The sequence below is a fragment of the Triticum aestivum genome, chromosome 2B (assembly GCF_018294505.1).
Source record: "Triticum aestivum cultivar Chinese Spring chromosome 2B, IWGSC CS RefSeq v2.1, whole genome shotgun sequence".
NCBI lineage: Eukaryota > Viridiplantae > Streptophyta > Magnoliopsida > Poales > Poaceae > Triticum > Triticum aestivum.
The window spans coordinates 607,350,850-607,421,553 of record NC_057798.1 but is presented as its reverse complement, the minus strand read 5'-3'; the positions used below and the strand labels follow the sequence as shown (position 1 = coordinate 607,421,553).

The window sequence follows — 70,704 nt, the reverse complement described above, 5'->3', positions numbered from 1 at the left end:
GCATGGAAGGCTTGTTCGGCCCAGGCAGGCGCCAGGAGGGTGTTGGAGTTTGTCCGAGCATGGTACCCTGGGCTGGATCTGTCCTAGTTGGCCATGTTCCGGCAGGGGGCTCACGAGGAGTTGGTGGAGGTGTGGCCGGTTATCATTCATCGTGCTGTGGTGATTGCCGACTACACTGACACCAGCGTCTTCATCCCCGACTTGAACGACGACGGCGTTGAGTTGCGGTGGACTGGTTTGGGCTGAACCCAGTGGACAGCAAGGACTCGGAGGAGGAAATCAACTCCAACAACAAGGATGAGGAGGAGGAGGACGAGGACGGTGAAGACGCCACGCCAGATGGTGGAGCAGCCGGCCAGCCTCAACCTGGCCGTGCCTCCAGCAACGAGGCATGGGCGAGCATGCCGCCTGCTGCCGGCGATGATCAAGCCGAGACTCGTCACCCAGACACTCCTCCAGCCAGCGCCACCATCTCCATCGACCTGCCAAGCTCGCCTGTTGCCCCCTTGGTCCGAGCGGCCAATTTTATCTTTGTCTTCCTGCTCGTCAGTCTTTGGAACAATGTTTGTTAAATTTGCGCCGTTCCACCCACTGGGGGTGTATTCAAACTAAGTTGAATCCTGGCCTTTGAAGGCCTTTTGTGTAAATATTATATTGCATGTGCTATGCTGGTGTCAGTCTCCGACTTTACTTGCTTTAATCTTTTTCCAGCTTTTTCCTTTGCTGCCCTCCCTTGGTCGTTGCCTTCCCAGCCGGACAGCTTCTCTGCAGTCTGTGGCTGGGAAAGTACTTGGCCGTTTGGGAGGACAAGTACTTCAGCCTTCTTAGATTGTGGCAAGGTGAGTGGGAAGCCAGCCAGCCGGCTGCTTAGCAGTCGGTTGGCAGGGTAAGGAGCCGGCTTTTGTTATGTAAGCTCATTGGTCCTTAGCCATTTTTCATGTGGGCATCATTTCCTACCTTTGACTCTTGCCAGTCGAACAGCCGCTTCTGCAAGCTGCGACTTCGGCAAGAGAGGGCTTAGATGCCGGCACACTACTTGTCTAACTGCAGGTAGTGCTTAACATAATTCAAGGCGGCAAGTCCCCGGGCCGATTGGTCGAACCCGGTGCAGGACGAAAGAACAAACGTACTAATACATTCATTGGCATAATACTCATCATATAGATAAAAGAGGGTAGTACCCGAGTGCTCCTCGGGGGACCCGATGTCTTGTACTTAATACAAAAGATAGCATGGTACATACTGCATTAATTGTAAAATCTTCGAAGGAGATTGGTGTTCCATGGGCGTTCCGACTCCTTGCCGGAATCATCTCTCTTGCGTGCCTTGGGCTTCTGTGCATCGATCAGGTAGTAGGAGTCGTTGCCCAAGGCCTTGCTGATGACGAAGGGGCCTTCCCAAGGGGCCGAGAGTTTGTGCTGGCCGGCTGTTCGCTGGATCAACCGGAGCACAAGGTTGCCCTCTTAGAAGGATCTTGGCTTGACCTTCCTACTATGGTAACGGTGCAGACTCTGCTGGTAGATGACGGACCGACTGAGAGCTAACAGTCGTCCCTCTTCCAGCAGATCAGCACCATCTTCTCGTGCTTCCTTTGCCTCCGCTTCCGTCTACATGGTGACTCGAGGTGAGTCGAACTCGACGTCAGTTGGGATGACAGTCTCGGCACCATACACGAGAAAGAAGGGAGTGAAGCCGGTTGACTTGTTCGGAGTGGTACGCAAGCTCCAAAGGACGACCGGCAACTCATCGAGCCAGCAGTCGGCCGAACGCTCGAATGGCTCAACCAGTCGGGGCTTGATGCTGGAGAGGATGAGGTTGTTTGCTCGCTCGACTTGGCCATTTGACTACGGATGGGCAAAGGACGATAAGTCCAATCAGATGCCCTGCGTCGCGCAAAAACGAGCCAATGCCCCTTTGGCAAAATTTGTGTCACTGTCGGTGATGATGTTGTGTGGTATGTGAAGGGGTCGAGAAGAGGTGTCTAGAGGGGGGGGGGTGATTAGACACTAAGTACCAAAAGTTACAGTTTTTAAATTCTTTAAGTTTAAGTGGAGTTTTAGCACAAGTTTAACAATCACAATACATATCAAGCAAGCATGCAAAGAGTATATGGGCAGTGGAAAGTAAAGCATGCAACTTGCAAGAATTTAAAGGGAAGGGATTGGAGGATTCAAACGCAATTGGAGACACAGATGTTTTTGTCGTGGTTCCGATAGGTGGTGCTATCGTACATCCACGTTGATGGAGACTTCGACCCATGAAGGGTAATGGCTACGCGAGTCCACGGAGGGCTCCACCCAAGACAGGTCCACGAAGAAGCAACCTTGTTTATCCCACCATGGTCGTCGCCCAAGAAGGACTTGCCTCACTAGCGGTAGATCTTCATGAAGTAGGCGATCTCCTTGCCCTTACAAACTCCTTGGTTCAACTCCACAATCTTGTCGAAGGCTCCCAAGTGACACCTAGCCAATCTAGGAGACACCACTCTCCAAGAAGTAACAAATGGTGTGTTCATGATGAACTCCTTGCTCTTGTGCTTCAAATGATAGTCTCCCCAACACTCAACTCTCTCTCACAGGATTGGGATTTGGTGGAAAGAAGATTTGAGTGGAAAGCAACTTGGGTAAGGCTAGAGATCAAGATTCATATGGTATGAACGTAATATCTTGGTCTCAACACAAGTGTAGGTGGTTCTCTCTTAGAAAATGTATGCTGGAAGTGTAGGTTCGTTCTGATGGCTTTCTCCACAAATGAAGAGTGGGTGGAGGGGTATATATAGCCTCCACACAAAATCTAACCGTTACACACAACTTGCCAATCTCGGTGGGACCGAATTGAGAAACTCGGTCGGACCGATTCAGCAAATCTAGTGACCTTTAGGATTTTCGGTGGGACCGACATGCAACTCGGTAGGACCGATATGGTTAGGGTTGGGGCATAACGTAATCTCGGTGAGACCGATTACACAAACTCGGTAGGACCGATTTTGGTAATAAGCTAACCAGAGAGTTGGTCAGGCAAACTCGGTAGGACCGATTACACAAACTCGGTGGGACCGGTTTTGGTAATAAGTTAACCAGAGAGTTTGCATTGTAATCTCGGTAGTACCGATTGATCAAACTCGGTGAGACCGATTTTGGTAATGGACATACATAGAGAGATTACAATCCCATCTCGGTGAGACCGATTTGCCTTGGGTTTGTGGCAGTGGCTAAGACATCTGAACTCGGTGGCACCGGACAGAAATAATCGGTGGGGCCGAGTTAGACTTTTGGTTTAGGACATATGTGGATGTGAGAAAGTAGTTGAGGGCTTTGGAGCATATCACTAACCACTTTGAGCAAGTAAGCCATCAAGCAACACCTCATCCCCTCTTGATAGTATTGGCTTTTCCTGTAGACTCAATGTGATCTTGGATCACTAAAATAGAAAATGTAGAGTCTTGTGCTTTGAGCTTGAGCCAATCCTTTTGTCCTTAGCATTCAAAGGGGTTCCACATCCTTTTTTTTTAACCAGAAATAGTAGGAAAGGCTCCTACTGTGAAAATATATTAAATAAAATGAAGCGGTTGTACAATGTGGATATTTACATCATGGAGGGTGTGGGAGAGGTGTGGGTGCACTTTGTGACCCACCAAGAAGAAAAAGATAAGAAGCCCTAGTTTAGAGAGTTTACAAAATCCAGCACCAGAGGCCTATTTGCCTTCTTGACCCTATGTTGCAGGAGTTCGAAGTCCTTTTTGAATCTATCCATCCACGATCGAAAGGATGGGTCGACAGCCCTGAAATGCTTATTGTTCCTTTCCTTGCAAAGGCTCCACGCTGCCACAGTAAATTTTTCAAACAACATAGGTGTGGGGTGGTCTCTTTTTTGGTCTTCAATGGCTTGCAACCTACCCCCAAAAGGTTCCCAGTTGATATTCAGAGCTCGCCAGCAGCGTCTACTAAACGTGCAAGTAAAGATCATGTGCTCGACCATTTCTTCTATGTTATGTCCACAGAGCAAACAATTGTGATCGTCTCCAATATTGTAATGGCGTCTCTTCAGCATGTTCCTGGTGTTTAATCGATCGTGGAGCAGCAGCCAGGCAAAAACTTTCAATTTCATGGTGCATTTAGACTTCCAAAGCCAGCCAAAAACTTGGTGAACCTGGATCTCTCTGAAGTAGAACTGATAGAAGTCCGTTGATTTATAGGTAGATTTGCCCCAAACATAGGTCCAGACATCGGATGTCAAGGTCGTTGGTTGGATGGATGCAACAATGGCCTGGATTTGCCTGACCTCATCGAACGCTTGTGGGGAGAGCGGTAGGTGAAAGGCCATTCCCGGCAACGTGATCCCCAAGAAATCTCGCAGTGATACATCTTCATTGATAGCGTATGAGAACACCCGAGGATGAGAGACTTGAAGTATCTGGTCAGCCCATAAATCTTTCCAAAAAAGGGTCGTGGAGCCACAGACAACTTGAACCTTGGAGATCCCGCGAAAAATTGGTGTGAGTTTAAGAATGTCACGCCACCAACAGGAGCCAAGCGACTCCAAAGTGTGCGGAGTTTGTTGATCATAGTAAGTGTCCCAAGTGAGGTGCACCCATGGAATATCCAGCTTGTTGTAGAATTTGTGTAGAAACTTTAATAGCAAAGCCTCATTCTAGATTTTGAGGTTTATCACCCCCAGACCTCCTTTGTTCTTCGGCTTACAGACCATGTCCTAGGCAGCAAGTGAGTTTGATTTCTCACCTTGATCAGTCTTTTTGACCCAGAGGCATCTTCTCCTGATCTTGTCCAGTATCTCAATAAGTTTCAGAGAGAACTTCAGCGTACACATGGCATAGATAAGAAGCGACGTAATGGCGGTGTTGAGCAGCGTGAGCTTCCCAGCGTATGACATGAGTGAGAGGGTGGAAGAAAGATTTCGTTCCACCTTGCTAACCAAAGGCATGAAGTCATTGAGTGAGGGCCTGGAGGTTCCGAGGGGCAGGCCAAGATAGGTGAAGGGCATGGAACCAATTGAGCAGCCAAAGATTGAGGCCATGTCAGCAGTCATTTGCTGGTCCAAGTTGATGGGGATCAAGGTAGATTTATGAAAGTTGATTTTCAGACCAATGGACTCGGCATAATCAGCTAGAATGTTCTTGATAATAACCGCTTGTCTAGGGCGGGCAGGCATGAGCAAAATCGTATCATCAGCGTATTGAATAATTGGGTAATCCATATTACCATTTGAGGGGAAAGGCAAATGAATTAGGCCTCTCCAGAAAGCATCATTGATTGCTGATTGCAGAAGGTCAGCCGCGAGAACGAAGATGAGGGGGGAGAGGGGGTCACCCTGCCTAATGCCCCGCTTGCAGTGAAACTGGCATCCCGGCACTCCATTAAGAAGAATGGACGATCGTCCGGAGGAGAATAACAAACGGATCCAAGAGAGCCATTTATCATTAAAACCCATGTGTTTCATAATCTTGATCATAGCTTCGTGCTCAATGGTGTCGAAAGCTTTGGTGAAATCTAGCTTGAGCAGCACGATTGGCCTTTTGGAGGCCTGGCATTGATGAATATACTGAAATGTCCAAGACAAACAATCTTGGATAGACCTCCCTTTGATGAAGCCGTATTGGTTTCGATGAATGATGCGTAGGATCACTTTTTGCAGTCGGTTGGCCAGAAGCTTAGTGATGAGCTTGAGGCAGCAGTTGAGTAGAGTGATCGGTCGGTAATCATTAACTGTGGTAGGAGAACCATACTTGGGTATCACAGTAATGAGGCCATCATTAATGCTTTGAAGATTGAGCACCCCAACATGGAATTGAGTGCAAAGCGTGTAGAAATCCTCTTTGATAATGGGCCAGCATGCTTTAAGGAATAACCCACTGAACCCATCGGGGCCGGGAGCATGGTCCGCAGGCATTTCTTTTACAACCCCACCAATCTCATCTTCTGTAAATGGGACCGTGAGGTGTTCAAGATTTTTAGAGGGGCGGATAAGCGACGGGAGATCAAAGCGCATTTGTGTGGGGTTAGACGTGCCAAGTCACTCTGTGTATGCATGAAACAATAGTGCTTCTTTACCCGTGTGATCTTCCACCAACAAGCCGTCGTCAGTTTGTAGAACAGTCACATTATTCTTTCTGTAACGCTCTGTGGCAACCGACTGGAAGAATTTGGTGTTTTCGTCACCGAATTTAACCCATTGAATGGTGCAATGTTTTCTCCAATACTGTTTTTGATAATCTAGTAGCCGAAGGAGATGAGCTTTGATGATCTTGCGGAAGTTGCATTCAGGGTTGCTTAGAGGTCTCAAATTTTCCAGACCATCCAGCTCGGATAGAGTACTGTTTGTGTTTTCGATAGCCACAGATAGCCTGGAGATATTTTTGCTCCAAACTTTGAGCGCTTGACGAAGTAACTTGAATTTGCGGCAAAGCACCGTGGCTGCATTAGAGGAGTTGACAGGACGAGCCCAAGCATTTCTAACCACATCCATAAAGCCAGGGTTCCACATCCTCTAGTCCATGCCACTTCATTGTTGAACTTATTTGAAACATACTAGGTAAAAGTGTTAGTCCAACAAGAGATATGTTGACATTAATTACCAAAATCACCCAGGGAGCACTTGTGCTTTCAATCTCCCCCTTTTTGGTAATTGATGACAACACACATCAAAGCTTTAGATAAAGATATAGAGAATAACAAGTAAAGCTTTGGAAAGACATGTAACATGCATAGGCTCCCCCTACATGTATGCAATCATGTGAATATGGAATATAGAAGAATGTGAGAGCATAACCATGACAGAGTAGGCAATGTGTTACATGTATCTTGGCTATATGCATCAGAGCCAAAAGGTGTGAATATGGGAAATGTACCTTCATGCTCATGAGTCCTTCTTGCAAACAGTATGTACATCGGCAAGAATTCCTCATACACATGATTGTGATGCATATACTTACCTTGTGGTCTTGAGTTGGCTTAGGATGAAATGAACCTATAAAAATAAGGTTAGACAACACAGATACACCTACTAGCCAGAGCAAACAAAAGCAACCACAAGAGTACCAAGACTGGGATGACATGTAGAGAGTGAGTACCAAGTACCACATTGGATATCGACATGTCCCCAAAGGTAAAGGTGTGCAATGAATTTAAAGATTCTTTCCCTTAGAAGTCTTGCTCCCCCTGAATCTAGCATGGGATACTGGGAGAAGATAGGGAACAGAAAATTAGAGCTCAAAGAAACAAATGAACAGAGCTAATGCAAATGATCACATATGAACATGTCTTTCCCCTCAAGAAGACATGTGGCATCTCTCCTCTTGAACACAAAGCATCTGGGATCCTTGAAGCTTTCTCTCTCCTTGAGTATTCTCTACCCCTAGAGATATGATTAAGCTTTGATGTGATCTCTCTCTCCCCCTTTCACATCAATTTCCAAGAAGGGCCTTCTGGAATTCGTCGAGAATGGGTTTGGTCCTTGAGTCACAGCACAAAGCACTAAGGTAAATGTGATGCTTGTAGAGGACAAGATTCATTGAGTGGAGCTGGACTAAAAGTAATGCAGGAATAAATGGCAAAATGTCTTTCTTGTAGTGAAATCAGTGGCACCGAGTGGTATGCTTCGGTTGCACCGAAATAATTCAGTTTGTCCGAAAACAAGAAACCGGTGTGACCGAGTTCATCACAAATAAAACACTTGTCACTTCAGCTCGCTAGACAAGTAAGATCTCACAAGGATTTTCAAGGAATTAACTGAAAGATTTACAATGAATTTGATGCAGGGAATGCAGAACAGAAAAGAAATCTAGATGAAGTTTTTTTTGAAAGGGGAAACAGATATGCATGAGATAAATGCAACAGCACGGAACAGAACACAAGAGAACTTCATCTAGAATTGGTCGGCGACAAAGTCACCTATGTTAGAGTATATTGACGTAGGAGTCAAGTGAGATCACTTGATCATAGGTCTTACTCATCGTTTAAGCTCAAAATGGGGTTACCATTTTTTGTTTAAGCATCTTGATGTATTCACATCTTGTCGAGTTACTTTGACTCATGACTTGGAGTAAAGCTTCTCTAAGATGGAATAACATACCTTGGGTGGTGGTGTTGATCGTGATCATGTAGTTGAACTTGTGTGGGTTGCTCAAGGTATATGTAGCTCATCAAGAGTTGGGAGCACCACTTGGAATTTGAGTTCATCTACCTACATGGGTTAGTTTTTGCAAGGAAGAGCACTTGTGTATCCAAAATGACAAACATGAATTTCAATAATAAAGTTGTCAAAGGATATGTTTGAATGGTTCCATGCTTCCTTGTCTTCAACCACCGTTGTGTAGAGACTTGGTGATGTAGAAATTGCACAAGATGTGAGTAAGTTGCAATCTCATGGACTTAGATTCATCCAAGTACCTACAAGGGTTAGATAACATGCAAGGTGCAAATATATCTAAGACATAAGATAGTCATCATAAGATAAATGTAAAGGATTAGTCATAGGCTCATGACTTGCATGTATCAAATGGAGTTCCTACTCCAAGTTTGAAGCATCAATGATGTTCAATTCACCTCTTAACCTGCAAAACACTTTCTCATCAAGTGGTTTAGTGAATATATCTGCTAATTGCTTTTCGGTGCGAACATGCTTAAGATTAATGTCACCCTTAGCAACATGATCTCGAATGAAATGATGACGAACTTCAATATGCTTAGTTCGAGAATGTTGCACGGGATTGTGAGAAATTTTGATAGCACTTTCATTGTCATAGAGTAATGGAGCATGTTTCACATATATCCCATAGTCTTTAAGAGTTTGGGTCATCCAAAGTAATTGAGCACAACATGAACCAGCGGCAATGTATTCCGCTTCGGCGGTGGATAAGGATACTGAGTTTTGTTTCTTGGAAGACCAAGATACAAGAGATCTACCAAGAAATTGACAAGTACCCAAAGTGGACTTTCTATCAACCTTGTCACTGGCATAGTCCAAGTCGGAGTAGCTAACAAGATTGAAAGAGGCCCTCTTTGGATACCAAATGCCAAAGTTTGGTGTATGGATTAAGTATCTCACTATCCTTTTCACGGCCTTAAGATGACATTCTTTAGGAGCAGCTTGATATCATGCACACATGCACACCCTTAGCATAATATCGGGACGTGAAGCACATAGATACAACAATGAACCAATCATAGAGCGATAAACCTTTTGATCTACCGGTTCACCATCTTTGGTCAAATCAGGATGTCCACTAGTAGGCATGGGTGTAGTCATACCTTTGCATTCTTGCATATTGAACTTCTTGAATAAGTCATTGGTGTACTTTGTTTGAGAAACAAAGGTACCTTCCTTAGTTTGCTTGATTTGCAACCCAAGAAAGAATTTGAGTTCACTCATCATAGACATCTTAATCTTCTCCGACATTAGCTTTCCAAACTTCTCACTAAAATGAGGGTTAGTTGATCCAAATATAATACCATCGACATAAATTTGGCATACAAATAGTTCTCCATTGACCCTCTTAGTAAAAAGTGTAGAATCTATTTTTCCAATTTCAAAGCCTTTTTCAATAAGGAACTTGGTCAAGCATTTATACCATGCTCTAGGAGCTTGTTAAGACCATAAAGAGCTTTGTGCAGTTTGTAAACATGACTAGGTTTCTTAGAATTAACAAAGCCGGCAGGTTGTTTGACATAAACTTCCTCCTCTATTTCACCATTTAGAAAAGCACTTTTAATGTCCATTTGGTATAAGTTGATATCATGGTTATTAGCATAGGCAAGTAAGATGCGAATGGACTCAAGTCTAGCAATGGGAGCATAAGTCTCACCATAGTCCATACCTTCGACTTGTGTGTAGCCTTGGGCAACGAGACGTGCTTTGTTGCGAACTACTTGTCCATCTTCATCTTGCTTGTTGCCAAACACCCATTTGGTACCGATGATGTTGTGGTTGTTGTCGGGCTTCTCAACCAATGTCCAAACTTGATTCCTCTCAAAGTTGTGTAGCTCTTCTTGCATAGCGTTTATCCAATCCGGATCTTCCAAAGCTTCTTCAACATTCATAGGTTCAATGCTAGAGATGAATGAATAGTGTTCACAAAAGTTAGCTAAACGAGCTTTTGAGTGGGTGATTCTCCCAGATTGGATATCATTGTAGATTTGCTCGACGGGATGGTCTTTAGCAATTCTTGCTCGAACTCGTGAAAGCTTTTGCTTGGGTCTTGGTTGAACATCTTTTTCATCTTGTTCTTCTTCTTGGCCTTCTTCATTGTTGGTGTTGTCGTTCTCTTGTCGTGGTGGTGAAGGAGGTTGTTGACGTTCATCTTGGTGTACTTCCTCGTTTTCTTCATCTTGGTGTGTCCCACTTGTGGATGATTCCGTATCACCACTTGGTTCACCTTGTCGTGATGTAGAAGCTTCCACTTGGACGGACAAGGTACTCTCCTTCACCTCCGTTGGACGAACCTTGCCAATAGACAAGTCTTCAATTGCTTCCGAGGGGTCTTTGTCTCCTACATCAATTGGAAATTGCTCTACTTGTGAGCCGTTAGATTCATCAAACTTCACATCTACCGTTTCTTCAACCTTTCGGGTGAAATTGTTGTAGACACGGTATGTGTGAGAGTTTGAGCCATAACCAAGCAGGAAACCTTCATGAGACTTAGGAGCAAATTTTGAACGACGATGCTTATCAAGAATGTAGCACTTTGAGCCGAATACTCAAAAGTATCTAACTTGGGGTTTGTTACCGGTGAGAAGCTCGTATGCCGTATTGCCGAGTAGCTTGTGAAGATACAAGCGATTTGTTGCATGACAAGCTGTCTCAACCGCTTCTGCCCAAAAGTGCTTTGGCGTCTTGTACTCATCAAGCATCATTCTCGCCATTTCAATGAGCGTTCGGTTCTTCCTCTCAACAAATCCATTTTGTTGAGGTGTGTATGTAGCCGAGAACTCATGTGAAATCCCTTCTTCGTCAAGAAAGGTGTCCACATTTGCGTTCTTGAACTCCGTTCCATTGTCGCTGCGAACCTTCTTGATCTTCACTTCAAATTGATTTTGGGCCTTCCTAGCGAAGTTTTTGAAGATCTTTTGGACTTGCGATTTATCATCGAGAAAGAACACCCACGTAAATCTTGAAAAATCATCAACTATAACTAGACCAAAAGAATTTCCACCGAGACTCTTGTAAGCATTGGGACCAAAAAGATCCATGTGAAGTAGCTCGAGTGGCCTCCTTGTGGTCATGATGTTCTTCACGGGATGCCTTCCTCCAACTTGTTTACCTGCTTGACAAGCACTGCAAAGTCTATCCTTATCAAATATGACATCGTTAATACCAAGGATATGATTTCCTTTAATAAGCTTGTCAAGGTTTCGCATGCCAACATGACCTAATAGTCTATGCCACAACCAACCTTTAGAAGATTTAGCAATAAAGCAAGTTCTAGGTTGAGCCTTTTTAGTGAAGTCAACAATGTAAAGATCACCTCTACGTATACCGGTAAAGACCATTTTTTGATTATCTCTACGAAACACTTGGCAATCTACTTCAGTAAATAGGACATTGAAACCGAAATCAGCAAGTCTAGATACTGAAAGTAAGTTGTAGCCAAGAGATTCAACGAGCATGACATTTTGTATGGAGCTATCATGTGATATGGCCACCTTACCGAGGCCAACCACCTTACCCTTTGAGTTATCACCAAAAGTGACATACTTTCGAGGACCATCGTTTTCAGCAAGCTCACAAAACATATCTTTATCTCCGGTCATGTGATTGGTACATCCACTATCAAGAACCCATTCCTTTCCTCCTGCCATATATCCCCGAAGATTTGCCATAAGACCAAAGTGTCTCACTGCATCCTTAAGATCAAAGTCACTATCATCATCCTCGTCATAGTATCCATGTTCAACATCATCATGTGGTGGATCAAATCCTAGAGAGGGTGATTCGTTAGAGTGAGTTTGACAATGATCTTCTTTATGAATTTTAATAGCTTAGGAAATAATATCGCTAATGATTCCAACATTTCCTTTGGCACGCATAAGGTTTGTAAGTTCAAATAGACAATCACCAAACATAGGATCATTGGAATTCATCTTACTCAACGCAATAGACTTATGGAGAATTTCATCTAGATTTTTCAAGGAATAATCCGAAAATCGTTCCTCAAGAAATTTCCATATAGTGTAGGCACACTCAAGAGTAGGCAAGTTTCCAATCAAGTTTCTAGGCAAGCCTCTAGTGATAAGATTAACAGTTCTAAGATTCCTGATCATGTCAATTGACTCATCCAGGGTAGGATCATAGGATCAACATGAGGTGCACAAGGGCTAGAAATGTACTTGTTCAAATGATATTGATTGAAAATTACAAGCATCTCATTTTTACACTCGTGAAAATACTCTCCATCAAGTATAGGTACTCTATGTCTAAGACTCCCCAAAGTAGACTCATCCATCTTCTTCCAATGGTGTTTAAACCAAAGCAATGGAGACCAAAGCTCTGATACCAATTGAAAGCATTGAGAAGAGGTGTCTAGAGGGGGGTGATTAGACACTAAGTACCAAAAGTTGCAGTTTTTAAATTCTTTAAGTTTAAGTGGAGTTTTAGCACAAGTTTAACAATCACAATACATATGAATCAAGCATGCAAAGAGTATATGGGCAGCGGAAAGTAAAGCATGCAACTTGCAAGAATGTAAAGGGAAGGGATTGGAGGATTCAAACGCAATTGGAGACGTAGATGTTTTTGTCGTGGTTCCGATAGGTGGTGCTATCGTACATCCACGTTGATGGAGACTTCAACCCACGAAGGGTAACGGCTGCGCGAGTCCATGGAGGGCTCCACCCAAGACGGGTCCACGAAGAAGCAGCCTAGTTTATCCCACCATGGGCGTCGCCCACGAAGGACTTGCCTCACTAGCGGTAGATCTTCACAAACTAGGCGATGTCCTTGCCCTTACAAACTCCTTGGTTCAACTCCACAATCTTGTCGGAGGCTCCCAAGTGACACCTAGCCAATCTAGGAGACACCACTCTCCAAGAAGTAACAAATGGTGTGTTGATGATGAACTCCTTGCTCTTGTGCTTCAAATGATAGTCTCCCCAACACTCAACTCTCTCTCACAGGATTTGGATTTGGTGGAAAGAAGATTTGAGTGGAAAGCAACTTGGGGAAGTCTAGAGATCAATATTCATATGGTAGGAATGGAATATCTTGGTCTCAACACAAGTGTAGGTGGTTCTCTCTCAGAAAATGTATGCTGGAAGTGTAGGTTTGTTCTGATGGCTTTCTCCACAAATGAAGAGTGGGTGGAGGGGTATATATAGCATCCACACAAAATCTAACAGTTACACACAACTTGCCAATCTCGGTGGGACCGAATTGAGAAACTCGGTTGGACCAATTCAGCAAATCTAGTGACTGTTAGGATTTTTGGTGGGACAGACATGCAACTCGATAGGACTGATATGGTTAGGGTTAGGGCATAACGTAATCTCGGTGAGACCGATTACACAAACTCGGTAGGACGATTTTGGTAATAAGCTAACCAGAGAGTTGGTCAGGCAAACTCAGTAGGACCGATTACACAAACTTGGTGGGACCGATTTTGGTAATAAGTTAACCAGAGAGTTTGCATTGTAATCTCTATAGTGTCGATTGATCAAACTCGGTGAGACCGATTTTGGTAATGGACATACATAGAGAGATTACAATCCCATCTCGGTGAGACCGATTTGCCTAGGGTTTGTGGCAGTGGCTAAGACATCTGAACTCGGTGGCGTAGGATAGAAATAATCGGTGGGGCCGAGTTAGACTTTTGGTTTAGGACATATGTGGATGTGAGAAAGTAGTTGAGGGCTTTGGAGCATATCACTAACCACTTTGAGCAAGTAAGCCATCTAGCAACACCTCATCCCCTCTTGATAGTATTGGCTTTTCCTATAGACTCAATGTGATCTTGGATCACTAAAATAGAAAATGTAGAGTCTTGTGCTTTGAGCTTGAGCCAATCCTTTTGTCCTTAGCATTCAAAGGGGTTCCACATCCTCTGGTCCATGCCACTTCATTGTTGAACTTATCTGAAACATACTAGGTAAAAGTGTTAGTCCAACAAGAGATATGTTGACATTAATTACCAAAATCACCCAGGGAGCACTTGTGCTTTCAGTATGCCATACCGGGTGGTGATGTTTGTGATGAATGTCACAGCAGTCGGCCCATTCAACTTCTTGATTGCCTTTGCTTCAATCCACTTGGTGAATTTGTCTATGGAAACAAGCAGATGTGTCATGCCGCTGCGTGCCGTCTTGAATGTGCCCACCATGTCCAGCCCCCAGACGACAAAGGGCCAGGTGAGGGGGATGGTCTTGAGTGTGGAAGCCGGCAAGTGTTGCTTGGAGCTGAAAACTTGGCACCCTTTGAAGTGTTTGACCAACTCTTTGGCGTCTTCCAAAGCAGTCGGCCAGAAGAAACCATGGCGGAAAGCTTTGGCAACAAGTGATCTTGAGGCCACGTGGTGGCCGCACTCGCCTTGATGAATGTCTTTGAGGATTGCAACGCCCTTTTCTGGATCGGCGCGGCACTGGAAGACTCCAGTCACACTGCGCCTAACAAGCTTTCTATTCACTATTGTGTATGCTCCAGCTCGGCATTGAACTTGTCTTGCTGAGATCTCGTCAATCGGCAGCTCTCTGTTTACCAGAAAGTTGAGGATGGACTGGGCCCATGATGGAGCTATGACTTCTTCTATTTCCAACACGGTTACTACCAATCGGGCGGTTGGGTTGGGAGGTGGTGGGTTGGAGTCGGCCACCGCCTGTTGTGTCATTGAAGTCCCTGGGCCGATTGCTGCATCCCCCGGGCCGGGTTCTGAAGTCCCCGGGTCGGGTGCGACCATAGCAGTCCCCGAGCTGCCTGCCAAAGTCCCTGAGCCGCCTGCCGCGGTCCCCAAGTCAGATCTGACTGCATCGGGGTCAGGCGGCACGAAGATAGAATCTAATTCTGGAGATGGCTTGACAGATGGCTTGAGGAGGCACTGAAGGGAGACGCCGATCGGTATAGCTTGTCAGGTGGAGCCGATTCGTGCCAGGGCATCTGCTTGCTCGTTGCCGGCATGTGGCACATGGAGGAACTTGCACCCTTCAAAATATCCGCTGAGCTACTGAACAAGGAAGCGGTAGCTCGCCATGTTTGCATCCTTGGCGTCCCAATCGCCAGACGACTGTTGGACCACCAAGTCTAAGTCGCCATAGCACAGGATCCGGTGGATGCCGAGTTCTTTGGCCAGCCGGAGCCCATGTATGAGCGCCTCATACCCGGCCACGTTGTTGGAGGCGGCAAAATGGATTTGCAATGTGTATCTGAGCTTGTCACCTTTGGGAGAGGTGAGGACGATGCCGGCTCCCAAACCGGTGCGCATCTTGGATCCGTCAAAGTGCATCCGCCAATGGGTGGAGTCGGGTGCTGGGGGCAGGTACTGGGTCTCGGCCCAGTCGATGAGGAAGTCGGCCAGCACTTGGGACTTGATGGCGGTGCGAGGCTGGTAGAAGATAGTGTAAGGAGCCAGCGCAATGGCCCACTTGGCCACTCGGCCAGATGCATCTCAACTGCCCATGATCTCGGCAAGCGGGGCAGTGCAAATGACCGTGATGGGGTGCTCTTGAAAGTAGGGCTTGAGCTTCTTGGCGGCAAAGTACACGCCATAGCACATCTTCTGGTAGTGGGGGTAGTTCTGCTTCGAGGTTGATAGTACTTCACTCAGGTAATACACCGGCCTCTAGACCAGCTGAGCTTTGCCTTCTTCTGGGCGCCGAACCACGATGACAGTGCTGAACACCCGCCTGGCTGCGGCAATGTAAAGGAGCATATGCTCTTTCTCAGTCGGGGCCACCAGGACAGGCGGCGTGGTCAACATCTTCTTTAGCCGGTGAAAATCTTCGTCCGCCTGGTCGCTCCACTCGAAGTGAGTGGATTTCCTCATGAGTTGATACAGGGGAAGAGCCTTCTCCCCTAGCTGACTGATGAAGCGGTTAATGAAGGCCAGACACCCGGTGAACTTTTGGACGTCTCAGAGCCGGGTGGGAATCTCCATCCTCTCTATGGCCTTGATCTTCATCGGGTTGCTCTCAATGCCGCATTCGGAGACTAGGAAGCCGAGGAGCTAGCCGGCTGGTACCCCGAACACGCATTTCTCAGGGTTGAGCTTGATCTGAAATCGGCGCAAGTTGTCAAATGTTTCATTGAGACCCTCCAGTAGGGTGCCGCGCTTCTCCGCCTTCACCACAATATCGTCTATGTAGACGTGGGCATTTCTACCGAGTTGCTTGAGGAGGCATTTCTGCATGCAACGCTGAAAAGTGGCGCCGGCATTTCTTAAGCCGAATGTCATAGTCAGGTAGCAGAAAGCTCCGAATGGCATGATGAAGGTGGTCTTCAGGCGGTCAGCTGGATCCAACTTGATCTGATGGTAACCTGAGTAGGCATCCAGGAAACTCAACAGCTCGCATCCAGCTGTGGAGTCTATCACTTGATCAATCCGAGGCAAAGCAAACGGATCTTTGGGGCAAGCTTTGTTGAGGCTGGTATAATCTATACACATGCGCCATTTCTTGTTCTTCTTCAGTACAAGGACTGGATTGGCAAGCCATTCTGGAAAGAACACCTCCATAATGAAGCCGGCTACCAGAAGCGGGGCTATCTCTTCACCAACAATTCTTCTTTTCTCCTCCGATAGTCGGCAGAGGGGCTGTTTGACTGGTTTTGCATCTGCTCGGACATGTAGCTTGTGCTCGGCGAAATCCGTCAGAACACCCGGCATGTCCTTGGGGGACCATGCAATTCTCACGGAGGAAATCGACGAGCTCGATTTCCTATTTGTTGTCCAAGTTTGCTCCTACAACAACAAACCTCTCCGGGTGCTCTGGGTCCAGAGGTATCTTCTTTGTTTCCTTGGCCGGCTGGAAGGAGCCCTGAGCTTCCGACACCTTGGGGTCAGGCGATAGGTTTGGCTGCTTGCCGTCCATGGCCACAACCCGGTCAAGGATCTTTCTCTCAGCAGCAATCACGAGGGACTCGGCCAGCCGGCTGCTGGCTGCGGCACAAGCGAAGGACTTCTTGTAGTCTTCGACTATGGTGATGATGCCCTTGGAGCTCAGCATCTTCATCTTGAGGTAGGCATAGTGGGGCATAGCCATGAACTTGGCCAGGGCAGGTCGGCCAAGTAAAGCGTGGTAAGGGCTCTCTAGATCCACTACCTCAAACCAAACTGCTTCACGACGGAAGTGATCTTTGTCTCCGAAGAGGACATCTATCTTGATCTTGCCTATTGGTCAGCATGACAAGCCGGGTACAATGCCATGGAAGACGGTCTGACTGGGCAAGAGCTGCTTCATCTTGATATTCAGCTTCTCCATGGTGTCACGGTACAGGATGTTGATACTGCTTCCGCCATCAATCAGAACTCAGGAGAAACGAGCAGCCCGCCTCTCCATTGCAAAGGTGGCATCCAACACCAAGGCATAAGAACCCAGACAAGGCATCACCTCTGGGTGATCGGCCCGGCTCCAGCTGATGGGCTTTTCAGACCAATGCATGAACTCTGGATCTTTGGAGGCGACCGCATTGACTTCTTGGTGCTGTCGGCGCCGGCTGCGCCTGTCTTCGGCTTGGTTTGTAAAGATGACATAGGCTGCCTGCTCGTCACGGAACTCGTCTTGAATAGCTCCGACTGCTGGGCGGGTGGCCGACTGCTGAGGAGCCGGAGGCGGCTGGCGAGCAGGCGGTGGAGGCAGTAGCCCTTTGCCCTTGGAGATTCGGGTGAGCCAATGGCACTTTTAGGTTATATGGTTGGATGACTTCGCACCGCTGTGGAACTTGCAGGGGGCATCAAGGGTTTGCTCCTAGGAGAAACCAGGCTGCCAAGTCGGCCTGCTGCCTTTCGGATGCTTTGGCATAGGCTGCCCTTCAGGCTGCTCATCCTCGACAGTTGCCACTTGCCGACTGGTGGAAGTCGTCGCCATCGGAACCTTGCGCTTGTTATCATTCTGATGCGGATGCCGATTGGAGTCGCCAGCCGGTTTTTTCGGAGCCGGAGGGAGCACCTTTGCAGAGGCGTCCACCCGGAGCTCTGTCCTCATTGAGGAGTCGGCGGTGGCATACTTGTCTGCTATGATCAGCAGCTCGTCGAGTGTAGCCAGCTCATCACAGAGAAGTCGGTGCTTGAGGAGGGTGCCCTCTCGGCACCCGGCGGTGAAGTATTCTATTGCTTGCACCTCGTGCACCCCTTCACAGGAGTTGCGGAGCTCAGCCCAGCGCGTTAGATAGTCGCGGTTGGACTCGGTCGGGCCTTGGACACATAGGGAAAGTTGGCGCGGCTTGGGTGCCCGCTTGTACGTGTTGGTGAAGTTGCGGATGAAGACTTCTATGAAGTCCAGCCATGTGTTGACGCTGTAAGGCTTGAGCCTGTTCAACCAGGTGTGTGTCGTGTCTTGAAGCATGAGAGGGACGTATTTCACAGCAACGCGCCTGTTGCCGTTTGCTATGCTGACTGTAGTGGAGTAATCTATCAGCCAGTCTTCTGGCTTCACGGAGGCGTTGTATTTGGGCGTGTCTCTTGGGAGTGAGAACCCTTTGGGAAAGGGCTCATCATGAATGCGGGGGCCAAAACAAGGCGGGCCGACATCATCCTCTTCGTCTAGCGCCATGGATCGTGCCAGGCGGTCGATCCGATTGCGGGCGTCGTTCTCGCCTATTCCTTCGCGGCGGCCAAGCCGGTCGCTGAGCGTCTGGTGCTCAACAGGCGGCAGGGAGGGATATCTCTCCCTGTGGGGTGAAGGAGGAGGCAAGTTATTTCCTTGCCGCTCCACGGCCCGGGGCGGCCTTCTGCGTCGCGCTCGATGGTGAGGCGCGTCCGACTGTAGCTAGCAGTTGGCTCCTTGTCTTTTCGCTCACGGGCACCGCCTGCAGTAGGCGTCCGCGAGGTCGCGTCGTGCTCTCGGCGTGAAGGAGGACTCTCGGCACGAGCGCCGACTTCTTGCCATTCTGTGGCCGCGTCGATGAGCTGCTTGACGCGTCTCGTCATGCAGCGTAGCTCGTTGCTGTCCAAACCTTCCAGCTCGTCTGCTGCCTCCTAAGCGACATGCAGGTTCTCGAGTGGTGTGGCGTAAACTGGGCGGTTAGCACCCAGCATGCTGGCGATAGCTGCGCCGCGCTTCTTGATAGCACCAAGCCGGCTAGGCCCGCGGCAGGCGGCGTGCCAGAGGCGGGACGGTCAACCTCACGTTGATAAGCCTCAGTGAGGCGTCTTATAGAGGCTATCTTCTTGCTGTTCTCGATGAGGGAAAGGCGGTGGGCCTCTAGCATCTCGGCGTCGGCGTCAGCTGGAATGGGGGCGGACAGGTCGTGCAGCACCGTCTGCAGGGTATCATGGACGTTCCCGCCTGACACGACGCCGTGACTGATGACCAGCACCTCGGTGACGGTGCTGCCGCTGCTGTCGGCGCGAGGAAGAGGGTCGTCGATGACCACCACGTTGATGGGGAAGGCGTCGAGGGATGCCATGTCAGAGTCGACGAGCATCGGGTCGGTGGAGCCAATCAACTCCAAGTCGGAGGTGAGCTCCTTGGCGATGTCGAGCTTGCCAAGGAAGTCGACGAGGCAGCTCTCGGAGCTGGTTGCACCCGCGCCTGGCGTGGGCTCATTGGAGAGGTAGACCTCACCGAGAAGATCGGCGAGGCAGCTCGTTGCGCAGACGGCATTGACGCCATGCAGCACGTGGGGGTAAGCGCCATCGGGCGTGCCGGGTTGGCTACGCTCGCTAGGAAGGAAAAGGATTCTAGTCTAGAGCAGGTCTCCGGACGACGGTGCACCTGGCCCCATGGTGGGCGCCAAATGTCGGGTGGTAGGTGCGACATAAGCCAACAGGTGGCTAATCATTGTGGGAGCTAGTAAGACATCGTCGGTGCCTGGAAATAGGATAAGGCGAAGACATGCACGCTGGCAAATCTTACCCAGGTTCGGGGCTCTCCTAGAAGATAACACCCCTAGTCCTGCTCTCCTAGAAGAAAATCACTAAATCAGCAAGTGGCTACAAGAGGCTCCTTGAGCTGTTCGGCTAGAGGAAGAAGAGGGGCAAGGCTAGCTCTCCTCTTCTCTCTATGTAGTGTGTGTAGTTCTAATGGATAAACCCTTTGCATGGGTGCCCTGGGGGGTTTATATAGGCCTACCCCCCCAGGGTACAATGGTAATCCGGCTGGATGTGGGTCCAGACCGTCAGTGTCTATGGTCGCCGGCTTCTCCGCCGGCCGCTAGGACCCGCCGGCTGGTGGGTCCCGCTGGCTGCCGGCCTCTTGGTCGACAGGATGGGCCCACTGCCTGTGGGCCCTGTCGGCTGCTCATTACTGTACCCTCGCCCTTGGTGACGATGGCTTTGTCGGGGCAAGCATGGCTACAGTGTCGCCACCTGGCGGGCATTCACTGTAGCCTTAACCCATCTTATCTGCTTAATGGCGCACAAACTTTTAGGGCGGGGGTAGGCCGGCTGTTGGGAGCCGGCCTCTACCCGTGTCGAGTGGTCAGGCCTAGCCGCCCTCTGGTGGCTCTCTCGCAAGAGGGGCCCGCCGCCTGCGGGCCGTACTGACAACCCATCGTGGGTGACGTCACAGTCAACGTGGCAACAATGTTGCGCCGAAAGGGGGATGGTCGCCCGGTACGGCGCACTGTGGCCACGCTCGCTCCGGGATTCGGGGGTGGCAGGCTTCACTGTAGCCACGCCCCATCTTATCGTTGTTATGTGGGTGCAAACTTTGAGGGTGTAAGTCTGGCCGCCTGCTAGGAGCTGGCCGCTCTGGTGGCCGCCTGCTAGGAGTCAGCCTACTTTGGGAGGGCCTATTAAGCCTTGCCGCCTTCCAGCAGCCGGCCGATGGGACAGCCGGCATGGAGAAGGCGGCCATTCATCTTGGATGTTTGAGGGCCCAGTTGACCCGATGTTTTTAAAAGAGCCAGGGGGAGCCGGCTAGGCTACCCGTGTTCATTTACTCCGACAATGTGAGATGAAATGTCCATATATCTTAAAGAGAAGTTCATATCTAAAAAATAGTCCATATCTTATTAAATGAATTGTTCGAGCCCATAAAAATTATTCATGTGCTTACCTAAAAAGGTAAAAATGATTGGACATCGGCAAAAACAAACAAAAATATAAGGTGAAACAACACAGATTTATTTAGAATAAAAAAATGCATAATGATGTAATATTAAAAAATAAAGACAACAAATGGAAAACAGGAAAGTGAAAGAGAAATAAGAAAAGAAAAGGAAAGAAATTTGAAGAAAATAGAAATACAATACATCTTTACTCTTAGAGGGGAGTTGGCAGGTTCGTCTCACCTCCGCCCCTAGTTGTTTCCTCCCTGCGCCCATCCCCCTTTGGTTCTTTGCTGATATTTTTGGTAATCTTAACCGATGTCACACAAAATATAAATCTACATAAATAAATTAAATAGGAATAATCTAAACTAAATAATTAATTCCCAAAACCGCGTCCTGCAATAACTCAACAAATAAAATCAAAATTTACCAAAATTAAAACTTGTCTTGCAGCCTTCCTCTACCCATGCCCAAATCAACTCAAATCTTACCAAAATCTCAACTAAATCAAAACTTTATCTGCCTTCCCATACTCATACTCGAATAAAATTAAATCTATAATATAGTGGGTGTAAGGAATAAGATAAGATTGATGTTGAGCCGTTAGAACATGCATGCCCTGTTGCAACGCATAGACAATTAGCTAGTCTCTACTATTAAATGAGAGTTGGTAGGTTCGCCTCACCTCCCACCATTCCTATATGTTTGTTTTTTCTCCCTTCCACTAAAGGCCATACCGATTTTCTCAACCCTTCCCACTTTGGTTCATCCCCTCCATGCCTTTTGGTCTGGAATAATGTAAACCAAATCGGGCTTTCCTTTCCTTATCCTACTAAAAATCATGTTCTACATTAACTCGATCAATCTTGCTAAACTCATGTTCTGTATTAAGTCAATAAAATCTTAATAATTAATCAAAAATATTGTTGCCTTCCCCTACCCTTACCCAAATCAAATCAAATCTTACCATAAATTCAACTATATCTAAACTTTTATTGAATTCCCCTACCCATAGTCAAATCAAATCTTACCAATATCTAAAATATGGCGGGCATGAGACATAGTGTATCAGACACAATTGTTGTTGAGCCACTAGAATATGCATGCATCCGTTGCAATGCATGGGCAATTGGGGCAGGCCCATGTGAAAGATTACTGTAACGACGTATCTTTTAACCGGTAGGTACTGAAAGATCGAGGATGTCGCCTAGAGGGGGGGTGAGTAGGCGCTTTAAAATAATTACAGTTAAGGCTTGAACAAATGTGGAATAAACCTAGCGGTTAATTTGTCAAGCCCAAAACCTAAAACAACTAGGCTCACCTATGTGCACCAACAACTTATGCTAAGAAAGATAAGCAACTATGTGATAGCAAGATATATGACAAAGAACAATATGGCTATCACAAATTAAAGTGCATAAGTAAAGGGCTCGGGCAAGATATAACTGAGGCACGCGGAGACGATGATGTATCCCGAAGTTCACACCCTTGCGGATGCTAATCTCCATTTGGAGCGGTGTGGAGGCACAATGCTCCCCAAGAAGCCACTAGGGCCACCGTAATCTCCTCACGCCCTCGCACAATGTAGGAAGCCGCGATTCCACTAAGGGACCCTTGAGGGCGATCACCGAACCCGTACAAATGGCGACCCTGGGGGGCGGTCACCGAACCCGTACACTTTGGCAACCCTTGGGGGCAGTCACCGGTACCCGTCAAATTGCTCGGGGCGATCTCCACAACCTAATTGAAGACCCCGACGCTTGCCCGGAGCTTTAAACCACAATGATTGAGCTCCGAACAACACCAACCATCTAGGGAGCCAAGGCACCCAAGAGGAACAAGCTCTAGGGTGCCCAAACACCCAAGAGTAAAAAACTCAAGGGTACCAAGCACCCAAGAGTAATAAGCTTCTCAACTTGTAACTTCCACATATCACGTGGAGAACTCAAACCGATGCACCAAATGCAATGGCAAAGGCACACGGAGTGCCGAAGTCCTTCTCTCTCAAATCCCACCGAAGCAACTAATGCTAGGGAGGAAGATGAGAGGAAGAACAAGGAGAACACCAAGAACTCCAAGATCTAGATCCAAGGAGTTCCCCTCACATAGACGAGAAAGTGATTGGTGGAAATGTGGATCTAGATCTCCTCTCTCTTTTCCCTCAAAAACTAGCAAGAATCCATGGAGGGATTGAGAGTTAGCAAGCTCGAAGAAGGTCAACAATGGGGGAAGAACACGAGCTCAAAGGATAAGGTTCATTGGGGAAGAAGACCCCCTTTTATAGGAGGGGGAAAATCCAACCATTATGTGATCATCCCGCACATGAGCGGTACTACCGCTCGGCGGAAGAAGCAGGGAAAAGGAGCAACAAAACATGAACCTTGGGGCGGTAGTACCGCTTATAAGTGGTACTACCGCTCACCCCAGCGGTACTACCGCTGGAGGAGCAGAACATGGGACCAAAAGAGGCAGGGCAGAGCAGAGTACGGCGGCAGTAATGCAGTAGCGGTACTACCGCCCGACCGGAGCAGTACTACCGCTTATAGGCGGTACTACCGCCCAAACGGAGCGGTACTACCGCTTATGGGCGGAACTGTCGTGCCTTACTGTTGGAAATATGCCCTAGAGGCAATAATAAAATGATTATTATTATATTTCCTTGTTCATGATAATTTTCTATTATTCATGCTATAATTGTGTTATCCGGAAATCGTAATACATGTGTGAATACATAGACCACAACATGTCCCTAGTGAGCCTCTAGTTGACTAGCTCGTTGATCATCTGATAGTCATGGTTTCCTGACTATGGACATTGGATGTCGTTGATAATGAGGTCACATCATTAGGAGAATGATGTGATGGACAAGACCCAATCCTAAGCATAGCACAAGATCGTGTAGTTCGTTTGCTAGAGCTTTTCCAATGTCAAGTATCTTTTCCTTAGACCATGAGATCGTGTAACTCCCGGATACCGTAGGAGTGCTTTGGGTGTACCAAACGTCACAACATAACTGGGTGACTATAAAGGTATACTATGGGTATCCCCAAAAGTATCTGTTGGGTTGACACGGATCGAGACTGAGATTTGTCACTCCGTATGACGGAGAGGTATCTCTGGGCCCACTCGGTAATGCATCATCATAATGAGCTCAAAGTGACCAAGTGTTTGGTCACGGGATCATGCATTACGGTGCGAGTAAAGTGACTTGCCGGTAATGAGATTGAACAAGGTATTGGGATACCGACAATCGAATCTCGGGCAAGTAACGTACCAATTGACAAAGGGAATTATATACGGGGTTGCTTGAATCCTCGACATCGTGGTTCATCCAATGAGATTATCGAGGAGCATGTGGGAGCCAACATGGGTATCCAGATCCCGTTGTTGGTTATTGACCGAGAGTCATCTCGGTCATGTCTGCGTGTCTCCCGAACCTGTAGGGTCTACACACTTAAGGTTCGCTGATGCTATGGTTGTAGAGATATGAGTATGCAGTAACCCGAAAGTTGTTCGGAGTCCCGGATGAGATCCCGGACGTCACAAGGAGTTCCGAAATGGTCCGGAGGTAAAGAATTCTATATAGGAAGTTGTTGAATTTGGGGTTCCGGCGAACCCTATAGATTCGAACACTAGGGTGCGGGCGGAGATTTCGCCTTCTGCCTACCTGCACCTCACCGCCTTGCTATGATCTAAGTAATCAAGGGAACAACACAAGAGACACAGAGTTTATACCGGTTCAGGCCACCATTGTGGTGTAATACCCTACTCCAGTGTGTGGTGTGGTGGATTGCCTCTTGGGCTGATGATGAACAATACAAGGAAGAACAGCCTCGCGAGGGTCTGTTCTTGGCTGGTGCGATGAACTTCTAGGGGGAGTTCAGTCGCTCTCTGGATCGATGCCTCTACCCTGGGAGTGGCTAGTCCTATTTATAGGCAAAGGCCCCGGGCCTCTTCCCAAATATTGAGTGGGAAGGGCGCCAACCATTGGCCATTTTGAAGGGGAACATCTAGTACACTTATCTTGACTAAAGTTGGTCCTCGCCTGCCAAAGGCTCTGGTGGTGACGCCGGCTTGGGCTCCACGATGACCTCCATCCTGCCGTTCTGCTGGTCTTGGTCTTGTTGCACCGAAATGGATGCCTTTGCTTGATGCTCTCGCCTGCGCTTGCCCCCTTTGCACCAAAGAGGAAAGAAGGACACTGCGTGGGCTGGCGCCCGCCTGGCGCCCTTCGTCGTCATGGCTTGCATCATGGGCACCTCGTGAGGTACCCCGCCTTGATCTCTCCGCCTCCTCACGAGCCAGCCTGACGAGGTCGTGCCTGAGGAGGTTCCTTGTCGTCCACCCCGCGAGGCTTGGCCCCTCGTGAGGGTCTTGAGCTCGTGCTGATGAAGATGGGCCGTACTGGGCCGCCCCTTGAGCCACGCAGCAGGCCGCAAGCAGGCAAGTCTGGGGAACCCCGTTCCCAGAACGCCGACAGTAGCCCCCGGGCCCAAGGCGCGCCCAGACTTGGTTGAGCAGAGAAGCGAAGGGGCAAGTGCGAAGCGTCGCGGGCCCTAACAGCCTGCGGCCTTGGGCGCCGCGTGGCGGTTGATTGGACGTGGGCGGCTCCGCTCCCCCACGACGCCTCGGCAACTGCGCAAGCTGACAAGTCCCTGCATGCAAAGCGGGTCATGATTACCTGTGATCATGGAGGCCGGCGGTTGGCCTCCTCTGGCTATAAGTACGGGAAGGCGCCTGCCCTTCCGGTCCATCCCCTCTCGCTTCTCTTCCTTCTCCATGGCTCCGCCAATAAGGTTCTCGGCTGCGGAGAAAGGGAAGGCCCGCCAGGTGGAGCTTGACTCTCCTCCACCCAAGCACGGTCGAGGCCGTCCACGCAAACACCCTGCGACTCCCATGGTGGCTCCCTACGGTCGCGGAAGCGATCCTCCGCGTGGTGAAGGGCGGCCGGCCACCGCTGGGGGACGCACTACGGCTGCACGGCCCCCTAAGCCGCGCTCCCACTCGGCAGAGGTGCTGCCGAAGTTCGTTCTGTGGGCGGCGGAACCGGCCAGCACCCGGCTCCAAATTCCTCGCTTCCTCCTAGGTGAGCTTCCGGCTGGCGCCCCAGGCGGCCTCTGGCTCCAGGTGGACGGTTGCTGCAGCCGAGCCTCCTGGGCTTCGTTGGAGGTCTCTGCAGCCGGGAGCTTGGCCCTGACCCGCGGCTGGCAAACATTTGCCCGCGTGCGTGGTCTGATCCAGCGGTGCACCCTGCACTTCAAGTTCGACGGTGATGCCACCCTCTACATGAGGGTGTTCGGGGAAGACGGTCGTCGTGCTGGGTGTTGCCCTGAGAATGACGACCGCGGCCGTGGGTCCAGCCCCGGCGACGATGAAGACGACAGCACGCGTGTGGTCAGTGGCGGTCGAGGTTCATCGACCTTCGACGGCTCTTCTTCGAGCAGCGGCTCCTCCAGCGGTGGCCGCGATCAGCCTCCGCGTCGCCGCGCTTGCCTGGAGGGAGGCAGCGGGTCCGCCCGCCGTCGCGCCTCGGTGAAGCGCGAGACGGAGTCCTCCTGAGCTCCGGAGGCAGTTCGAGTCTCCCCCGCGAGCTGGTGCCGGGCGAGTCGCGCCTGTTTTGTTCTGTTTCCCTTTCCCTGCGAAAAAAGACAGTAGTGTAGGGCCCCGCAAAGGTGTGCTCGGACTATTACTGTTTAGTTATTGTACTGCTTCCGCTATCCTGGTATTGTGCCTTTGTGGCGCACGCCTGTGCGCAGAAATTACTTAGCTTGGGGGAAGGGCTTGTCGTGACCCTTGCTTCCCGTGGCCGAAGCTTCGTCGAACATTCCATGTCCTGCGAGGGTTAGTCTGGAGAGGTAGTTCCCGGCCTCAGTCGTGGAGGCGATCGACCTAGGTCCTGTGTTCATGTCGCGGTGCCGGTGGGGCACGGACCGGAGGGGTGCTCCTGTAGTGGACCCGGGTTGGGAAGCCTCGAACGACAAGGGCATAAAACACTCGCGAGGGTGCCCGCGATGCTCCCTCGCGAGACTTGCGTGAGAGAAATCGGGGCAGGAGAGCGAAAAAGGCAAAGAGTCACAAGCCAAAGACGACAAAAACTTCAGCAAAACCTCGAATGGGGATGAACAGCCAACTGCAGAAAGCAAATGAGAAAAGCCGCGTCCAGCACCTAATCTAGTCTTTGACGTCTTCTCACGAGCGCGGAACTAAGTGCTGCCACTGGGCGTGGGAGGGAGCCCCAGGGCCTGAGGCTGGCGCTCCTGAGACTCCGGGGCGTGTACAGCCCCACTCATTATTACGTGAGAGTGTCATGGGCGGCGAGCTTAACAGGCATTGGCCTTCTTCATAGGCTCCGGGCCTTTCTCAGGAGGATAAACTTCATAGGCGTTCGCCCTCTTCACAGGCTCTGGGCCTTTTCCAAAACGCAACAGCTTCACAGGCGTTCGCCTTCTTCACAGGCTCTGGGCCTTTTCCAAAACGCAACAGCTTCACAGGCGTTCGCCTTCTTCACAGGCTCTGGGCCTTTTCCAAAACACAATAGCTTCACAGGCGTTCGCCTTCTTCACAGGCTCGGGGCCTTTTCAAGGGTAAAATCTCCAGAGGTGCTGGATGTTCCACGCGTTCTGGATGGGCACCCCCTCCTGAGTCTCCAGGCGCGCGGAGCCGGGCCTGGAAACATGAACAACCTTGAACGGGCCCTCCCACATGGGAGAGAGCTTATGCAGTCCCTCCCTAGAGAGGACCCGTCTGAGCACGAGGTCCCCTACCTCGAGTGTCCTGGGGCAGATGTTGCGGCAGTGGTATCGCCGTAGCGCTTGTTCGTATATTGCTGCTCGGAGCGCAGCTTCCCGGCGACACTCCTCCCCCAGCACGAGGTCCATCCCCCGCATGGCGTCTTGTTGCGCCTCGTCGAACGCCAGGACCCGTGCGGAACGACGTCTGACCTCGTGAGGGAGGACCGCTTCAGCTCCATAGACCAGGAAGAATGGGGTCTCGTTAGTTGGCTTGGTCGCGGTCGTGCGGATGGACCACAACACGGACTGAAGCTCATCGTACCAACCTCGGCCGCAAGCCTCCAACTTATTCTTGAATGCCCTGGTCCTGAGGCCTCTCAGGACCTCCGTGTTGGCCCGCTCGGCCTGACCGTTGCTCCGGGGGTGCGCCACTGAAGCGTAGCATATCTGCGTTCCAAGGTTAGCACAGTATGTTTTGAAGAGGTTACTGGTCAACTGCGAACCGTTGTCGGTGATGATGCGGTTCGGCACCCCGAACCGGCTCACGATGCCCTTGATGAACTTGACCGCAGACCCTGCAGGGATGGTGCAGACGGCTTCCACTTCAGCCCACTTAGTGAACTTATCCACGGCGACGTAGAGGTAACGATAGCCCCCTGGCACCCGAGGAAACGAGCCCAGGATATCCAGCCCCCAGACTGTGAATGGCCATGAGAGGGGTATAGTTTGCAGACCTCTAGCCGGCTGATGGATCTGCTTGGCATGGAATTGGTAGGCCTCGCAAGATTTTACCAGTTCGACGGCATCATTGAGCGCAGTGGGCCAATAGAATCCACCGCGGAACGCCTCGCCAACGAGGGTCTGTGACGATGAATGATGCCCACAGTCTCCACCGTGTATATCTGCCAGCAGTTCCTTCCCTTGCTCCCTGGAGATGCAGCGCAGGGACACATCATCCGGTCGCCTTCGGTAGAGCTCTCCATCCCTGATACAGTATGTTGTGGCCTGCCGCGCCACGCGCTCCGCTTCCTCCTCCTTCTCTGGCAAGGTCCCTTGCGTCAGATAGCTCCGAAGCTCCGTGATCCAGCACCCCTCCTGGGGCTCCATCGTCAAGAGCAGACGCGCCCCTGAGGCCGGGCCACAGACAGGGGCTCCCGAGGCTGGCGGCTGGGGGAGCTCCTCCCGAGGCTGCGCCGCGCTTGATAGTGATGGCGTGGCCGAGGGCTTGAAGAGCCGCTCTTCGAAGATGCCAGGCTCCTGAGGTAGCCGCCTGGATGCTCGTTTGGTGATGTCGTCGGCCTCTTGATTGGTGCCACGGGGCACGTGCTGTAACTCTAGCCCCCAGAACTGCTTCTCCATCCTGCGGACCTCCGCAAGGTAGGCTTCCATGTGCTCATCCCTCGGCTCATATACTTTGTTGGAGAAGTTGACAAGGAGTTGTGAATCACCCTTGATGGTAAGACGCTTTACTCCGAGGGCGGCCGTGGCCTTTAGGCCTGCTATCAGGCCTTCATATTCTGCTATGTTGTTGGAGACTTTTTCTCCGTGCTGGAAACAGAGCTGCACAACGTAGTAGAGCTTGTCTTGGGTAGGAGATATAAGCACCGCACTAGCCCCCGCGCCGTGCCTGGAGAACGCCCCGTCAAAGTACATGACCCAACCGTCTGGCGCCTCGCTTCCCGGGGAGAGGGATCGATCCTCATCAGCCTTGAGGCCCAGCGCCTCCGTCCACTCTGCCACGAAATCTGCCAAGGCGGCCCCCTTGATGACTCTGGTTGTGCTGAATTCGAGCTGAAACGCTTGCAGTTCAATGTTCCACTCAGCGACTCTTCCAGCTGGGTTGGGGCTCCTGAGCACCCTTTCCAAGGGGTACGCTGAGACAACCTTGATGGGGTGGCCCTAAAAATAATGCCGCAGCTTGCGCGAGGCCACCAATAGCACGAGGAGAAGTTTCTGAGGCATGGGGTACCGCGCCCTTGCGTTCCGCAACACTGTGCTGATGAAGTACATAGGATGTTCAACGAGGTTGGGAATGCTGGTGTCGATGGCACCCTCCGGAGACCGTGGCGCCTCCTGAGACAGGGGAGCCCCCAGCGGCTGGCCGCTAGGGGGACGGGTTTCCGCTATCTCGAGTGTGTCCCCCAGCGGCGGCTGATCCTTCTTGGCTGTGTCAGCGGTCTCTGCGGGTCTTCCTTGTTCATGCTTCACCTCGACCCAGGCAGATGTCGTGGCTTTGTTCCGACGCTCCTCCCTAACTGCCACCAGGGCTGCGTTGGCGGAGTAGGGAGTGGCTGCAAGGTAGAGCACCAGGGGTTCCTGAGGGCGCGGGGCCACCATTACCGGAGGGCTGGTTAGGTACCTCTTGAGGTCTTGGAACGCCTTGTCAGCCTCTTTAGTCCATTCAAAGGGTCCCTTTTTCTTCATCAGCTGGAAGAAGGGCAGCTCGCTCCCCCAACTTGGAGATGAAGCGTCCTAGTGCTGTCACGCGCCCAGTGAGCTTCTGCATCTCTCTGAGGGTCTTTGGCGTGCTCATGTCCTCGACCGCCTTGACCTTTTCTGGGTTTGCCTCGATGCCTCGGTGGGACACGAGGAAGCCCAAGAGCTTGCCTGAGGGGACCCCAAACACAGACTTCTCTGGGTTGAGCCGCAGGCTCACGGCGTTGAGGCTCGCGAAGGTTTCCTCCAGGTATTATATCAGGGTCTTGGCCTCGCGAGACTTCACCACAATATCATCGATGTAAGCCTCGATGTTCTTCCCGAGCTGCGGCCCCAAGGTGATGTGCATCAGCTGCTGGAAGGTCGCCCCTGCATTGCGCAACCCGAACGGCATGCATGTGTAGCAGTACACCCCACACGGGGTTAGAAAGGCCGTTTTTCCACATCCTCTACCGCCATCTTGATCCGGTGATACCCATAGAAGGCATCCAAGAAACACAACAGGTCGCACTCGGTGGTGGAGTCGACGATCTGATCGATGCGGGGGAGCGGAAATGGATCTTGCGGGCAAGCTTTGTTGAGATTGGTGAAGTCGACACACATATGTTCCTTCCCCCCTTTCTTCGGCACAACGACTGGGTTGGCCAACCAATCCGGGTATCGGACCTCGCGAATGACCCCTGCAGCTTCCAACTTGCGGGTCTCTTGGACGATGAAAGCCTGCTTTTCCGTGGACTGCCTCCTTGCTTTCTGCTTCACGGGTCGGACATTGGGGCACACATTGAGGTGGTGCTCGATTATGCCTCTAGGGATCCCGGCCAGCTGATCGGGCTCCCATGTGAATACCTTCTTGTCCGCACGCAGGAACTTGACCAGGGCCTCCTCCTACTCGGGCTCGAGGTTGGCGCCTATGGTGAAGGTGGCGTTAGTGGATCCGTCCTCGTCAACCAGCATTTGCTTGGTTTCTGCCTTGTCTTGGGTGAACAACTGCTTCTTCTTGGCCGGCGTAACCCCCTTGGGCTCAGGGGCGTCCGAGTCGGCAGGCTGCGCCGCCGCCGCCGCCTTGATGGTGAGCTTGAGCACTTGCAACGCATCCCCGGCGTTTCCGCACATGGTGAGGACGCCACTGCTCCCGGGCATTTTCATGAGGTTGTACGTCGGGTGAGTCGCAGCCATGAATCGGGCCAGCGCCGGGGAGCCGAGGATGGCGTTGTATGAAAGGCCGATGGGGGCGATGTCGAAGTCGATTAGCTCTGTGCGGAAGTTGTCGTAGGTGCCGAAGGTTACCGGGAGACAGATCTGCCCCAGGGAGCTGGAGGACCCTCCCCCGACGCCCAAGAAGGGCCGGCTGGGCCGAAGCCGCTCCGGTGGTATGTGAAGGAGGCTGAAGGCTTCAATCGAGAGCAAGCTGAGGCCCAAGCCGCCGTCAATGAGAGTCCTGGTGACGGCCACCTGGCAGATGGTGGGAGTACACAACATCGGGAGCGCGCCCGAGCAGGCCGAGTTGGAGGGGTGGTCCTTCGAGCTGAAGGCCAGATCGGCCTTGTGCACCGACCGACCTGAGGGAGCCCCCTGCCGTGTGGAGGCGGCACCGACCTGGCGGACGAATGGCTTGACGTGGCGGCCCGAAGGTGGCGCCTGCGAGCCGCCCAGGAGGGCCGCGATGACCGGGGGCGCCGGCGCAGCGTGCCTGGCGAGGAAGAGGTTGCGTAGCTCTTCCCAAGGGGCCACGGAAGCCGTCAGTGACTTGTCCGGCCACCGCGCCTGTCGCAATGCTGGGGCCAAGGCTCAGAGCCCCCTGGCCCCCGCGCTAGCGGCAACGACCGGAGCGGACGGCGCGCCGCTCATCGCAGGGCGAGTCGTGGTGTCGGTGGAGAGCGGGTCGGCGGAAGGAGAAGCTCCGGCGCACCCCTACCTGGCGCGCCAAATGTCGGATTTGGGGTTCCGGCGGACCCTATAGATTCGAACACTGGGGTGCGCACGGAGATTTCGCCTTCTGCCTACCTGCACCTCACCGCCTCACTGTGATCTAAGTAATCAAGGGAACAACACAAGAGACACATAGTTTATACTGGTTCAGGCCACCATTGTGGTGTAATAACCTACTCCGGTGTGTGGTGTGGTGGATTGCCTCTTGGGCTGATGATGAACAATACAAGTAAGAACAACCTCGCGAGGGTCTATTCTTGGCTGGTGCGATGAACTTCTAGGGGGAGTTCAGTCGCTCTCTGGATCGATGCCTCTACCCTGGGAGTGGCTAGTCCTATTTATAGGCAAAGGCCCTGGGCCTCTTCCCAAATATTGAGCGGGAAGGGCGCTAACCATTGGCCATTTTGAAGGGGAACATCTAGTACACTTATCCTGACTAAAGTTGGTCCTCGCCTGCTAAAGGCTCTGGTGGTGACGCCGGCTTGGGCTCCACGATGACCTCCATCCTGCCGTTCTATTGGTCTTGGTCTTGTTGCAACGAAATGGATGCATTTGCTTGATGCTCTCGCCTGCGCTTGCCCCCTTTGCACCAAAGAGGAAAGAAGGACACTACGCGGACTGGCGCCCGCCTGGCGCCCTTGGTCGTCATGGCTTGCGCCATGGGCACCTCATGAGGTACCCCACCTTGATCTCTCCACCTCCTCGCAAGCCAGCCTGACGAGGCCGTGCCTGAGGAGGTTTCTTGTCGTCCACCACGCGAGGCTTGGCCCCTCGCGAGGGTCTTGAGCTCGTGCTGATGAAGATGGGCCGTACTGGGCCGCCGCTTGAGCCATGCCGCAGGCCACAGGCAGGCAAGTCTGGGGACCCCCGTTCCCAGAACACCAACATAAGTCAAGTTTTGGCCATCAGGAAAGTTTCGGGGGTCACCGGTATTGTACCGGGACCACCGGAAGGGTCCCGAGGGTCCACCGGGTGGGGCCACCTATTCCGGAGGGCCCCATGGGCTGAAGTGGGGAGGGAACCAGCCCCTGGTGGGCTGGTGCGCCCCCCCCCCCTTTGGGCCCCCCTGCGCCTAGGGTTGGAAACCCTAGGGGTGGGGGCGCCTCCACTTGGCTTGGGGGGCAAGCCACCCCCTTGGCCGCCCCCCCCCCCTTGGAGATTGCATCTCCTAGGGACGGTGCCCCCCCTTGGAGATTGCATCTCCTAGGGACGGCATCCCCCCTTAGGGGCCCTATATAAAGAGGGGGGAGGAAGGGCAGCCGCACCCATGCTCTTGGCGCCTCCCTCTCCCTCCGCAACACCTCTCCCTCTCGTAGTGCTTGGCGAAGCCCTGCCGAGATCGCTGCTGCATCCACCACCATGCCGTCGTGCTGCTGGATCTCCATCAACCTCTCCTTCCCCCTTGTTGGATCAAGAAGGAGGAGACGTCTTCCCCAACCGTACGTGTGTTGAATGCATAGGTGTTGTCCGTTCAGCACTAGGATCATCGGTGATTTGGATCACGACGAGTACGACTCCCTCAACCCCGTTCTCTTGAACGCTTCTGCTCGCGATCTACAAGGGTATGTAGATGCACTCATCTCTCTCGTTGCTAGATGAACTCCATAGATTGATCTTGGTGAAGCGTAGAAAAAAATTTATTTTCTGCAACGTTCCCCAACAGTGGCATCATGAGCTAGGTCTATGCGTAGTTTCTATGCACGAGTAGAACACAAATTTGTTGTGGGCGTAGATGTTGTCAATCTTCTTGCCACTACTAGTCTTATTTTGCTTCGGTGGCATCATGGGATGAAGCGGCCCGGACCGACCTTACACGTACGCTTACGTGAGACAGGTTCCACTGACTGACATGCACTAGTTGCATAAGGTGGCTAGTGGGTGTCTGTCTCTCCCACTTTGGTTGGAGCGGATTCGATGAAAAGGGTCCTTATGAAGGGTAAATAGAAATTGGCATATCACGTTCTGGCTTTCACGTAGGTAAGAAAACGTTCTTGCTAGAACCCTATTACAGCCACGTAAAAAACATGCAAACAATAATTAGAGGACGTCTAACTTGTTTTTGCAGGGTATGCTATGTGATGTGATATGGCCAAAAGTTGTGATGAATGATATATATGTGATGTATGAGATCATGTTCTTGTAATAGGAATCACGACTTATATGTCGATGAGTATGACAACCGGCAGGAGCCATAGGAGTTGTCTTAATTATTGAATGACCTGCGTGTCAATGATTAAACGCCATGTAATTACTTTACTTTATTGTTAAACCATTAGCCATAGTAGTAGAAGTAATAGTTGGCGAGCAACTTCATGGAGACATGATGATGGAGATCATGGTGTCATGCCGGTGACGAAGATGTTCATGGCGTCCCGAAGATGGAGATCAAAGGAGCTATATGATATTGGCCATATCATGTCACTATTTGATTGCATCTGATGTTTATCATGTTTATGCATCTTGTTTACTTAGAACGACGGTAGTAAATAAGATGATCCCTCATAATAATTTCAATAAAGTGTTCCCCCTAACTGTGCGTCGTTGCGAAAGTTTGTTGTTTCGAAGCACCACGTGATGATCGGGTGTGATAGATTCCAACGTCCACATACAACGGGTGTAAGACAGATTTACACATGCAAAACACTTAGGTTAACTTGACGAGCCTAGCATGTACAGACATGGCCTCGGAACACAAGAGACCGAAAGGTCAAACATGAGTCGTATGTAAGATACGATCAACATGGAGATGTTCACCGATGATGACTAGTCCGTCTCACGTGATGATCGGACACGGCCTAGTCGACTCGGATCATGTATCACTTAGATGACTAGAGGGATGTCTAATCTGAGTGGGAGTTCATTAAATAATTTGATTAGATGAACTTAATTATCAAGAACTTAGTCTAAAAACCTTTGCAAAATGTCTTGTAGATCAAATGGCCAACGCTCATGTCAACCTGAACTTCAACGCGTTCCTAGAGAAAACCAAGTTGAAAGATAATGGCAGCAACTATACAGACTGGGTCCGGAACCTAAGGATCATCCTCATAGCTGCCAAGAAAGCATATGTCCTAGAAGGACCGCTAGGTGAAGCACCCATCCCAGAGAACCAAGACGTTATGAACGCTTAGCAATCACGTGCTGATGATTACTCCCTCGTTCAGTGCGGCATGCTTTACAGCTTAGAACCGGGGCTCCAAAAGCGTTTTGAGCAACACGGAGCATATGAGATGTTCAAAGAGCTGAAAATGGTTTTCCAAGCTCATGCGCGGGTCGAGAGATATGAAGTCTCCAACAAGTTCTATAGTTGTAATATGGAGGAAAATAGTTCTATTAGTGAGCACATACTCAAAATGTCTGGGTTGCACAACCGCGTGTCCCAGCTGGACATTAACCTCCCGGACGAGGCGGTCATTGACAGAATCCTTCAGTCGCTCCCACCGAGCTACAAGAGCTTTGTGATGAACTACAATATGCAGGGGATGGTGAAAACTATTCCTGAAGTATTTTCAATGCTGAAGTCAGCGGAGGTGGAAATCAAAAAGGAACATCAAGTGTTGATGGTCAATAAAACCACTAAGTTCAAGAAAGGCAAGGGTAAGAAGAACTTTAAGAAGGACGGCAAGGATGTTGCCGCGCCTGGTAAGCCAGTTACCGGGAAGAACTCAAAGAATGGACCCAAGCCTGAGACTGAGTGCTTTTATTGCAAAGGGAAGGGTACCTGGAAGCGGAACTGCCCCAAATACTTAGCGGACAAGAAGGCCGGCAACACTAAAGGTATATGTGATATACATGTAATTGATGTGTACCTTACCAGTACTCGTAGTAGCTCCTGGGTATTTGATATCGGTGTGGTCGCTCACATTTGTAACTCAAAGCAGGAGCTGCGGAATAAGTGGAGACTGGCGAAGGACGAGGTGACGATGCGCGTCGGGAATGGTTCCAAGGTCGATGTGATCACCGTCGGCACGCTACCTCTACATTTACCTACGGGATTAGTTTTAAACCTCAATAATTGTTATTTAGTGCCAGCTTTGAGCATGAACATTGTATCTGGATCTCGTTTAATACGAGATGGCTACTCATTTAAATCCGAGAATAATTGTTGTTCTATTTATATGAGAGATATGTTTTATGGTCATGCCCCGTTGGTCAATGGTTTATTCTTAATGAATCTCGAATGTAATGTTACACATATTCATAGTGTGAATACCAAAAGATGTAAGGTTGATAACGATAGTCCCACATACTTGTGGCACTATCGCCTTGGTCACATTGGTGTCAAGCGCATGAAGAAGCTCCATGCTGATGGACTTTTAGAGTCTCTCGATCATGAATCATTTGACATATGCGAACCATGCCTCATGGGCAAAATGACCAAGACTCCGTTCTCCAGAACAATGGAATGAGCAACCAACTTATTGGAAATCATACATACTGATGTGTGCGGTCCAATGAGCGTTGAGGCTCGCAGAGGCTATCGTTATGTTCTCACTCTCACTGATGACTTAAGTAGATATGGGTATGTCTACTTGATGAAACACAAGTCTGAGACCTTTGAAAAGTTCAAGGAATTTCAGAATGAGGTAGAGAATCAACGTGACCGAAAAATAAAGTTTTTACGATCAGATCGTGGAGGAGAATATTTAAGTCATGAATTTGATACGCACTTAAGGAAATGTGAAATCGTTTCACAACTCACGCCGCCTGGAACACCTCAGCGTAACGGTGTGTCCGAACGTCGTAATCGCACTTTATTGGATATGGTGCGGTCTATGATGTCTCTTACCGATTTACCACTATCATTTTGGGGATACGCTCTAGAGACAGCTACATTCACTTTAAATAGGGCACCGTCTAAATCCGTTGAGACGACACCGTATGAATTATGGTTTGGGAAGAAACCTAAGTTGTCGTTTCTAAAAGTTTGGGGATGCGATGCTTATGTCAAGAAACTTCAACCTGAAAAGCTCGAACCCAAGTCGAAAAAATGCGTCTTCATAGGATACCCTAAGGAAACCATTGGGTATACCTTCTACCTTAGATCTGAAGGCAAGATCTTTGTTGCCAAGAACGGGTCCTTTCTGGAGAAAGAGTTTCTCTCAAAAGGAGTAAGTGGGAGGAAAGTAGAACTCGATGAAGTACTACCTCTTGAACCGGAAAGTAGTGCAGCTCAGGAAAATGTTCCTATGGTGCCTACATCAACTGGAGAGGAAATTAACGATGATGATCAAGGTACTTCGGATCAAGTTGCTACTGAACTTCGTAGGTCTACAAGGAGACGTTCCACACCAGAGTGGTATGGCAACCCTGTCCTGGAAATAATGTTGTTAGACAACGGTGAACCTTCGAACTATGAAGAAGCGATGGCGGGCCCAGATTTCACCAAATGGCTTGAAGCCATGCAATCCGAGATAGGATCCATGTATGAAAACAAAGTATGGACTTTGACAGACTTGCCCGATGATCGGCGAGCGATAGAAAACAAATGGATCTTTAAGAAGAAGACGGACGCGGATGGTAATGTTACCATCTATAAAGCTCAACTTGTTGCTAAGGGTTATCGGCAAGTTCAAGGGGTTGACTACAATGAGACTTTCTCTCTCGTAGCAAAGCTGAAGTACGTCCGAATCATGTTAGCAATTGCCGCATACTATGATTGTGAGATATGGCAGATGGACGTCAAAACGGCATTCCTTAACGGCTATCTTAAGGAAGAACTGTATATGATGCAGCCGGAAGGTTTTGTCGATCCTAAGAATGCTAACAAGGTGTGCAAGCTCCAGCGATCCATTTATGGGCTGGTGCAAGCATCTCGGAGTTGGAACATTTGCTTTGATGAGATGATCAAAGCATTTGGGTTTATGCAGACTTATGGAGAAGCTTGCGTTTACAAGAAAGTGAGTGGGAGCTCTGTAGCATTTCTCATATTATATGTGGATGACACACTTTTGATGGGAAATGATATAGAACTTTTGGACAACATTAAGGCCTACTTGAATAAGTGTTTTTCAATGAAGGACCTTGGAGAAGCTGCTTACATATTAGGCATCAAGATCTATAGGGATAGATCGAGACGCCTCATAGGTCTTTCACAAAGCACATACCTTGATAAGATATTGAAGAAGTTCAATATGGATCATTCCAAGAAAGGGTTCTTGCCTGTATTGCAAGGTGTGAGATTGAGCTCAGCTCAATGCCCGACCACGGCAGAAGATATAGAAGAGATGAGTGTCATCCCCTATGCCTCAGCCATAGGGTCTATTATGTATGCCATGCTGTGTACCAGACCTGATGTAAACCTTGCCGTAAGTTTGGTAGGAAGGTACCAAAGTAATCCCGGCAAGGAACACTGGACAGCAGTCAAGAATATCTTGAAGTACCTGAAGAGGACTAAGGATATGTTTCTCGTTTATGGGGGTGATGAAGAGCTTGTCGTAAAGGGTTACGTCGACGCTAGCTTCGACACAGATCTGGATGACTCTAAGTCACAAACCGGATACATGTATATTTTGAATGGAGGGGCAGTAAGCTGGTGCAGTTGCAAGCAGAGCGTCGTGGAGGGATCTACATGTGAAGTGGAGTACATGGCAGCCTCGGAGGCAGCGCATGAAGCAATCTGGATGAAGGAGTTCATCACCGACCTAGGAGTCGTACCCAATGCGTCGGGGCCAATCACTCTCTTTTGTGACAACACTGGAGCTATTGCCCTTGCCAAGGAGCCCAGGTTTCACAAGAAGACCAGGCACATCAAGTGTCGCTTCAACTCCATTCGTGAAAATGTTCAAGATGGAGACATAGATATGTGCAAAGTGCATACGGATCTGAATGTCGCAGATCCGTTGACTAAACCTCTTCCGCGAGCAAAACATGATCAACACCAGAACTCTATGGGTGTTCGATTCATCACAATGTAACTAGATTATTGACTCTAGTGCAAGTGGGAGATTGTTGGAAATATGCCCTAGAGGCAATAATAAATTGATTATTCTTATATTTCCTTGTTCATGATAATTGTCTATTATTCATGCTATAATTGTGTTATCTGGAAATCGTAATACATGTGTGAATACATAGACCACAACATGTCCCTAGTGAGCCTCTAGTTGACTAGCTCGTTGATCATCTGATAGTCATGGTTTCCTGACTATGGACATTGGATGTCATTGATAACGAGATCACATCATTAGGAGAATGATGTGATGGACAAGACCCAATCCTAAGCATAGCACAAGATCGTGTAGTTCGTTTGCTAGAGCTTTTCCAATGTCAAGTATCTTTTCCTTAGACCATGAGATCGTGTAACTCCCGGATACCGTAGGAGTGCTTTGGGTGTACCAAACGTCACAATGTAACTAGATGACTATAAAGGTATACTAAGGGTATCCCCGAAAGTATCTGTTGGGTTGACACGGATCGAGACTAGGATTTGTCACTCCGTATGACGGAGAGGTATCTCTAGGCCCACTCGGTAATGCATCATCATAATGATCTCAAAGTGACCAAGTGTTTGGTCACGGGATCATGCATTACGGTACGAGTAAAGTGACTTGCCAGTAACGAGATTGAACGAGGTATTGGGATACCGACGATCGAATCTCGGGCAAGTAACGTACCGATTGACAAAGGGAATTGTATACGGGGTTGCTTGAATCCTCGACATCGTGGTTCATCCGATAAGATCATCGAGGAGCATGTGGGAGCCAACATGGGTATCCAGATCCCGCTGTTGGTTATTGACCGAGAGTCGTCTCGGTCATGTCTGCGTGTCTCCCGAACCCGTAGGGTCTACACACTTAAGGTTCGGTGACGCTAGGGTTGTAGAGATATGAGTATGCAGTAACCCAAAAGTTGTTCGGAGTCCCGGATGAGATCCCGGACGTCACGAGGAGTTCCGGAATGGTCCGGAGGTAAAGAATTCTATATAGGAAGTCAAGTTTTGGCCACCGAGAAAGTTTCGGGGGTCACCGGTATTGTACCGGGACCACCGGAAGGGTCCCGGGGGTCCATCGGGTGGGGCCACCTATCCCGGAGGGCCCCATGGGCTGAAGTGGGGAGGGAACCAGCCCCTGGTGAGCTGGTGCGCCCCCCTTTGGGCCCCCCTGCGCCTAGGGTTGGAAACCCTAGGGGTGGGGGCGCCTCCACTTGGCTTGGGGGGCAAGCCACCCCCTTGGCCGCCCCCCCCCCCCCCTTGGAGATTGCATCTCCTAGGGCCGGCGCGCCCCCCTTAGGGGCCCTATATAAAGAGGGGGGAGGGCAGCTGCACCCATGCTCTTGGCGCCTCCCTCTCCCTCCGCAACACCTCTCCCTCTCGTAGTGCTTGGTGAAGCCCTGCCGAGATCGCTGCTGCATCCACCACCACGCCGTCATGCTGCTGGATCTCCATCAACATCTCCTTCCCCCTTGCTGGATCAAGAAGTAGGAGACGTCTTCCCCAACCGTACGTGTGTTGAACGCAGAGGTGCTGTCTGTTCAGCACTAGGATCATCGGTGATTTGGATTACGACGAGTACGACTCCCTCAACCCCATTCTCTTGAACGCTTCCGCTCGCGATCTACAAGGGTATGTAGATGCACTCCTCTCTCTCGTTGCCAGATGAACTCCATAGATTGATCTTGGTGAAGCATAGAAAAAAAATTATTTTCTGCAACGTTCCCCAACACTTACTGCCGTGCAACTACTGCTAAACCCGACACGAAAAAGCAAGACCCAAAATCAAGGCGGTAGTAGAGCGGTACTACCGCTTGACGCTACAAGCGGTACTACCGCTGCCACCGCGGTACTACTGCAGGGAGAAAAACAGAACTGCCATAACTTCTTCATATGAGCTCCGAATTGAGCAAACTCAAGATTGTTGGATACAATACAACTAGAGCATCAAAACAGCGAAGAACCGACAAAACCTCCAACATCGAAAACATCATAGAAGATGCATGTGAACTCCGTTTTCGATGAACTCGAGCTTGTCATCAAGATGACCATAAGCTCCAAAACTCACAAAGAGAACCAAACAAGAACCAAGAAAGATGATGCAAGGATGCAATGGTTTGAGCTCTCTACAAATGATACGATCAAGTTACTCATCGAGAGCCCCCCTTGGGTAGTATGACAATCGAACCTAAAACCCGGTCTCCCAACTACCATCATGAGACTGGTAAAAAGGAAAACCTATCAAGGGCAAACCTTTGCCTTGCACATGGTCCACTTGAGCTAGATGATGACGATCTTGACTCCCTCAAGTTGGACCACCTTTCTTGATTGTGTTGGCTCGATGAAGACTAGTTGATTGCTCCCCCATACTCCACTATGGGTGAGTCACACTTCCGCACATCTTCGCAAGTCCATTGTCACCACAATGGACGGCAAGCTTCAATCATTCGATCTCTTCGTGATGCTTCACTTGAACTTGCACACCACAACCTAACCCCACAAAGAACTCTCACGAAGATCATGGGTTAGTACACAAAGCATAATTGACAATGCTTACCATACCATGGGATCGCTTGATCCCTCTCGGTACATCTTCTACGCTTTGTGTGTTGATCAACTTGATTCACTCTTTGACTTAGTCTTGATCAACCTCTCACATGACCAATCTTTAGGTAATTCCTTGAATGGCACCTTGGTCATCACAAACTCTCCTTGAAACCAACAAATGGACTCCAAGAAAAGCCTATGGACAAATCCTTCAAAAAAACTCAAGGCAACCATTAATCCATAGAGATTGTCATCAATTACCAAAACCAAACATGGGGGTACCGCATGTTCTTTCAGGTACCATGTGTTGTCATGACAAATCATATTATGTGCCTTGAGCGAAGAATATGAGCCAATTCACATGAAGTGTGTGTAGGGCCCCATGTTCTAGATTTTGGGCTTTTTCGTTTCTTATTCCGTTTTCCTTTGATCTTTCACTTTTTCTAGTTTTATTTTCCTTTTCCACTTTTTAGCTTTGTTTATGTTTAGTTTTTTATTTTCTGTTGTGTTTTCATATATTTTCGTTCTTTTTTGGGGGGCAAATATATGAATTGTTTTCAAAAGCACATGAACATATATTTAGTTGTGTATGAATAACTCTTCTCAAATATGTGATGTTTTTATTTAATACTATATACACTTTTGAAATACAAGAATTTCATAGTTTTTCAAATTTGATATCAAACCCGAAAGGTTCCTATTTATTACTCCATTTCAAATGTATCTACAGTTATATCCAAGTACATGAATATTTTACGTTTCTGCAATATATATTTTCCTTCATAAACTAATTTAAGCTATGTTTCTGTAATCTATTAAATAAAATATATATTTTTCTTAGTTGTTTAGAATATACTTTCCGAGATAAAAATGTATTATGAAGTAATGGGTTGTAGCACTGGTAGTGGTAAGCCCACGTAGCATAGCAATGCTTGGTCTTGCTGGGGTTTGGGGACGGTGATCACCTGAGGCCTAGAGTTGGATTGTTTGCTTGTATGTCCATTAGTTATTATCGAGCAATGCCACTCACCGCGTTTTGGGTATGTTGATTTGAAATCTTGAGGATACCCTCCGATCCTTTTTAGTTCAACAAAATGAACTAAATTTATTTTGTTGAACTAAGAAGGGTCGGAGGGTACCCTATAGGTTCCCAATTTGCATCCATACCACATTTCCTGGTTTTGTGTATGTTTTCCCGTGCTCTGCTCAACACAACACACTACGAGAAAACCTCACACGACTGGCGACAAATCAACGCATCGTCTGGCGCCCTATGATGTTGCGGCTACCATCGCTGGTAATTCCCACCATGGTATTGACTCAACTCTTGCCTGTCCGTGCAGGTGCGGCTCATTCATCCCACCATTTCCCTGAGAGAGGCCTTACAAAGCACCGAGTCCGTGTTTTCAAATAAATAATTTAAAAGTTCTCTAAATAAATAAATTAAAAGTTTCAAAAATGGTCAAAAAAACTACGAATACAATGCATGTTATTCAAGTGTGTATAAAGTTTTATCAACTAATTTGATTATTTACATGCTGCACACAAAAAAAGACAAATATCTGGCACAAAGACAAAAATGCAAAAGCCCATTTTAATCTATGTATTTGTTTTTTTTGTGTACATCACATATGAACATATGTAAGGAATTTTTGGGTCCCCTCGCCTCCGGCTGCCATCTTGGCGCCTAGAGGTAGGGGAACCTTGCATCTTCAGAGTGCTACAATTTTCGTCATCGTTTAGTGATCATCGAATTTTGTGAGAATAAATTTGCTCTCGTTCTTTTGGCGGTGTCATGAGGTTAGAAAGTTTTCTGTTCTTGCAGATCCGATTATTCGGATCTGATGAGCTTAGGTTGGTGTGTCAAACTTTTCTGTTGGTTTGATTCTTTGTGAAGTTGAAGTGTTTCATCAACATCATGGTAAAGATATTGTGATCCGACGTCTCGCACTTCTAGGGGATTATCCCCGGCCCAAATACGTTCACCGATCAAGGCTTTCCATCTTTTTGCATGGGTGGCTCATGGTGCTTTCAAAAACCATTATTGGTAATGTTCGTGCGGGTGAAAAAGTGACAACATTATTGCTCCAGTCCAATTGCAACCTTTTTACCAAGTATTTGGAGTATTTCTTCTAGCAGAGGTTGATGCAACGAAGAAGGTGTTTCAAAGAGATTTCATTGTAATTCTTAGTCATAGGAGTTTCTTTGTATTTTTTTGGATCTTAGATCCGAACCAGTGTACTTGTAATTGTTATGAGTATGAATAAAATTATAGGTGTTTCTCAAAAAAAAACATATGAACACATGTTGCACTAAAAAAAACTTGTGTTCATGAAAATTTGTACGTGCATACTACAAATACATGTCTGCATATATTTTCTTCAGATTTTCTTGAGGTGTAGAAATAGTTTTTGGCTGAAAATGAAAATTAGGCCAACTCCACCGCGCGACCCTATCTTGTACGGCTCCGTCCGTTTGAGGCAAAACAGACAAATCAGGCTGCCCAGCACGCGACGGCCTGGACCCATCTTGTTCGTTTGGTGTCCGGGCCGACCCATTTCGAGCGCAAACTTGCGCCTGTGTTTGGGTCACGGCGGACGGTAAACGGACGCGCGCTCATCCGCGCCGGGGCCGCGTCGCAGGCGGCCACCTACCTCCCATCTGCCAACATAAATGCGCACGGGCGGGTGGCCCCACCTGTCATCCGGCCATCGAACGGTCGCGGTCCTTCTTAAGTGAGGCCCGTAGACCGGTCGTCGTCCCCATCTCCACTTCCCCACTCCGGCCCCTCTCTGCCCCCTCGAAAGCCGACACGACCAAACCCTAGCCGCTCCCTGTCCTCGACCTCGCCGGCCGGCCGCAGCCATGGGGTTCTGGAACCGCAAGGGGAAGCACGACCGCGAGGCCGGCTCCTCCTCGGGCCGCCGTCGCGGATCCGTGAAGAAGGAGGAGCCCGCGTCACCGCCGCGCTCCTCTCGAGCCCCCGCGCCGGCCCCCTTCACCATTGCCCCTAGGCCCGCCGACGAGCGTGACCGGCAGTACCTCTGCGCGGACGTGTGCCGGAGGTGCTGGGAGACGAGGACGCCGGTCCCGTGGAGCGACGTCCACCTCCCCAACGGATGACACCTCTCCGTGGACCGGGTCCCCATCCCGCCGGTGCCGGCGAGCGGCCGTGCCCGGCGCGATGAGATCGCACACCACCGCCGCCTCCTCCCCGACGACCTGTACTACGACCACAGGTATGCCCCCGACTCCGAGCTCTGGGACACCTGGCTCCAGGACGAGCACGACACGCGCCGCGCGTCCTACTTCCCCGGCACGGTCTCGGGGCCGCGGCGGCCACGTCGGGAGGGCGCGGGCGTACGCGGGTGCGCGGCCTCACGCCCACACCGTCGCCTTCCCCGTCTCCGTCACCACCTCCACCTCTTCGCATGACAGCGGAGGAGGAGGCCCGGCTCGTGCAGCGTGTCATGGAGGATTCCATGAACACGCACGACGAGCGGCAATGGGACGGCCTGGAGGAGGCCATGGCACTCTCCGCCGCCGGCGACGTCACCTTCCCGGAGCTGCAGATGGCGGCCGTCACGGAGGAGGCGATGGAGGAGGAGCCGCCGGCCGCGTTCCAGGAGCTGCTGGGCCAGGGGTGGGGCTGGTCCTGCACTGCTCCGGAGATGGCCGCCGGCGTGGGCGTGAACTGGTGCGCCACTCCGCCGCGATCACCGGAGCGGGAGGCATCGCCATGGGAGGAGGTGGTGCAGGCACCTCCCGCCGTCTAGCCCGGCCCCGTCTACCACGCACCGCCGGCCCACCTGTGGACGCCGCCGGCCAACGTCGACCTCGTCAGCGACGACGGCGACACCGGTGGCCAGTGAAGACGGCGACGACCACGGCACCGACGGGCGCGGCAGGAGCGCGCGGGAGGCGCTTTTAATTTTGTTTTTATGTTAATTATGAAACTGGGCCGTTTAAGTGGACTGAGAAACTGGGCCGTTTTGTGGCCGTGACCCCTATATATTTTATGTTTTTTTAATGCGTTTATTTACTTCTTTTAGTCATTTCATTCTAGTTTTTATATTTTTTTTATTCACGTCCACCCCGAACATGATTTGGGGTGCAGCCTCGCGGTGGGCGCACGCACGATCCAACGGACAAAGCCGGACACGGGCGAACCCATCGACGCCCCAAAAGGACAAAATCCGGCCAATCCGAACGTCGTTTGGGGTCGTGCGGTAGAGTTGGCTTTGAAGAGCTCCATTGAGCTCGGCCGCTGCATGCTCTTTTGGCCATTGCCCCCCGTTGCTAGTCGCATCGACAGGACACACCACCGTGAAAGTGCTTTGCTCCTCCTACTCCCACCCGAGCTTCGTTTTGGTACCAGACAGTGGACACCAGCCGGAGCAGAGAATTTTCCTCTTTCGTACAGCAGCACGTGAATTCCGGAGCGGCTTGATCCAAATCGTGCCGGGCTTCTCGGATCAGACCAAAGCACGGAATCTCCCGCCTCCTCCAACCAGCCGGGGATGCCCCCGCAGGCACGCTTTCCGGTTGTCCTAGCAGCCTCTGTCTGGTCAGATAGCAGCACCGTATAGCTGGGAGCAGTACCAAGGTTGTTGCAAAGCTCAATTCCTTCTCGTTTCGTTTCGTACGACTGTTTGGACAGCCGGGTGAACGAACTCTATAATGCAGTACTCCACTACCATCAGTGTACGTCGCGGTCTAGCAGGACTAATGATTGTGCACCCATTGTTATTTCTCATCATCCCATGTCAAGTCAGTGACAGAGATTCTTAACCACTCCACCAGTGGCATCCTATGTGGATCTTAGAGTGCCATTGGCTGATTGGCTCCTGCCCCATTGCTCAACCACTGACCAGCCGACTATTTGCATGCAGATCTCGGAGAGGTGCAGGCTCTATATGCAGTGTTAAATTAGGTGAGCTTGACCCTAGCCATGGCTTGTAAGCTGAGAATCTGCAGATGAGGGGGCCGCCTCCGGTTCCGTCCAAAAGTCTCTATATCAATTCAATTCAATGCATGCCGCCCGAGAATTCGCCACCCGATCAGTGTTTGGTCTTTTGCTCCTGCTGTCAGGGACCAGTCCGTTCCGTGGCCGTTTCTTTGCTTTCTTCGTATGCTAGCAGGCTAGCTAGTGGAGGTGGACTCGTCAATTCGCCATTATTCTTTGCAAGATCCACCTTTCTCATTTCCTAAAGTTAAATACTCATATTTAACTTTTGTTTTCTTTTTTTACCACTGAGTAGCACTGTAACCAAAATGAGTCGAGCAACCTTTCCTTTTTACCACTGATGAGGAGTATGTACTATGTTCCTTTTTGAGAAGAAAAATGTGCCACTAATTAAGTTCTGCATTTCGCTAGAAGAAAACTTGCAGCAAAACAAAACGTTATCTCTGTAGGGGACAGAACAGTATGGCGTGACAAGGACAGATTTTTGTTATATATCTGCCACGAAATCCGCTCACTTGGCTGACAGTTTTCTGGCAGATTTTTGGCAAATTTTGCCTGGTCTGCCTTGCTCTCCTGCTTTCAGCACCGACCCTGACGTCTGCACAAAAAAATCGGGGAGACGCTGACCCAGAAAATGATATATAACCTCCTTATTTCATCTACAAGTTTCGGTAATTGTTAGCTCGCCCTTTTCCCTCTGAAAAACAGGTTTATGCTGTAAAAAAAAAAGCTGAAAGCTGAAGCTTGAGCTACGGCTGCTTTAGTGTGGTACACCAAACTTTACAACCAGATGGAAGGTCAAAGGCAATGGTAAGTTCAGAGCGGCAGTCCCATGCGCATGGACGGAAACGCCGCGCATGCATTTAGCACCGCGGCTGTTTCACGACGAATTACGTGCCGTTAGCAGTTAGGTTAGTCTGGTTTCACCATCACGGTCAAACCAGTTAGAACCAAATTACTCCCGTCAAAAGAAAAAGTTAAGGGCAAAACCACCGAAGAAAGTACTCTTATCATTCTTGGGTTTGATTCAGTAAGGAAGACAGAACAGCCGAGGGGAACTTACACATAACCAACTCTTTGTACAGGAAGGAACACAATGAAATCTCTGTCTACCCCATTTGGCTGGCTGTCCTTCCCCATGTCAAAATCTTGGCAGGCTTGCCCTCTGTTAACAGACTTGGGCATGTCTCCACTATGTTGTGGCCGTATGCATCGTTCTGATGCAGAGGCCGGGGAGTCCCCCTTTTCTAAAAAAAATGTCTCCACTATGTTTAGCTATTTCACCAAACGAACTACCCAAACAAGATAAAACTTCAAAACCACAGGGCGAACACGGTGAGAGGAAGCCAGATGTGTGTGACATCTGCCCAGTATCTGTCAATTTTCTCATTTCTCATGCTTTATTTCGGGGCGTTCCTATTGTTTCTCGTCCCCGAGTGTCCAGTATGTCTTCACAACAAGGAGGAGCTTCTCCCGGACGAGCGGACCGTCTTCGTGGTCCACGATCTGGCTATTCCATCTCATCCCGTCCGCGACGCTCTTTATCTTCACTAGCAGGTCCACGTCGTCCCTGATGATCACCGTGCCCTCCGGCCTCAGGATTCTGTCCATTTCCAGCAGGATGGTGTCCATCTCGCACCTTGCAAACCACAAGCTCAAATTTATCAGATTGTATAACCAGGTGAAAACAGCTTATATGATTTGAATTAGCCAACTGCAGCTTGTGTTTACCTGTCCTTGTACAGACTGAAAACTGAATCAGCATGAATGAGGTCGTAGGTCCGGGGATAGGTGGACATGCCCTCGCACCTGCAGTAACACAGAGAGAGGTTACACACCCCAACAAATGCATGATCCTCATCACCGGCATAGAGGAGCCATGTTTGCAGAGCAAGAACTCACCAGTCTTGGTAGTTTCCAATGAGGCCACGCTCGTATATCACCCCAAGGGTCGTTGAATTTCCAACGGTTGGGACCATGTTCATGACCCACATAGGGTCACCCGCCAATGCCGCAGTGAAGCCGCCAAAGCGCGCATTCATATCGAGCAAGTTGCGGTACCGGTCCTTCTGCCCAAACTGGCTTATCACGGACTTGTAGTGCCCAACTCTCTTCTTCCATAACTTGGTATCTTCGTTAAACATTTCGGCAGTGACCCCCTCAATACTGCCACTGGCAATTCTGGGTGGCACGGCAGTGAGCCTCTGCGGCCACTTCTTCAGCTCACCGCCGGCGACCTCCTTGATGTCACTAGCCTCCGGGAGAGGAGTTATACAAGCCTCCATCTTGTCGTACCTACAGTCATGAATCATGGCCGTGAGCTGGACTTCAAAATGGATAATAACATGGCACTGTAAGTAATCGAGCAACTACTTTACCAGGCAGCGTCTGGGTTTTTATTGGAGCAGAACGGCGGGGACTTGATGACTCTGCGGGAGGCCTTGCAGTGGATGTGGTTGGTAGGTTTTTGCCAGATCGCAATGTCGCCAACCTCCTTGATCTTCTTCCAGCAGAGGCTCTTGGCGACTGACTCGATGGCTTGCTGCTCTGCGTTCAGATCCTCCCTGGTCCTCTGCCACCCCTTCGAGTGCTTCTTCCAGTTGATCGGTGGCCCGGACAGGATCCAGTAGCCCCCAGGACGAAGGATGCGATCCACCTCGATCAAGTACAGCCCATCTGCGTGTCCATGTGCACATTAAGTCCAGTGAAAATTTATCGATGCCTGATGGTTTGAGGGGCGATCAGAGAGGTACATACCGTAGAGCTGCCAGGGGATGAGGCAGCGGGAGCAGTGCGCCATGTCGAAGGCGCGTGCAGGATAGGTGAGCCTGTTGGAGGCGAGGACGCCGATCATCGCCGGCACCCCGCGTTCCAGCGCGAACTGTACCTGCGCCTCGTGCGAGTCCCGCGGAGCGAACGACATGGCCAGGATGTTGCGTGACAACAGGTACGCTCCCCAGCTCGCCACCTGCATGCAGAGAGCAGCGCAATGCACCACATTCAGTAACTGAAAACCAAATTACTATGCATGAATGGTGCAATCAGCTTATCAGCCAAACAAACAGATCAAAATGACCAGGTCAAAATAGCAACAATTGCTGATCTTCTTCAGAGTACGCAGGGCTGCTACTATGATTTGTGGTGGAACTGTGACTGGGCAATCCAATTCAACATCACTGCACACAGCAGATAACATAGTGCATTCCAAGAATCTGATCCGGCAAAGAACAAACGCAAATGACAAGCTCGGCGTGCAGATTTCTAACTGTTGTGCACGTGGGATACTTTACAGCTGGCTACGTTACAGAATGTGAAAAGTTCAGCGCTACTCTGGTTTTCTAAAGGAGTAAAGCTCGTTCCCGGGCCAGACCCGTTTGCGCACAAGGCCCAGACCACGATCATGCAGTCTGGAAACTTCAGACACCCGCAAAGCAAATCCCATTCCGGCATTCCCGAGATCCCCGTCCCCTGTTCCTAAACCTCAATTAACCCCCGGATTTTTATCATAAGATGCTTCCTTTCGGCATGCGATTATCGTGAGATGAAAGGACAAGCGACTGAGAATGGAACAATTAGTTTAATTACCCCGCAGCCGGTGTCGAGCGCGGTGCGGATGGATCCGTCGTGGAGGGGGATGAGCTTGCCGATGTCGTCGATGTAGGCGCCGGCGCCGTGGGGGAACATGGTGCCGCCGCCCGGGAAGCGGAACTTGTCGCCGTCGACGTGGATCCAGTTCTGCACCGCCTTCTCCACGGTGAGCTCCTTGTGCGGCACGTTGGCGAACCACGCGACGTCGCGGCTGGTGGGCCACGGGAACGGGGTGCGGTACCCCTTGGGCGCCGGGACGAGGCACCGCAGCCGCTCGCCCTCCGCCGGGCAGTGGCGCTCCCGGTACACGAGCCGGTCGCGCGGGAACCGCAGCGACCGCTCCACGTCCTCGCACGGGGTGTACTCGGAGTACTTGGCCAGGCACGCCTCGTACGCGCGCCGCGCCGGCGCGGCGTTCACCGCCTCCGTGTCGTCCGCGGCGTGGTGCGCCTCGAAGTCGAGGGGGGCGCCGCCGACGCGGGCGACGCCGGCCGTGGTGGGAGAGACGCAGGCGACGGAGGCGGCGGTGGCGATGGAGACGGGGGAGGGGGAGGCGCCACCGCCGCCGGCCGCGGGGGCAGCGGTGAAGCCGCCGTGGTGCCAGACGCCGGCGAGGTAGGACGCGGAGCAGAGCAGCGCGACGGCCAGGAGCTGGGGCAGCGTCGGGCGCCGGGCGGCCGGCGAGAGGTGCAGCTTCGCGCCCACCGCCATCACCGCCTCCCCCCTGCTCGCTCTGCTCTCCTCTCCCCTGCGTGCCCCCGCTGGACTGGACTGGACTGGCTGGGCGTTTCGCTTTCTGCACTGCGCCTCCCCGTGCTGCCTTAAAAGTTCTGGCCTCGGATTGGGGGCGTACCGCGTAGGGTAGCCGAGGGAGCCGAGCCGGGCGATTGATTAGGTGGAGGGGCCGTGGAAAGGGAGACGCGTAGGTGCGTTCGATTTGGCATGGGAGAGCGGCGGCTCGGGCTCCGGCTCGGGGTTAAATTTAGCACGCGGAGGATCGCGCTCCGAAATCCCCAGCTTGCGCCCGGTCTCCGTTTGGTATTTGGCAACTGTACTTGGGCTGGCCTCCGGTCTGCCATTAAAAAGGCGTCACACGGTATTCGTAGAGTGTGACGAGCGTATCTGCGGTCCTCTGCTGCTGCTGCTGCGGCTGCCGCCGCTTGCGGTTTTGGTAAGGAATTAAACCACTGCAGTAAATGTTTGGCTCACGCTCCGGTCCTTGCTTGGTAAGGAAAGCGAAACTGTGCGGCAGGGATGCAGTGGAGCGAGTACAATTAGCTCCTGGGCCTAGGCCGAATCGGCACAGTGACGGCGGTTGCAGATTGCGTGCAGTGAGCAAAAGACGATTGGGTAACATGGGCGTCTTTGGTCGCCGGCATGCAGCTCATAGAGGGTCGAGCGATGCAAATTGAGCATGCTTACCGTAATGTCTGTGTGTTGCAACAGGATATAAATATTCTGCTACGTGATTTGAGATTTACCGGATCATATTATTATGATTGTGTAAATAAATATTTATCAAATCCTGCTTCTGGTTGTATAAACAAATGTTTATCAAATCCTGCATGTGATTGTGTACATAAATGTTTGTTTGTTTTTAGAGGTCAAGGGTTTTAATCTCCTTTTTCTTAAAAAAAATGTTTGGTAAATAAATCAAGATGAAATTGATACATAAGTTAAGTAAATTAAGGTGGTTGATTAGGGTACACAAATGTGCCAAAAAAGGGTGAAGGGACGTGGTGGGAGCAGGCAGAATCGGTTGATGAAGCATTCTGCTGTCAGAAAAAGGAGCTTTACTCTTTTTTAATTAAGTAAAGATATGTGCTGCATCGAATTTCTGGCATCTATGATTTTATCAGTCATGGGCATAGCTAACGAGAACGTTTAAAATGACCGTTTTGAAAGTGCGTTATATTGACTAGAGGGGGGGAGGGGGTGAATAGGCGATTTTTATGAATTCTTCACTGAGGAATTTGCTGATGAGGAAATTCCTAAATGAAGAACTATTTGCAGCGGAATAAGTACTCAAAAGTAAACATAGCAGAACACAAGCATGGTCATCATGATGGAATGAAGACAAGCACAGAGTACTGAAAGCGTAAGCACAGGATAACACAAGATGAAGACGAACTGACTAAAGAAATTGAACTGAGGAAATTGAGAAAGTCTTCAGTCAAAGTCTTCAAGCAGAAATGAACAAGCACACAACAACAGGACTGAGGAAATGAAAGAGTTGAGGAAATAGAACCAGTAAGCTTGGTGAAGACAATGATTTGGTAAACCAGTTCCAACTGCTGTCTCAGTTGTACGTCTGGTTGGAGCGGCTGAGTATTTAAACTCGAGGACACACAGTCCCGGACACACAGTCCTCACCGTATTCTCCTTGAGCTAAGGTCACACAGACCTCGCCCAATCACTCTTGTTAGTCTTTAGGGGACTTCCAAACCATCACAAACTAGGTCACCCGGCGATCCACAATTCCTCTTGGATGCTCTAGACCATGACGCCTAACCGTCTGAAAAAAGCACAGTCTTCAAAGGTAACAAGCGTCGGATCCACGCAGGATCAATCTCTTCAGTGATGCTCAATCACTTTGGGTTTGTATGTGTGTTGGGTTTGGGTTTTCCTCACTTGATGATTTTCGCTCAAAGTCCTTGGAGGATGGGATGCTCTCAAATGACAAGTGTCAGTTTCTCTCGGAGCAGCCAACCAGCTAGTCGTTGTAGGGGGGCGGCTATTTATAGCCTAGGGAGCAGGCCGACATGATAAGACATAAATGCCCTTAAATGATATGACCGTTAGGTGGATAGATATTTTGGGATAGCTGGCGCATAGCACAGCAACAGTCGGAATTTTGACTATCAAATTCCTCAGGGCTATCATGTTCCTCACTGTGTAGGCAATTCGCACTGACGAATTCCCAACTTCTCAGTCAGAACAAATTCCTCAGCAGCTAGAAGAACTTCGTCTCTGTTACTGAAGAAATTGACTGAACTGTATGAGATTTCCAATGGCTTCACTCGAAGGGATTGGTAGGTGTAGGATTTTGAGTTGAGCATCACTTGGAAAATTTTCCTTAGTATTTCCTCGACCCCCTTTAATAGTATGGTGTTTCCTATGACTCAAGAAAGAGAAAATAAAACTACGAAAACAAAAGTCTTCACGCTTCATGTTCCTCGAATGATTGCCAAGTCTTCAAGGTCACACCAGATTTCTTCACTTTCAAAGTCTTCAGAAAGTCTTCAGATATCCAAAGTCTTCAGTTGAAGAACTTCATTTTTAGGGGTCAACTTTCTCTGTAAATATCAAACTCCTCATAGACTTATAGACCTGTGTATACTCACAAACGCATCAGTCCCTTAACCTATAAGTCTTCAATACACCAAAATCACTAAGGGGCACTAGATGCACTTACAATCTCCTGCTTTTTGGTGATTGATGACAATATAGGTTAAGTTTTCAAGGGGGATAAACATATGAAGTGTAAATACTGATGTTGAGGAATTTGATTGCAAGATATAGAGGAACTCCCCTGAAGATGTGCATAGTGAGGAATTTGCTTTTGAAGCAATGCACACTTGAAGAGTATAATCATGGAGATCTCCCCCTATATCTTGTAATTCATACACGCATTTGACATGTAATATGAAGAATTTGAAATGTGTGATGAAATATGGTGACTGATGTAATTCAGCATGCGTGTATTGACATTAATGAGGAATAAGCATGCAGAACTCAGCAAAAGTATCAGGCCACCATAGAGTTTAAGATTACAACTCGATCCAGCAAAGTCATCAAAAGAACGAGAGTTGTAACTTAAAAAATGCCCATATAAGATAGACTCGCTTGAAGACTAACTCAAATTTCTTCCCCTTTGTCATCGAATGACCAAAAGGGTTGAAAATGAGGACTAACACCCCTGAAGAATATCATGATGATGGAGGAGCGCCACCGTCATTGGGGTCTGGAGTCGTTGTAGGGCCTGCCGCAGTGTCATCCAAGTCTTCGAACTCGTCCGTGTCGCGTGATGAAGAATATGAACTGGCGACCAAGAAAGGAACCTTGACCTTCTTGAATTTCTTCGGTGGAGGAGCAGACCAGTCAAAATCTTCCTTGAAGCCCATTTGCTTCAGATCTTCTTCACCATAGAGATGAGACAGAATAGCCCAGGTGCGATCAAAAACTTCATGAAGGTAGTGATGATTTTCCTTCACTACATTATGTGTAGAAGTCATGTTGTGAAGAATAGAGCCAAACTGACGCTTAACCCATTTGTGGTTTTGATCCATCTTCTGGTGAAGACTTAGAAGCAGCTCACGGTCAGTCATCACACGAGGAGCAGTAGCTTGAGGACTTGACTTGGGAGCATTGGCAGCAGAATCATGAGTGGCAGAGTCATCATTGGTGGAATAAGATGCAGCTTTGTGGAACTGACCATCCAATGGACGAATGCCTTCATCGATAACAGCTGGTGTCTTGCCCTTCTCATCAGCTGAGGAATATGTCCGCTTGAGGACTTCAATCGGGGGCAAGTAGCTGAGGTGATTCTGAAAGTCACCTTTGTAGTTGAGTGAAGACCTTGTTCTGAGGAATCTCATGATCCACGGAGCATAAGGCTTCAACTCAAACGGTGAAAGTGCAACATTCGCCAGAGTCCTCATGAAGAAATCATGATAATTAATAGGGATGCCATGCATGATGTTGAATAGCATATTCTTCATCATCCCAACAATTTCCTCATCAGATGAGTCGTGGCCTTTGATGGGACTCATAGTCTTCGTCAGAATGCGATAGATGGTTCTTGGCACATACAACAATTCCTTCACGAGGAATTTGGTCCTTGGGGCTTGACCAGGCTTCAGAGGCTTCATGAGCACTTGCATGTAATGAGCAGTGAGTTCAGGCTCATCGTACAGACAACGAGCATCGTCAGGTGGAGGACTGATTGGCAGGGCACGAAGCAATTCAGAGGCCGGTGCCTTGTAATGAGTGTTTTCGGTCATCCAGTCCAACACCCAAGAGTTGATGTCATCAGCTTCACCTGTGATGTGCAGCGTTGCGTAGAACTGAAGAATAAGCTCTTCATTCCAATCAACTATGTCTGAGCAAAAGTTGAGCAAGCCTGCATCATGAAGCATACTGAGGAGTTGAGAGAAGCAAGGCATTGATTCCATGTCCACGTGAGGAATATGCTCGTGGTCGAAGACTTTGTCTTTGTTGAAGAGCAGTGAAGAATAGAAGTTGGCCTGGCTGGCAGTCCAGAAATGCTTTACGAGCATTTTCATAAGGGTTGAACTCAGTGAAGAACACATGCTCGCCAAAGAAATCATCAGCCTTGAATTTTTTCCTTCTTTGAGAAGGGATCCTTTGGCTTGGGCTGAGGAGTGCTAGTTAATTGCATTACCACCTCAGGAATCACAATCTCAGGATCCACAGACTGAGGAATTTCGGGCTCTTCTTCAGCTGCAGCCTGGGTCTTCAATTTCTTCATTTACAATTTCTTCAGCACTAGTGGCTGAAATTTCTTCATGGACAGACGAGGTTGCATGTGGTTCTTAAGATCTCATTTGTACTTCAGTAGCAGTAGGGGACTGAGGAATTGCTTGAAGTGGAGTGAACATTGAAGAGTTGGGGTGCTGACTTTCCCAAAAGTCATCATTCAGCACAGGTGTGGTACAGCCAATGTCCACATCCTCATCTTCCATTTCTGCAACACCTGCCTCTTCAGCAGTGAACTGAGGCATAGGCGAGGAAACAACTGGGGTTGAAGGGATTGCATCCACTTCAATTTCTTCATCCAACTGCTCTGACGAAGTAGGAGAAGGATTCTCTTCATCGGATTCATTGGGAATCACATAATCTTCACCAAAAGGAACAAGGTCCTTTGATGGCATGAAAGAGACAGGAACGACATCAATTGGATTGTCAATTGAGCTAGTCAGATGCTTCATCTTCTTCGGAGCTGAAGAATTTTATGAAGTTGATGCCTTCCTTTTCTTCATAGCTGCACGCTCTGCAGCCTTGGTCTTCTTCGCATCTGATGTAGATGGAAGGATCGGAGTGGGTGTAGGCGCAGGAGGTGTAGAGGACTTTGGTTCAGTTTCTTCAGGCGCAACTGATGCAGTTGCCCTGACTTCTTCATTTTCTTCAGGCGCACCGCTAGTGGATGCCCTTGCAATTTCTTCAGCGGCTGGAATGCAGTCATCAGCCCTGGTACTCTCATTTTCTTCAGCAGCCTGATTGTCATCAGTGGTGCTGGCATGCTCTTCAGTAGGCTGAGCAGATGCTTCAGCCGGTGTAAGTTCAATGTGCACAGGAGTAGCAGCACTTGAAGTGAATTTCTTTGTCAAATTGACGAACCGGACCTTGGAGCCCTTTCAATCAGCATAGTAGTGATTGAATTCATCACTCAGTTTCTTGATTTCAGCTTGCAAGGCAATGAGTTGATCAGGGGTAAGAGTGAGGACATTGTCCTTGAGGTAGCGCTGCTTCTTGTACCGCGCTTTCTTCAGTCTTCTGCCTTCTTCAAATTTCCACTTCTCTTCCTCAATGAAGGTGGTCAGAACATGACTTTGACCAGGAGTGAGATTCATCTCCGGCAAAGGTGTGTTAGGGTCTTTGTGCCATAGGTCAATGAAGTCGAGGATCAACTTTGGATCCAATAGCAGTGGCACATTGCTGCCTTTGGCTCTAGCGGCCCTGGCCTGCCTATCTCTGATAATTTTGGCAAGTTCTTCATCATCAGCCTCATCGTCATCAGAGGGCACTTGGAAGGCGACCTGCTTCTTGTGAGGACTTGGTCGAAGGCCTCGTCCAGCAGTGGCCTTTTTCTTCAGCAGAGAGGGGACAGCTGAGTAATTTGGTGCAGTAGAGGAACTTTGCAGATGCTCCTGAGGCAATTGAGATGCATGTAGTCCTTTGGCACGTGGCAAGATGCACAGGTGCAGAGGATTTGGTCAGAGCAGCTAAAGACTTTGTCGGAGGAGCTGAGGACTTCGAAGGAGGAGGAGCAGTCTGAGGAATTAGCCGTGAGGGATAATCTGGCCCTGAGAGCATTGCCGAGGAGCTTGGCCATGAGGGCATTGAAGGAGAAGCACTTGACTTATGCGCAGGCTTCTTAGGCATCGCCTTCTTCGGCTTACTAGCAGAGGCCTCAGCAGCAGCAGCAGAGTCTGCATTGAATTTCCTCACCGCTTCCTTTGCTTGCTTGGCCAGTTTGGCCTGCCGCTTTGCCCATTCATCAGCACAGTCCTTACCGCGGTTGAGGCTGGTGGGATCTGCCAATTGGCCTGGTGCCAATGGAGGTCTTGAGCATGGAGGGTTGAGTGCGAATTTCTTCATGTACTTGAGAGTAACATACTTGTACTCCCTCCATTCCCGTGCCCATCTCCTTTCAATCTTTTGAATGCGCACCTTGCACTGATTTCTATCCTCCTCAGGGGGTGTGCAGTACCCAGCATAAATGTCCTCATGGATTTCAAAAGCAGTATTGACCTCAGGCCTCTTTCCTCCCTTATGTGGCTTCTTACCTTCAGCCATTTTCTTCAGCTGAGGAATATGAACAACTGCAGTTTCTGAAGAGGTATGCAACTTGTCTTCGAGGAACGCTGCAAATGAGTTAAGTTGATGAGAACCTAGTGATTCAGCAGCGGACATGAGTACCTATGAACAGAGTATAGTTGCGAGGAATTTGGAGAGGTCATATGCGTTCTGAGAAGATTTTCAAAAAGAATAGGTTTGAGGAATTTGACCAGATGAGTCTTGAAGAATTTCACTAAGCATTCTTAATCTTAGGTTCCAGAGTTGTACAGATTGAAAATCCACACAATTGAGGAATCTTGAATAAAATCATCACTTAGAGAAATGAATCAAGAGCAGATGACATATGAGGTGTTCATGTGTGTGAAGAGTTGAAGAATAAACACCTTTGAAGATTTTCAAGAAAACATATGAATCAAAGAGGGTAGTAAAAGTAACTTTTAATTATCCGAAATGAAGAACTCGACGAACTAGGAAGTGTAGATGTGAAGTTCGTCAGTTCAGATCTTCCACGCCCTAACTCGGCAGAGGAAGACGGCTACGGCGACAGAGGAGTGAAGAAATCCGCAACCGGCGCGAGTATGACGGTGACGAGGTCGAGGCATTGAAGCTCTTCCTCACCGGCGACGATGAAGTAGCGGTGGCGCTAGGGTTTGGGAAGCTCGAGTGGCAGTGAGAGGGAGCAAAGTAAAAAACAAAGTGAAGAAGAAGCAGGGGTATTTATAGTGGAAGTGAAACACTGTACGCCCGAGGAAATCGAACGAACGTGCCCCTGGCCCTTCTCATTCGCTGGACATGTGTCACCCACGTACTGAGAGGTGGCGATCGTGTATGATCGTGGGTGAATAGATAAGTATTGTCGTGGGATGCGGAACAGTTTGAGCGGCAAAGCCAAAAATTCAGATAAGATAAGTTAAAGGTTCCGTTCGCAATTTCTTCAGCTGTCAAGGACACAGTGAAGATTTTGAACGAGTTTCAAATAGAACGCACATGAAGAATTTGTGAACAGACTTGGTTGATTTTAGCATAGAGGGGGAAAGGTCCGATCACATTCACTTAGCAGAAGAAATCAACTTGAAGAATTAGCAATAAGTGTATGCTGTAGAGGACATAAACTCATATAAATACATAGCCAATGAAGAATAACGACGGAAAGAGTGAAGACAATGCAAAGTTGAAGAATTTGAAAAACCGAGGAGTTTCAAAAACGAAGAAAAAAACTCAAATTGAAGATTTTCAACTTTGGTTGGTGGCGTAACCCATCGTATAAGAAGGCTGATTTCAGACACTGCGTACAATTGTCGTAGGGCTCTAAGAATCAATTTCTTCACACTTAGAGGGTTAGTCTTCATTAATTGAAGAAAAACGTTACTTCGTGTGTTGCGCATCTAAGTCATCAAGTCAGAGTAAGTGTTAGGATGAGTGTCCATTTCAGAGAACATTCGAAGATTCTAGGATACTTAGCTCACACCGCAACTTGCTAAATCTCTTCTCATCCAAGGGCTTAGTGAAGATATCGGCCAACTGATCTTCAGTGCTTGCATGGTCGATGGAGATATCGCCCTTCAACACATGATCACAAAGAAAATGATGACGAATCTGGATGTGCTTGGTCTTCGAGTGCTGAACTGGGTTATGAGCAATCTTGATAGCGCTCTCATTGTCGCAGTAGAGAGGCACATTCTTCACGTTGATGCCATGGTCCTTGAGTGTTTACTTCATCCATAGTAATTGAGCACAACACAATCCAATAACAATGTACTCAGCTTCTGCAGTGGAGAGTGATACGCAGTTCTGTTTCTTCGAGGACCAACAGACCAAAGATCGTCCGAGAAAATGGCATGTGCCTGACGTTGACTTGCGGTCCACACGATCGCCAGCATAGTCTGAGTCTGAATATCCAATGAGATCAAACGAGGAGCCCTTGGGATATCATAATCCAAGTGTTGGTGTGTGAGCTAGATATCGAACAATATGCTTCACCGCCTTATGGTGTGATTCCTTCGGTGTAGCTTGAAATCGGGCACACATGCAAACACTAAGCATAATATCTGGCCTAGATGCACATAGGTACAATAAAGAGCCAATCATGGAGCAGTATACCTTTTGATCGAAGTCTTTACCATTTTCATCAGTGCATAGGTGGCCATTTGTGGGCATTGGAATTTTGACCCCTTTGCAATCTTGCATACCGAATTTCCTCAATACGTCCTTGAGGTATTTCTCCTGAGAAATGAATATGCCATTGCGCTGTTGACGAATTTGGAGACCTAAAAAGAATTTAAATTCTCCCATCATAGACATTTGATATTCTTCACTCATCATATAGGCAAATCCATCACTATATCATTGGTCAGTACAGCCAAAAATGATATCATCAACATAAATTTGGCACACAAACAATTCACCATCATAAGATTTAGTGAAAAGTGTTGGGTCGAGTGAACCGGGTTTGAAGCCTTTCTTCATGAGGAATTCCTTCAAAGTATCGTACCACGCCCGAGGGGCTTGCTTGAGGCCATACAAGGCCTTATTGAGTCTGAAGACTTTGTCAGGATGTTTTGGATCTTCAAAACCTGGGGGGTTGAGCAACATATACTTCTTCCTCAAGCTTACCATTGACGAATGCACTTTTCACATCCATTTGTTGTAAGATAATATCATGATGGTTAGCATAAGCAAGTAATATGCGAATAGCCTCAAGTCTAGCAACAGGTGCAAAAGTTTCATCGAAATTAATTCCTTCAACCTGTGTGTAGCCTTGAGCTACAAGTCGTGCCTTATTCCTCACCACAAGGTCATTTTCATCTTGCTTGTTGCGGTAGATCCACTTTGTGCCAGTAATGTTGAGCTTGCAAGGATCTGGACGTTTGACCAGTTCCCAGACGTTGTTGAGCTCGAACGATGTAATTCTTCTTGCATAGCATGAATCCACTCAGGCTCCAGAAATGCTTCATCTACCTTAGTGGGCTCTGTGATAGAGACAAAAGCAAAGTGCCCCCAAAAGTTAGATAAATGTGAAGATTTTGAGCATGTGAGAGGACCTGGTGCTTCAATGTCATCGATGATCTTCTCGATTTGCACTTTGTTTGCAATGCGAGGATGAGCGGGTTGTCTTCGAGGAATTTGATCCGCATTCTCTTCAGGAGCATTTTCCTCAGCACCATTTTCTTCAGGTGCGCCAGCTCGATGTTCATCGCGTTCTGGAAAGAATTCTTCAGCAGATTCTTCGGTGGGAATGACATCCTTAGTAGCCTTGAACTTCATAGATTCCTCAGGTGCTGGTTCATCTAACACAGAAGGTAGGTGCTCTCTTTGCGAGCCATTAGTTTCATCGAACCACACATCTACAGTTTCAACAACCTTGTGAAGAACGGTGTTGAAGACTTTGTTGGTGTGCGAGTCTTATCCGTAACCAAGCATAAAACCCTCATGTGCTTTCGGTGCAAATTTAGAGTTGTGATGAGGATCTCTAATCCAACATTTAGCACCGAAGAGTTTGAAGTAACTCACATTGGGTTTGTTGTTAGTGAGGAGTTCATAAGCAGTCTTCTTGAAGAATTTGTGAAGATATACTCTGTTGATGATGTGGCATGTAGTATCAATAGCCTCAATCCAGAAACGACGAGGTGTCTTGTATTCATCAAGCATAGTGCGAGCCATCTCAGCAAGAGTTCTGTTCTTACGCTCCATGATGCCATTCTGCTGAGGAGTATAAGGAGCAGATAACTCATGAGTAATACCAAGTTCATCAAGATAATCATCAAGAGCAGAATTCTTGAACTCGGTCCCATTGTCACTTCTGATGTGCTTGATCTTCTCACCAAAGTTTGTTGAAGCCCTTGAGGAAAATCGTTTGAAGACTTCCTGCACCTCATGTTTGTAAGTGACAATGTGCACCCATGTATAACGAGAATAATCATCAACAATAACAAAACCATATAGAGATGCATCATTTGTAACAGCAGAATAATGATTAGGACCGAAAAGATCCATGTGAAGCAATTCAAATGGTCGAGTGGTAGTCATGATAGTCTTCGCTGGATGCTTGGCCTTTGTCATCTTTCCAGCTTCACAGGCTCCGCATAAGTGATCCTTGAGGAATTTGACATTCTCAATGCCAATGTCATGCTTCTTCTTCACAAGCGTATGCAAATTCCTCATGCCAGCATGCCCAAGTCATCGATTGCCATAGCCAGCCTTCTGAAGCTTTTGCAAGTAAGCATACGGCCGGTTGTGGTCCTATAGAGAAATCAACGATATACAAGTCTCCTCTACTAAAGCCTTCGAAGACTTTGGAATGGTCAGCTTCCATGATCACAACACAACGATATTTTCCAAAGACAACAACCATATCGAGATCACAAAGCATTGAGACAGACATGAGGTTGTATCCTAAGGACTCGACAAGCATGACTTTGTCCATGTGTCGATCCTTTGAGATCGCAACCTTACCTAGACCCAATACCTGACTTTTTCCTTTGTCAGCGAAGATGATATGCTTCAGATGCGACGGTGATAGAGGAGCATCCATCAATAGATTCTTGTCACCAGTCATGTGATTCGTACATCCACTATCGAGGACCCACTCATTGGCTTTGGGTTGATTATCCTGCAGATGAATTAGTGCAACTTACGAACTCATATACTTCATCAGTGAGTAATATGACATCAATATCATCATATCAATGTCATCAAGCAGAAGAACAGATAAAACAGTGTGAGGACGTGAGAAATGAAAGTTCATTTCTTCATGATTAGCCTGCATCCTTTCAGGCACTATTCAGGTCTCCATCAAATTCTTCAGACGTTTTAAGCACGTCTAGAGACATGACCATGCATAAGAGATTAGTTATTTTTCTTCACCACCCACATATGAAGGGGTGGCAAATAATTCATCACTCTGCGAGCACCATATGAGAAAGGTGGCATAGAAGCCAGACCACTTCGTTTCACATGAGAGGGGTTAGGGTAAGCATATGAATAAGCAGAGAAATTCTTTGAGGACTTATGAACATAATGATTGGAAGAATAATGCTCATATTCATAGCCCTTAGCTCTACCCTGCGAAACAGAGGGGTTAGCACGATGATGATCATGTGAGTACTTTGATCCTTTTGAGGAATTTGATCCACGTGAGGAATTTGGTCCATATGAGGACTTGGATCCATATGAAGAATTTGATCTGGAGTTCCTATTCTTCATAGGTAGTGTCATGAGGACATTCACCTGAAGACTTTCAAGGCAACTTTTGGGAACCCAAATTTTCTTCATAGGGGAACTGTTCCTGCAGTTAGTGCCAACATATCTAGCAAATACTTCACCATTCTGATTTTTGAACAGTTTATAGTTGGAGTCAAATGACTCATTAGAAGAATGAGGAGATTCACATGAAAAAACAGATAAATTGGATGGATCAACTCGAGGTCCCTTTGCAGCAACCCATGAGGTTTTGGGGTACTGCTCACGCTTCCAATATGTTCCATCAGCATTGAGTTTCCTCTCAAAGGCAATACCCTCTTTCCTAGGGTTCCTGTTGAGGATCTGCTTTTTAAGCACATCACAAAGAGTCTGATGCCCTTTGAGGCTTTTGTACATGCCTGTCATGTACAATTCCTTCAGCCCTGCATCATCAGTGATGCTAGCAAAATCCTCAGATGAGGAATTAGTGATAGCAAAGATAGGTGAAGAATTTGTAACATTAGAAGCATTTGAACATTCAGGTGAAGAATTAGCAGATTCACGTTCAATGCACTTCACACATGGAGGAACAAATTCTTCCTGAGTAGCACTGATTTGTTGAGCAAGTAATGAATCGCGCTCCTTCTAAAGATCTTCATAACTCACTCTTAGCTTCTCAAGATCTTGCTTTCTTTGAAAAAATTCATAAGAAAGCTTCTCGTGCTCAGATAAGAGAGTGTTATGATGACCTTGAAGGTCATCAAACTTGGAATGAAGTCTCTAAAGACTTTCAGCCAAAGCTTTTGACTGATCCATTTCTTCACCCAACATATCATCGCTCTTATTTCGCATATATTGATTTTTTTTTCAATATCCTTTTGTTGTTGCACAACAATCTTAGCAAGTTTAGAGTAGCTGGGCTTGAGGTTTTCATCAGATTCATCCTCACTAGATTCAGAGGAGGCGTATTTAGTTACCTTGGCACCCTTTGCCATGAAGCAATAGGTGGGAGCGTAGTCGTCATTGCCTTCATCAGCCCTGTTGGTGAAGCCATTTTCTTCAGAGTTGAAGATAGACTTGCTGACGAATGTCGTGGCGAGAGCTAGACTTGCCACACTAGACTCGGACTCCTCAGATGCCTCCTCTTCCTCATGATCTTCAGATTCAACCTCAGAGTCCATTTCCTTGCCAATGAATGCTCGAGCCTTCTTGGAGCTGCTCTTCTTGTGAGATGAAGATTTTGAGGATTTTGATGATGAAGACTTTGAAGATTTCTTCTTCTTCTTGGCATCATCAAAACTGTATTCCTTGTATTTCTTCTTCTTTAATTCCTTATCCCACTAAGGACAATCTTGAATGTAGTGATCAGGTTTCTTGAATTTGTGGCATAGCCTCTTCTTGTAGTCACTGGATGAGGAATCATTACTCCTTGAGGATTTTCCAAAGCGACCACGTCTTGAGAACTTCTGAAATTTCTTCACGAGCAGTGCTAGTTCCTAGCTTAGTTCTTCAGGATCACCAAGGCTGCCAGTAGAGTCCTCTTCTTCAGACTCAGAGACTGCCTTGACCTTCAGAGCACGTGGTTTGCCATAGCTCGAACCATAGAGATCTCTCTTCTCAGCAAGCTGGAACACATGAGTGTTTAGCCTCTCGAGGATATCAGCAGGATCAAGTGACTTGTAATCAGCACGCTCTTGAATCATCAGTGCAAGAGTGTCAAATGATGAATCGAGCGATCTCAGCAATTTCTTCACCACCTCATGGTCGGTGATGTCAGTGGCGCCAAGCGCTTGAAGCTCATTTGAGATATAAGTGAGGCGATTGAAGGTTTGCTGTACATTTTCATTGTCGAGTCTTTTGAAGCGGTTGAAGAGATTGCAAAGAATATCAACACGAGAATCACGTTGAGTTGAGACTCTTTCATTCACTTTGGAAAGCCTATCCCAGACAAGCTTAGCAGTTTCCAAAGCACTCACTCTTCCATATTGCTCTTTGCTTAGATGGCCACATATGATGTTCTTTGCTTGAGAATCGAGTTGCTTGAATCTCCTCACATCAGCAGCATTCAGGGAAGGTGTGACTGAGGGAACACCATTTTCCACAACATACCAAAGATCGTTATCAATTGCCTCAAGATGCATTCGCATCTTATTCTTCCAGTAGGGGTAGTCCGTTCCATCGAAGGTAGGACGCCCAGCAGAGACCTTGATCATACCTGCGGTCGACATAACTAAAACTCCAGGCGGTTAAACCAAAATCACACAGAACAAGGGAGTACCTTGCTCTGATACCAATTGAAAGTGCGTTATATCGACTAGAGGGGGGGGTGAATAGGAGATTTTTATGAATTCTTCACTGAGGAATTTGCTGGTGAGGAAATTCCTAAATGAAGAACTACTTGCAGTGGAATGAGTACTCAAAAGTAAACATAGCAGAACACAAGCATGGTCATCATGATGGAATGAAGACAAGCACAGAGTACTGAAAGCGTAAGCACAGGATAACACAAGATGAAGATGAACTGACTGAAGAAATTGAACTGAGGAAATTGAAAAAGTCTTCACTCAAAGTCTTCAAACAGAAATGAACAAGCACACAACAATAGAACTAAGGAAAAATGAACAAGCACACAACAACAGAACTGAGGAAATGAAAGAGTTGAGGAAATAGAACCAGTAAGCTTGGTGAAGACAATGATTTGGTAGACCAGTTCCAACTGCTGTCTCAGTTGTACGTCTGGTTGGAGCGGCTGAGTATTTAAACTCGAGGACACACAGTCCCGGACACACAGTCCTCACCGTATTCTCCTTGAGCTAAGGTCACACAAACCTCGCCCAATCACTCATGGTAAGTCTTCAGGTGACTTCCAAACCTTCACAGACTAGATCACTCGGCGATCCACAATTCCTCTTGGATGCTCTAGACCATGATGCCTAACCGTCTGAAAGAAGCACAGTCTTCAATGGTAACAAGCGTCGGATCCCCGCAGGATCAATCTCTTCAGTGATGCTCAATCACTTTGGGTTTGTAGGTGTGTTGGGTTTGGGTTTTCCTCACTTGATGATTTTCGCTCAAAGTCCTCGGAGGGTGGGATGCTCTCAAATGACAAGTGTCAGTTTCTCTCGGAGCAGGCAACCAGCTAGTGGTTGTAGGGGGCGGCTATTTATAGCCTAGGGAGCAGCCCGACATGATAAGACATAAATGCCCTTAAATGATATGACCGTTAGGTGGATAGATATTTTGGGACAGCTGGCGCATAGCACAACAATGGTTGGAATTTTGACTATCAAATTCCTCAGGGCTATCATGTTCCTCACTGTGTAGGCAATTCGCACTGGCGAATTCCTAACTCCTTAGTTAGAACAAATTCCTCAGCAACCAGAAGAACTTCGTCTCTGTTACTGAAGAAATTGACTGAACTGTATGAGATTTCCAATGGCTTCACTCGAAGGGATTGGTAGGTGTAGGATTTTGAGTTGAGCATCTCTTGGAAATTTTTGCTTAGTATTTCCTCGACCCCCTTTAACAATACGGTGTTTCCTATGACTCACGAAAGAGAAAATGAAACTACGAAAACAAAAGTCTTCACGCTTCATGTTCCTCGAATGATTGCCAATTCTTCAAGGTCACACCAATTTCTTCACTTTCAAAGCCTTCATAAAGTCTTCAGATATCCAAAGTCTTCAGTTGAAGAACTTCATTTTTAGGGGTCAACTTTCTCTATAAATATCAAACTCCTCATAGACTTATAGACCTGTGTATACTCACAAATGCATCAGTCCCTTAACCTATAAGTCTTCAATACACCAAAATCACTTAGGGGCACTAGATGCATTTACATGTTTTTCTGAGCCAGGCTCGAGTGGCCACAACATGGCACAAGGCTGCGCCAGGAGATGCGACGTATCGGCCATAACTCCCCGCTCCACTCCCCCACCCTCCAAACCCACATCCTCTCATCACCAATTTCTGTTATCATTGATGGCCGGCTCTACTCCACCACTAAAATGGTCATTTCCCATCTGGAAAGGCTCGGGCTATAAATAGTCACCCCGCACCAACTTTGTCTGGTGGCTGCTTCGTTTGATTCTGAGAAGATTGTTGAGCAACCCCCTCTCCGAGTGATTTGAGTTTAAATTCCACCAAGAGAAAACCCCTAGAGCCAAAAAATTAGATAGTGCTTCAGCATCACTCGAATCTAAATCCAGTACGCTCTGTCTATTACTCTTGAGAGCTGTAAACTCTATAGACGGTTAGGTGTCAATTTCTTCAGAGACCAAGAGTGATTGTGGTTCTCGAAGAATAAGTCTGTGAAGGTTTGGAGATCGCTTCAAGTATCTACCACGAGTAATCGGCATTGGTTGACAAACCAATTGTCAAGGAGAATAGGACGGAAAGAGTTTACCTTCCGTGTTAAATCACAACCCCTCTAACCAGACGTATTCCTTGTGTAGAAGGACGAACTAGTCGAACAAATTCACTATCACCATCGAGCATCACTGGTTACATATGTTCCTACCCTTTACATTAGTACTGTTTCAATCATGTGATTTGCCTCCACGCATGTTGTAGTTTCCATTTGATAGTTTGTACTCGCTCATTGTACTTTGTTTTCTTTCGCTCCACTGCTGGTCTCGTGAGTTTTGAGATTTCCGAAAGAAATTTTAAAACTCTCATTTACCCCCCTCTGGTACACATACTTCGTTCCTACAATTGGTATGAGAGCAAGGTACTCCTTAACTCTGCTCATTCTGGTCTAACCACCTTGAAGTTTAAGTATGTCTTCAGTGAGCTACAAATCGCATCTCAAGATTCCCATCTTCGATGGGACGAACTATTCCTTCTAGAAAGAGAAGATGAAGATCCTTCTCCGAGCTATTCATGATGATATGTGGAACATGGTGCAGAATGGAGTCTTGATTGAAATACCCCAGGTCTCCAATGACCGCGAGAAGAGACTCATTCAGTTGGACGCACAAGCTAAAGATGAAATTCGTGGCCATCTCTCTCGTGCTCAATTTCTTCGCTATCGTCAGTGTGAAATTGTGAAGGAATTGTGGGACATTCTCGAGAAGATTGATGAGAGTGTTTCAACTCAGAAAGAAGCTCGCATTGATACTCTTCGGGCGAAGTACAATCGGTTCAAGCGAATTAGAAATGAAAGTTGTTAGCAAACCTTTGACCGTTTGAGTGACATTGCAAACGAGTTGTAAGGACTCGGTGCAAAAGATATTAGTGATCACAAAGTTGTCAAGACACTGCTCTGATCTCTTGACAGCTCATTCGACACTCTAGTTCTGATGATCACAGAACGAGCTGATTTCAAATATCTTGACTCTGCTGATATCATGGAAAGTTTGAACACTCATGAAGAATAAGAAGAAAAGAGAGATCTTTATGCCTCAAGTCACCGGAAAACTCATGCTCTCAAGGTTGTGGCTGATTCTTCCTCAGAAGGAAATGCCGAAGAAGATTCAGATGACCTAGAAAGGATCAACAAAGATCTCGCTCTAATCACGAAGAGATTCCAGCGCCTTCACATAAAGAACCAATTTCAGAAGAAAGGTGAGAAAAACAGGCACTTCAAAATCTTCATCAAAATCTACATGAGATTACACCTGCTTCAAGTGCAAAAAGCCAGAACATTTCATTTCTGACTGCCCTCTCTGGGAAGCTGAAATCCGTGCCAGTGGAAGATACGATTCAGGCAACTATGAGGCAAAAGCAAGAGGAAGAAGTATGATTCTGATGATGAGAAGAAAATGAAGAAATTCTTCAAGAAGAAGGACAGTGATGTCGCTTGAACTACGTCGGTATTTCCCCAAAGAGGAAGGGATGATGCAGCACAACTACGGTAGGTATTTCCCTCAGTTATGAAACCAAGGTATCAATCCAGTAGGAGAACCTAGGAACACTATGTAAATGGTACCTACACACAAAGAACAAATACTTGCAACCCGACATGTTAAAGGGGTTGTCAATCCCTTTCGGGTAATGGTGTCGGAAATTGTCAAGTTGACGGAATAAAATTTGTGATAGATTGGATAAATAGATCTCGATAAAACGTGAAATAAAAGATGCAAATAAAAAGTGCAGCAAGATATTTTTGGGTTTTTGGAATAATAGATCCGTAAATAGAAGTGGCAAATAATAGATCGAAAAGCAAATATGATGAAGAATAGACCCGGGGGTCGTAGATTTCACTAGTGGCTTCTCTCGAGAAAATAGCATACGGTGGGAAAACAAATTATTGTTGGGCAATTCATAGAACCTCAAATAATTATGACAATATCCAGGCAATGATCATTTTATAGGCATCATGCCAAAGATTAGTAGACCGACTATTGTTTGCATCTACTACTATTACTCCACACATCGATTGCTATCCAGCATGCATCTAGTGTATTAAGTTCATGGAGAAACATAGTAATGCAATAAGAACAATGACATGATGTAGACAAAATCTATTCATGTAGGAACAGACCCCATCTTGTCATCCTTAATGGCAACGATCAATACATGTTTTGCTACCCCTTCTGTCACTAGGAAAGAACACCACACGACCGAACACATCACAAATCACATCTTCCCATGGCAAGAAAAATCGATCTAGTTAGCCTAACTAAACCAAATATTCGAAGAAATAATACGAGTCTATAAGTAATCAGGCATATAAGAGATCAAAGAAACTCAATAACTTTCATGGATAAATAGATCTAGTCATAAACTCAAAGTTCATTGGATCCCAACAAACACACTACAAATAGAGTTACATCAAATAGATCTCCAAGAGACCATTGTATTGGGAATCAAAAGAGAGAGAGAGGAAGGCATCTAGCTACTGCTAACGGACCCATAGGTCTACAATGAACTACTCATGCATCATCGGAGAAACACCAATGAGGATGATGAACCCCTCCGTGATGGTGTCTAGATTCGATCTGGTGGTTCTGGAACTTGCGGCGGGTGGAATTGTGTTTCGTCGACTCCCCTAGGGTTTTTGGATTTTCGGGGTATTTATAGAGAAAAGAGGCGGCGCGGGAGGCGTCCGAGGTGGGTACAACCCACCAGGGCGCGTCTGGGTCCCCAAGCGCGCCCAGGTGGGTTGTGCTCCCCTCAGAGCCCCCCTCTAGTACTTCTTTGGCCCAACGGGTGTCTTCTGGTCCAGAAAAATTCTCTGAAAAGTTTCGATGCGTTAGGGCTCTAGTTGGTAATGATATTCTGCGAAGTAGAAAACAAGCAAAACACAACAACTGGCACTAGGCACTATGTCAATAGGTTAGTCCCAAAAATGATATAAAGTTGCTATAAAATGATTGTAAAACATCCAAGAATGATAATATAACAGCATGGAACAATAAAAAATATAGATACATTGGAGACGTATCAAACATCTCCGCTTCCAAGTCTTCATCAAGATCTTCTTCAAGGAATCCCTCCAAGTCGTCCTGCAACTGCAAGAATACCTCTCGCAAGGCCAAGGCATACATCGGTAGGGAGACGGTCTCCAATGAAGAAGAGTCATCTGACTCCGAAGAAGTTGATGAATCTGATGAGGACTCTAAGTCCGGCATGGCTAGTATAGCATGTGCGTCCACCCCTGAGTCAAGCTTCTTCGAGAAACATTCAAGCGACGACGAATCCCCTAGCTACTGCTTCATGGCTAAAGCTTCGAAGGAAAATGTATCCTCTAGAAATCACAAGGTTCA

The 70,704-nt window shown here is 48.3% G+C and overlaps 1 protein-coding gene across 2 annotated transcripts; it reads right to left on the bottom strand.

The window, feature by feature from the left end:
• Positions 1-47,689: 47,689 nt before the first annotated feature.
• On the bottom strand, positions 47,690-51,237 carry LOC123046271 (probable methyltransferase PMT15). Of its 2 annotated transcripts, XR_006422069.1 has the most exons (7): positions 50,273-51,237; positions 49,445-49,655; positions 49,066-49,363; positions 48,590-48,982; positions 48,419-48,496; positions 47,957-48,326; positions 47,690-47,883 (listed from the first exon to the last, which is right to left on the bottom strand). XR_006422069.1 is itself a non-coding variant. In XM_044469575.1 (6 exons), the coding sequence occupies exons 1-6, from the start codon at positions 50,984-50,986 to the stop codon at positions 48,104-48,106; spliced, it is 1,917 nt and encodes a 638-aa protein (XP_044325510.1). In that variant the 5' UTR covers positions 50,987-51,237; the 3' UTR covers positions 47,690-48,103. The 2 variants fall into 2 exon arrangements, 1 of the variants encoding a protein (XP_044325510.1); XM_044469575.1 differs by having other exon boundaries at positions 47,690-48,326.
• Between the last annotated feature and the right edge of the window lie 19,467 nt (positions 51,238-70,704).

Bases quoted from the DNA above. Each gene is read 5' to 3' on its own strand.
- LOC123046271 (XM_044469575.1), bottom strand. From the start codon at position 50,986: ATGGCGGTGGGCGCGAAGCTGCACCTCTCGCCGGCCGCCCGGCGCCCG. The intron at 49,656-50,272 runs GTAATTAAACTA...CTCTGCATGCAG, and splicing joins CGCTCGACACCGGCTGCGGG to GTGGCGAGCTGGGGAGCGTA. The intron at 49,364-49,444 runs GTATGTACCTCT...ATGGACACGCAG, and splicing joins CATCCCCTGGCAGCTCTACG to ATGGGCTGTACTTGATCGAG.